Genomic DNA, 72,089 nt, shown 5'->3' on the forward strand with positions numbered 1-72,089 from the left:
TATTTAAGATTATCCAAGTTGCAGCTAAGTCGTTGAAGCTAGAACTTGTGAAATATATATCGAAAGGCTTGGTAGTAATGTTGTTGGTTGGTGGACTGTTTTGGAGGCTCAATATGATTATTAATGATGTTGTTTGGGCTGTTTGGTGATTGTATTGACTTGTGGGAAGTCATATAAATAGGGGAGGTGCTGTCCGTTTCATCGTAAAATAGGTTGTGGTCGATACATAATAGTTACGACGCTTAAACGATAATGATAGTGTCATTTGTCTTATTGTAGACTAAGGAGTCGTGACATTTGCATAGCTTGAGGTTGGGCAGTATATACAAGGTATGTGAGGCTATCCCCTTCATTCTTTTGCACGACTCCAATTGTACATAATGTAATGAACGAGCTCCCAAAGATACTCTACTCTTAGAAGCTAGCAGTACTTACATTGCTGCCCTTCTTATGAAACGATTGATATTGATGTTACTTCTCTTATTCTTATATTATCAATTTTGTTGGTAGTTCCTGATTCTTATAAGATTCTTGATGAAGAGTTAATCCTAATAACGTGTACGAAGGATACCAACCTTATGTCACTCCGAAAGGTTCAAAATGTGATTCCAATGAGTCCAGCATGCATCATATATATGTATCTATTTTACTCTACCGAGCCGCGCTATAGTCGGCCGGGTACGGCACCTATTGTGCAACCACTGATCAGTTGGGTTTTACCGAGCTCCACGTGGCCGGGTACGATTCTACCGAGCCCTATGATGGCCGGGTACATTTTACCGAGCCTATTATGGCCGGGTACGATATGATGATGGTGATGCCCACAAAGGCGTATGTTTTAAAAGTTTATGTATATATATGTATGTATCATGTATTTCATGTCAGTAGCCCTCAGATGTACCCAGATGTCACAGGTTGTATATTCTCTATCCCTGTTTACATTACTGTTCTTACTTATGCTTTCTTGCCTCACATACTCAGTACTTTATTCGTACTGACATCCTTTTATTTGTGGACGCTGCATGTCGTGCTGCAGGTCCTGATAGACAGGTAGACGTAGCTCCCCCACCACAGTAGGCTGTCCAGTTCAGCGGTTATTGGCGAGATCCCTTCTCCGGACTTGCCGTGGTCTTGGTATGCATTTTTGTTATAGACATTATGGGTATGTCGGGGCCCTGTTCCGGCAATGTTGTAGCACTTATGTTCCTTTAGAGGCTCATAGACAGGTGTCGACTTATGTATGGTTTAGAATGCCTTTTCGGCTGATTTTTGTTGTATAGTCTTTCATGGCATCATGATAGCTCGTACCTTATATATAGTTTCTTGACAGTCTTGTCGTCCCATGTTATGTATGTTCATGAAATTATCTTTCATTGTTGGATGTTCATGATCCATGTCTACTATTTATATTGATCTTGTCGGCCCTTAAAGATAATAAGGAAGGTTAGATAAAATGTACGTTGGTGCTCGGCAAGTATGGCCCGGGTGCTAGTCATGACCCTCCAGTTGGGTCGTGACAAACTTGGTATCAGAGCAAGTCTGTCCTAGGGGATGTCTATGAGCCGTGTCTAGTAGAGTTTTGATTATGGATGTGTAGCGCGCCACATTTATAATCAGGAGGCTACGTGACATCTAGGGTTGTTACCTTCTTCCTGAATCTAGATCGTGCGTAGAGTTGAGTAGTAAGTGTTCATATCTAATATTCACCTTGTTTTCTTTCAGCGATGCCTTCGACTAGGAAGCAAGCAATTAGTAAACGGCTTGATACAGCTGTGGGAGAGGGTAACATTCAGGTGCCTCCAGCCAGAGCAGGCCAAAGTGAGGCTCAGAGTGAGATGCCGTCTCATACCTCTCCGTCTCCTCCAGAGGATATTAGGAGGCACCCAGTACATCCAGTTCCTCCGTCTGGCACTACAGACCATGATATGCGCAGTGCGGTGCAATTGTTGACTAGCTTGGTAGCTGCTCAGGCTCAGAGGCAGAATACCGGTGCTGCTGATAAACCGGTTAGTGCGAGAGTTCGTGATTTTATTAATCTAGACCCTCCAGTGTTTACCGGATCAGACCCCAAGGAGGACCCACAAATATTTATTGATCAGATTCATCGTACATTGCGGGTTATGCATGCTAGTGATACGGAGGCAGTAGAGTTGGCTTCTTATCGGTTACGGGATTTAGCGGTTTTCTGGTATGATAGTTGGGAGAGATCTAGGGGTCCGAACGCTCCTCCAGCCGTGTGGAAGGAATTTTCTGAGGCCTTTCTTCGTCACTACTTGCCAGTTGAGATACGACGAGCTAGAGCTGATAAGTTCTTGAACCTTCGACAGGGTAATATGAGTGTACGAGAGTATAGTATACAGTTTGATTCTTTAGCAAGGTATGCTCCCCATATGGTGGCCGAGATGAGTGATAGGGTGCATCTGTTCGTGAACGGGTTGGGACCACATCTGATAAATGAGTGCACAACAGCCTCCTTGGTAGAGGGCATGGATATTTCCCGTATTCAGGCTTATGCCCAAACCCTAGAGGATCGTAAGCGCCAGCAAAGGGCAGATAGGGAGCAGGATAGGGGCCAGCATAAGAGGGCGAGATTTGCAGGGTATTCTGATGAGTTCAGAGGCAGTATTAGGCCCCAATCTACAAGGAATTCGGCGCCACCTGTAGCTAGTGCTCCTCCAAAGTTTCAGAGGCCTCGGTATGATCGATTTACCTATTCTGGTTCAGGTCAGAGTTTGAGGGCATCAGGCTCACAATTTTATAGAGATACTAGTCAGACGAGACCCCCAACACCTCATTGTGATCAGTGCGGCAAGGCCCACTTTGGACTGTGCCGTCGAGGTTCCGATGCGTGCTATTCTTGCGGACAGCGTGGCCATATGATGCGGGATTGTCCTAACAGAGGAGGTGGTGGTATGGCTCAACCAACTGGATCTGTGTCTGGTTCTTCCTCATCAGTTTGACCTCCAGCACAAGGTTTTCAACAGTCGACAGGTCGTGGTAGAGGTAGAGGTTCAGTGCCGAGTTCGAGTGGTGCTCAAAATCGAACCTATGCTCTAATAGGTCGACAAGATCTCGAGTCATCTCCGGATGTTGTTACAGGTATATTGTCTGTGTTTTCTTATGATGTATATGCGCTAATTGATCCAGGATCTACCTTATCATATGTTACACCCTTTGTGGCTAATAAGTTTGGCATTGAACCTGAATTGATAAGTAAACCACTTGCGGTATCCACTCCGATAGGAGATTCTGTGATTGCTAGAAGGGTATATAAAGGTTGCACTGTGATGATTTGTAGTCGTCAAACCTCGACAAATTTATTTGAGTTAGAAATGGTTGATTTCGATGTGATAATGGGAATGGACTGGTTGGCCTCATGCTATGCAAATGTTGACTGTCGTACGAAGATGGTTAGGTTTCAGTTTCCTTGTGAACCCGCCATTGAATGGAAGGGGAACATTGCTACGCCGAAAGGTAGGTTTATTTCCTATCTTAAGGCAAGGAAGATGATCTCAAAAGGTTACATTTATCATCTTGTTCGCGTTAGGGATGCGGAGGCGAAGCCGCCTACTCTACAATTAATCCCCGTGGTCAATGAATTTCCAGATGTTTTCCCAGATGAACTCCCAGGCCTTCCTCCTGAAAGGGAGATTGAGTTTAGCATTGATGCATTGCCTGACACTCAACCGATCTCTATCCCTCCATACAGGATGGCCCCGGTAGAGTTGCGAGAGTTGAAGGCACAGTTGAAGGACTTGCTGGATAAGGGTTTCATTAGGCCTAGCACTTCACCTTGGGGTGCGCCAGTCTTGTTCGTGCGGAAGAAAGATGGGTCGTTAAGGATGTGTATCGATTATCGACAGTTGAATAAGTTTACAATAAAGAACAAGTATCCACTTCCAAGAATTGATGACCTGTTTGACCAACTCCAGGGTGCCAAGTATTTCTCCAAGATTGACTTGCGTTCAGGGTATCATCAGGTGAGGGTTAAGGAGAAGGATATTCCAAAGACGGCTTTCCGGACAAGATATGGGCATTTTGAGTTCTTGGTGATGTCGTTCGGGCTAACAAATGCCCCAGCAGCTTTTATGGATCTCATGAATAGTGTATTCAGGCCCTATCTTGATGTGTTCGTGATCGTATTCATTGATGACATTCTGGTGTATTCTCGTTCGGAGGCGGAACATGCGGGCCACTTGCGGATAGTATTACAGACCCTTCAGGATCATAAGTTATATGCTAAGCTCTCTAAATGTGAATTCTGGCTGAACTCAGTAGCATTCCTTGGCCATGTGATATCTGATGAGGGTATTAGTGTCGACACTCAGAAGATCGATGCAGTGAAGAATTGGCCGAGACCTACAACACCGTCAGAAGTTCGCAGCTTCCTGGGGCTAGCAGGATATTATAGGCAGTTTGTAGAAGGGTTTTCCTCTATATCAGCACCATTGACTAAGTTAACACAGAAAGCTACCAAGTTCCAGTGGTCTGATGCTTGTGAATATAGTTTTTAGGAGCTAAAGAATCGATTGACATCCGCGCCAGTGCTCACTCTCCCAGAAGGAACAGAAGGTTATGTGGTATATTGTGATGCCTCAGGTATAGGTTTGGGGTGCGTATTGATGCAACGTGGGAAGGTGATTGCTTATGCATCAAGACAATTGAAGAAGCATGAAAAGAATTACCCGACTCATGATTTGGAATTGGCTGCAGTAATATATGCTTTGAAGATATGGCGGCACTACTTATACGGCGTCCATGTTGACATCTACACAGATCACAAGAGTTTACAATACATCTTCAAGCAGAAGGAGTTGAATTTGAGGCAGCGTAGGTGGCTTGAATTACTGAAAGACTACGATGTCGAGATATTGTACCATCCCGGTAAAGCTAATGTTGTGGCAGACGCTCTCAGCCGTAAGTCAATGGGAAGCTTAATACATATTGAGGCAGGTAGACAAGGGTTGACCAAAGAGCTTCACCAGCTGGCCAATATGAGAATCAGATTGTTGGACTCTGATGACGGAGGTGTTACTGTACAGAATACAGCAGAATCATCTTTGGTAGCCGAGGTAAAAGCACGGCAATATGAAGATCCTACCTTAGTAAGATTGAGAGAGGGAATTCAGCAGTGTAAGATTACAGCTTTCAAGATCGGAGGAGATGGGACATTGAGATACCAGGGCCGATTATGTGTACCTAGTGTGGCAGGGTTGCGAGAGAAGATTATGATTGAGATTCACCAGTCCCGATATTCTATCCATCCTGGCTCGACAAAGATGTATCATGACGTTAAGGAGCAGTATTGTTGGGATAACATGAAGAAGTCTATTGCAGAATTTGTAGCCCAGTGTCCTAATTGTCAACAAGTAAAGATCGAGCATCAGAAACCTAGTGGATTGATTCAGAATATAGAGATTCCAACCTGGAAATGGGAGGTGATTAATATGGACTTCATTATTGGATTACCTCGCTCTTATCATAAGTTTGACTCCGTCTGGGTGATAGTTGATCGACTTACAAAATCTGCCCATTTTCTACCAGTTAAGACAACTTACACGGCTGAAGATTATGCGAAGTTGTATATCAAGGAGATTGTTAGGCTTCATGGTGTGCCAGTATCTATTATATCAGACCGAGGAGCTCAATTTACGGCTAACTTTTGGAGGTCTTTTCAGAAGGGTTTAGGCACACAAGTAAATCTCAGCACTGCATTCCATCCGCAGACTGACGGACAGGCTGAACGTACCATCCAGACGCTTGAAGATATGCTACGAGCATGTGTTCTAGATTTCAAGGGGAATTGGGATGACCATCTGGCACTTATAGAATTTGCCTACAATAATAGCTACCATTCCAGTATTAAAATGGCCCCGTATGAGGCACTGTACGGGAGGAGATGTAGATCACCAGTTGGATGGTTCGAAGTCGGTGAGACAGAATTATATGGGCCAGATTTGATTCACCAAGCCATTGAGAAGGTGAAAGTGATACAAGAGCGACTGAGGACGGCACAAAGCAGGCAAAAGTCTTATTCCGACGTCCGACGTCGTGATCTGGAATTTGAGGTTGGTGATTGGGTTTTCCTGAAGATCTCGCCGATGAAGGGTGTTATGCGTTTTGGGAAGAAGGGTAAGTTGAGTCCGCGGTATATTGGGCCGTACAAAATTCTTCGACAAATTGGACAGGTTGCTTATGAGTTAGAATTGCCATCTGAATTGGAATTTGTCCACCCGGTATTCCATGTATCTATGTTGAGAAAATGTATTGGAGACCCTTCTCGGGTCGTCCCTATCAAAGATGTACAAGTTACAAAGGATCTATCATATGATGAAGTGCCAGTGGCTATATTAGATCGACAAGTCCGCAAGCTGAGAACAAAGGATGTAGCTTCCGTGAAAGTATTATGGAGGAACAAGAATATAGAAGAAATGACATGGGAAGCAGAAGAGGAGATGAAGTCTAAATACCCTTACCTATTCCAGAGTGAAGATAACGAGGATGCCGGGGGAAAGAAGGACGCATTATAAGGTGAAACGGCTCTATGAGATAAGCAATAGCTTGTGAATACTCTTTTTTTTAATACAAAATGGTAATATGCAGATAATGTACATATCCATAATGCTTTGTATAGTCTTGTAAGGCCATAGGTTAGGTTTAACTGCTTGCAAGTTTGGCTAGTGTCCATTTTATAGGGGAAACTCAGCCGGAAATCTCCGTCGGAATCCACAATGAGTTAGACACCCCATAAACCCTTACATTCGAGGACGAATGTTCCTAAGGGGGAGAGGGTGTTACAACCCAAATTCGCATACCATAGATCACACCGTAAGTTAGTCGACGTAAATCCAAGAAGAGATTATCTTTGAGATGATAAGAAGTTAATCCTATTGGTCTTAAACGATACAAGGGTGTATAAGAGTGGTTAACAAGTATTTGAAGTTAAACGAATCAAGGATGTTGTAACCAGTATTTTCGGGTAACACTAGAGGTGATTAATTGTCCCAAGAGGTCTTGTTTTAATGTATTTGAATCATATAATATCCGCATCATAAGTCTTGAAGTCAAGCGAGTTATAAGTCGATAAAAGTTGTCGCAACCTAGGTTTATAATTTTACTTAAACATTAGGTCAAATGTTACTGCATTTTTCTCCCAATGTGCTTGTAATTATGGGGTGATCTACCTATCAAATGGAAGATCTATGAGTCTAGTTTCCAACGCATTAAACCTGTTCGTCAATACAATCTCGGAATAGAGAGATATTCGCGTTTTCGCGAGAGTGCGCCAAGCTGCTCTCTATGGGGCCCACAAAGGCGGTTTAAGACATATGGACATATATAAGATACCTCAACCCCGTTTTAAGTCATTATGTTTCAGTATATTCAGACCTTATAACCCTAAAAACAGTCTCTCAAGGTTCTCTCATGATCCAAGACCCAAACAAAGGGCAAACAACACAAATCAAATGTCGGGAATCCCGTGGCGCTAGTAAGTTTCTTGTTCTTCTTGTTGTTGCTGATTTTTGTGTTGTTCCAGCTCATGTGGGAGGTTGTTTTAAGTGTTTTATGTCCTGTAAATACACCTTCAAGTTTTTAATATCAACCCTAGGTGATTTCAAGTCTTCTAAAGTAATTCTAGTGCCGAAAAACCTGAATTAATTGCTAGTTTCGCTTCCTTGTTCTTGTGGCAGAATTGAAGGGATATTTCGTGGAAAATTAAGGTCAAATTGGAGTTGTTCTTTCTGTTTAAAGGTAAGGAACCTCTTACTCTATATATATTTAAGATTATCCAAGTTGCAGCTAAGTCGTTGAAGCTAGAACTTGTGAAATATATATCGAAAGGCTTGGTAGTAATGTTGTTGGTTGGTGGACTGTTTTGGAGGCTCAATATGATTATTAATGATGTTGTTTGGGCTGTTTGGTGATTGTATTGACTTGTGGGAAGTCATATAAATAGGGGAGGTGCTGTCCGTTTCATCGTAAAATAGGTTGTGGTCGATACATAATAGTTACGACGCTTAAACGATAATGATAGTGTCATTTGTCTTATTGTAGACTAAGGAGTCGTGACATTTGCATAGCTTGAGGTTGGGCAGTATATACAAGGTATGTGAGGTTATCCCCTTCATTCTTTTGCACGACTCCGATTGTACATAATGTAATGAACGAGCTCCCAAAGATACTATACTCTTAGAAGCTAGCAGTACTTACATTGCTGCCCTTCTTATGAAACGATTGATATTGATGTTACTTCTCTTATTCTTATATTATCAATTTTGTTGGTAGTTCCTGATTCTTATAAGATTCTTGATGAAGAGTTAATCCTAATAACGTGTACGAAGGATACCAACCTTATGTCACTCCGAAAGGTTCAAAATGTGATTCCAATGAGTCCAGCATGCATCATATATATGTATCTATTTTACTCTACCGAGCCGCGCTATAGTCGGCCGGGTACGGCACCTATTGTGCAACCACTGATCAGTTGGGTTTTACCGAGCTCCACGTGGCCGGGTACGATTCTACCGAGCCCTATGATGGCCGGGTACGTTTTACCGAGCCTATTATGGCCGGGTACGATATGATGATGGTGATGCCCACAAAGGCTTATGTTTTAAAAGTTTATGTATATATATGTATGTATCATGTATTTCATGTCAGTAGCCCTCAGAGGTACCCAGATGTCACAGGTTGTATATTCTCTATCCCTGTTTACATTACTGTTCTTACTTATGCTTTCTTGCCTCACATACTCAGTACTTTATTCGTACTGACGTCCTTTTTATTTGTGGATGCTGCATGTCGTGCTGCAGGTCCTGATAGATAGGTAGACGTAGCTCCCCCACCACAGTAGGCTGTCCAGTTCAGCGGTTATTGGCGAGATCCCTTCTCCGGACTTGCCGTGGTCTTGGTATGCATTTTTGTTATAGACATTATGGGTATGTCGGGGCCCTGTTCCGGCAATGTTGTAGCACTTATGTTCCTTTAGAGGCTCATAGACAGGTGTCGACTTATGTATGGTTTAGAATGCCTTTTCGGCTGATTTTTGTTGTATAGTCTTTCATGGCATCATGATAGCTCGTACCTTATATATAGTTTCTTGACAGTCTTGTCGTCCCATGTTATGTATGTTCATGAAATTATCTTTCATTGTTGGATGTTCATGATCCATGTCTACTATTTATATTGATCTTGTCGGCCCTTAAAGATAATAAGGAAGGTTAGATAAAATATACGTTGGTGCTCGGCAAGTATGGCCCGGGTGCTAGTCATGACCCTCCAGTTGGGTCGTGACACCAATTTTATCAAATTCCAATAACAAATCGCCCTCCAAATCTTGAATTTTCGTTTTTGGAAGATTTTGCAAAAATCTTGATTTCTTCCATTTAAGTCTGAATTAATCGATGAATATAACCATAGATTCATGAAATATAATCACTTTAGAATATATATAGAATACTTACCCTAGTCGAAGTCGTGAAGAAATCCTCAAAATCGTCTAAAAATTGAGCTCTAAAAATCTCAATCGAAAATGAAGAAATGACAGATTTTCAATCTTTAAGTTTCTGCCGAGGTTCGCATTTGCGGACAAAAACTTCGCATTTGGGAATGAACAGTAACCTCCCATGAACGGTGTTTGCAATTGCGATACATTGTTTGCAATTGCGAACTGCACGAAAATCCAAAAATCATTGCAATTGCGATAAATTATTCACAATTGCGAATGAATAGTAACCTTCAATGAACAGTGTTTGCAATTGCGATAAATTGTTCGCAATTGCGAATAAACAGTACCTCGCCAGAAACCAGCAAATTCAAACTTCTCCGAAATGATCCGAAACTCATCCGGAACCTCCCGGACACAAACCATATATGAATTTCAATCATAAAATATGCTACGGACCAGCTCGTACACTGAAAACACTGAAAAAGAGGTCGTCTTGACCCGATATTGACCATGGTCAAACTTCCAAATTCCTTAACTTTACTTATCTCTCAACCAATGATGCAAAAATACACCCAATCCCTTGGAACCCCGTTAAATCATACCAACAAGTCCCAAAATATTATACGAACTTAATCGAGACCTCAAATCACATCAAATAATTTCAAAACTACGAATCGTGCCTCGAATCGAATTATAAGTTATGAAATTTCCAAATTCTATAATTTGCGCCGAAACGTACTAAATCAATCCGGAATGCCTTCAAATTTTACACACGAGTCTTAACTGACGCAATGGAGCTATTCTAGTTTCCGGAATCAAAATACGACCTCGTTATCAAAAATTTAACCTTCGGTCGAACTTTCTAAAAATCTTTTATTTTTTCAACTTTCGCCAAAATGCGTCGAATTGTCCTACAGACTTCCAAATCCAAATCCAAACATATGCCCAAGTCCGAAAATCATCATACGAAGCTATTGACACTATCAAAATTCCATTCCGGGGTCGTTTGCTCAAAATTCAACTCTCCGGTCAACTCTCTGGTCAACTCTTTCCATTTACTCTTCAAAAATGAGAATTGTTCTTTTAATTTAATTCTGAATCTTCCGAAAATCAAACTCGACCACACTCGCGGGTCATAATATATATTATAAAGCTGCTCGAGACCTTTAGTCGCTGAACGGGGCGTAAATTCTTAAAACGACAAGTCGGGTCGTTACATGACCATTTCTACAAATTTTTGGTAAAGGGGAAAGTAATCAGCAACCAAAATTCCTTCCATACGGACTCGTTTTGAGATGAGATAGAACAAGTTGTGCAATCCTTCAGACTGCTCGAGGTTGTATTGCGAGATGAACCCATATACAGCGATTCGTCCATGGATTCTCATGTTTAGAAGAACTGCATCAAGCATCTTTCCTCCAATATTTTCAAAGTAAATATCGATTCCATCGGGGAAGTACCTAATATTTTGAACCGAAATTTGGTGAGAAATGTGTATTTTAGGTCCGAGATCTCTCTTACTATAGAATTCCATGAAAATATCCAAGGAGAAAGGAACATGTTGACTAAGAGACGGAGCTAGTATTTTAACTTTGTATGTTCTAAATTCTAGGATAGCAACATAAGGTGATAGTAACTGGGTTCTAAATTTTATTTTTGTACATATTTAGTGAATTTTTTAATACAAATATATAGTTTTAACAAACGTTACTGGTTCGACCGAACTCGTACGTGGCCTTCTACCTCCGCCCCCTATGTTGTAGCTTCTCATTCAAGAAAATATGTCATTTGTATTATGTGAGCTTGGTGAATCTGAGCTCAATTTCCAGATTCATCCAAGCACTTTGTGATTAGGTTTGAGAATGAAGGGATGAACTCGAGAGAGAAGAGAGGAAGTGCAGGAGAGAAAAATGAATTCTCATTTGTAAAATGAATGATTACAACTTTATATACAATTTAATTTTGTACTAACTTAACTAATTACTTAACTACTGGGCCCCACAACTATAACCGACTAACTAATAGCTCACACTCCCCCTCAAGCTGGAGGGTGTAAGATGTTAAGCACTCCAAGCTTGCCTAGTAAAAATGCATGTTGAGACTGTCCAAGACCTTTAGTGAGAAGATTATCTAGTTGATCTTTAATCCCCACAAAATGTGTGTTGAGCACACCTTGTTTTATCTTGTCGCGCAAAAAATGGCAATCGATCTCAATATGTTTGGTACATTCGTGGAAGATAAGATTGGCTGCAATTTGGATAGCATCCTTGCTATCACAATAGACTTCCACGGGTCGCTTGATAGGCACTCCAAGTTCAGCAAACAGTCCTAATAACCAGACTACTTATGTTGTTACAGCTACTAAGATTCTATACTCTGCTTCTGCAGAGCTTCTCAATATTGTATGCTGCTTCTTGGACTTCCATGAGATGAGTGAGTTGCCAAACTTGACTAAGTACCCAGTTATTGACCTTCTTGTGTTTGGACAACTTGCCCAATCCGCATCACAAAAACATGTCAAACTATCTGCACCTACACTACTCAAAAATATCCCCATGCCTGGTTCATACATTAGGTATTTGACTACTCTTATAATAGTATCCCAATGAGATTTTTTGGGCTCTTGCATGAATTGACTGAGAGTTTGGACTACAAACACAATGTCTAGTCGTGTGATAGTCAAATAGATCAACCTACCAATCAGTCTTTGGTACTCACTCATATCTGTCAAGATTTCATCATCTGTAGTGCCAGTGTGTCTATCAAACTCAGCTGAAGTGAACTTCTGGTTGAGATCTATGGGAGTTGAGACTAGCTTAGCACCACTCAATCCTAAATCTGAGATGAGTTGAAGGTAGTATTTCCTCTGATTCAATAGAATCCCTTCTTTGGATCTCATGACTTCAATTCCCAGAAAGTATTTGAGATCACCAAGATCCTTCACCTTGAACTTCTGATGAAGGACAACTTTAGTCTCATTGATAAACTCCTCATTATTTCCAGTGATCAATAAGTCATCCACATACATCAACACTGCTACAAAGTCATCTCTTTTCCTTTTAGTGAATAATGAATAGTCATATAGACTCTAAACATATCTTGCAGCTGTTAAGGCCTCACCGAGCTTAATGTTCCACTGTCGTGAGGCTTGTTTAATCCCATATAATGATTTCAATAGTCTGCAGACCTTTGTCTCCCATGTCTCCTGAAACCTTGAGGAAGTTCCATATACACTTCCTCATATAAATCCCCTTGCAAGAATGCATTATATACATACATTTGTGATATATTCCATCCTTTAGAAGCAACAAGAGCAATCACAGCTCTCACAGTTACCATCTTGGCAACTGGTCAAAAGGTTTCATTATAGTCTAGGCCTTCTCTTTGGCTATAGCCCTTGGCTACCAACCTGGCCTTGAACCTTTCTACCTCACCATTTGCTTTGTATTTTATTTTGTACACCCATTTTGAACCAATAGCCTTCATGCCTTTTGGAAGATCAACAACATCCAAGTTCTGTTGTCCTCTAAAGCCTTGATTTCAGTTTCCATGGCTTCAATCAACCTTTTGTAGTTCTTTTTGTAGTGGTCACATAGTCCTACAACCATATGGGTTCCTATGTAGTTCTTTTTGGTTTTTTAACCTCAGTTGTCACGATCCAATTTCACTTGTAGGTCGTGATGGCGCCCAACACTACAGATAGGCAAGCCAACTAATAAATTAAACATATATCGATAAAATTTTAAATCCAAGAAAAATAATAAGACACCAAATTCTACCAATGTGTGTGCCAAGACCTGGTGTCATAAGTGTTTGAGCCTCTAGTAAATTATACAAAACTTTAAATACTGTCTGAAATGAAAATAGACAGAATTAAAAATACAAGAAGAGGCGTTGGTAGCTGAAGGACGGTTCAGAAAGGCAGCTCACCACTATGCCCCTGGATAACGAGGATGTGCGATGATAGGTCCTCCACTAGTATCTGTCTCAGATCCTGCACAAAAAGTGCATCAACTATAGCATGAGTACGTAAACAACGTGTACCCAGTAAGTATCAAGCCTAGTCTCAAAATAGCAGAGACGAGATGGCCGACTTTGACACTCACTAAGGGTCAACAATAAAAATGAAATAAATTATAATTATTCAAATCAGCATGACTCACAAAGTTAACAATAATTTTTATTCAATTAGCAAAAATAAATAAAAAAACAATTCTTCAAATGCAACAATTTCCAATCTATTAATTAAATCCTTCAATTTCAATAAAAGTTCCAATTTATCAAATAGCTATACAAGCTGCAATTCAATTTCAATAAATTTTTAATTTATCAAATAGCTTTACAAGCTGCAATAAACTGTCCAAGTATCATGTAATAATTATTATCAAGCCCGTTTCTGCTAAGGTCGTACGGCCCGATCCAGATTTTTGTGTACACTGCCGAGGGATGTGCGGCATGATCCATAGATGCATCTATCCTGCCGAGGCATTCGGCCAGCTCCACAAGAAAGGAGGACATTTTCTTATGTAGCTCCGGAAAGAGAGTATATTTATTATAAGATCAATTCGAGAATATGAAGAATTTCTCTTAACAATTTATTAATTTAAACAGAAAATCAAGCATATGCGGTTTCCATCCTTTAATATTTTTATCTAACAATTCACAATATATATTAATTAAACAAAGAATACAATTCACACAAGTAATTCATGCTTTGAGTCCTAAACTACCCGGACTTCAGCATTAATAGTAGCTACGCACGGACTATCATCACCTCGTGCGTACGTAGCCCCCCACAATTAGTAACAATTATTACTTCAATTACCTATGGGGTAATTTCCCCCTCACAAAATTAAACAAGAGACTTACCTCGTCTTGCTCCAATTTGATCCACTAGTAGGCCATTTCCTCGATTATCCAACTTCGATTGGCTCGAATCTAACCAAAAAGTAATTCGATACGATCACTAAAATTTATAGGAATCAATTCTATAAGAAAATACTACATTTTCAATAAAAATACCGAAATTAATTAAAATTTCGTCTGTGGGGGCACATCTCGGAATCCGGCGAACGTTACGAAATCCGAAAACCCATTCAATTATGAGTCCAACCATATAATTTTCACTCAAATCCAACACCGAATCGATACCGAAATCTCAAAAATTTGTTTCAAAGAAATTTCCCAAATTTCAATCTCAAAACACTAATTAAATGGTGAAAACAATGATATATTTGTGTATATAGACCAAATCCGAGTTAGAATCACTTACCCCAATATCTTTCCTTGAAAATCTATCCAAAATGGCCTCTGCTCAAGCTCTAATTTGTTAAAAATGGCGAATGGGACAAATGCCCTCTTTTATAATTCTGCCCAGGCAGCCTTCGGAACTGGGCCTCGATCGTGGCCCTCGAGCCTGGGCTTCGGTCATGGCCTAGATCATGGCCTCGATCCTGGGACTCAGTCATGGCCTCGATCATGGCATCGAGCCTGTGTCTTCGATTGTGACCCTCGATCTTGGGTCTCGATCCTGGCCCTCGAGCCTTGCCTTTGATCATGGCCCTCGAGCTGGACCTTCGATCGTGGCTTCGATCACAAGCTCGAGCCTGAGCCTCTCAACCCTGGACTCGATACCTGGGCTCAATATCTGGGCTCGATACCTGGGCTCGATATCTGGGCTTGATCACAGCCTAGAATATTCAACAGAAGAGGAAAAATTGCAGCAGTATTTTAAGTCCAACTTTTTAATCCGTTAACTATCTGAAACTCACCCAAGGCCCTCGGGACCTCAACCAAATATACCAACAAGTCCTAAAACATCATACGAACTTATTTGAAACCTCAAATCACATAAAACGACGCTAAAATCACGAATCATGTTCCAATTCAAGTTTGATGAAATTTAGAATCTCCAACTTCTACATTCGATGTCGAAACCTATCAAATCAAGTACGATTGAACTCGAATTTTGTGCACAAGTCATAAATGACATAACGGAGCTATAAAAATTTTCAAAACTGAATTCTGACTCCGGTATCAAAAAGTCAACTCCCCGGTCAAACTTCCAAACTTAAATTCTTATTTTAGCCATTTCAAGCCTAATTTCACTACGAGCTTCCAAATAAAATTCCGATCACGCTCTTAAGTCCAAAATCATCATATGGAGCTGTTGGAATCATCAAAATTCTATTTCGGGGTCGTTTGCACATAATTCGACATCCGGTCACTATTTGAACTTAAATTTTTAATTTTTCATCAAAATTCCATATCTCGGGCTAGGGACCTCGGAATTTGATTACGAGCATATGCCCAAGTCCCAAATCATAATACGGACCTACCGGAACTATCAAAATACCGATCCGAGTCCGTTTGCTCAAAATGTTGACCAAAGTCAACTCAACTGAGTTTTAAAGTTCTAATTCACATTTTAATCCATTTTTCACATAAAAACTTTTCAGAAAATTTTACAGACTGCGCACGCAAGTCGAGGAATGATAAATAGTACTTTTCGAGGTCTTAGAACACAGAATTAATTATTAAATTTAAAGATGACATTTTGGGTCATCGCATTCTCTACCTCTAAAACAAACTTTCGTCCTCGAACGAGTTTAGAATTATACCTGAAGTGCTGAATAAGTGTGGATATCTGCTCCGCATGTTTTCCTCGGCCTCCTAAGTCGCTTCTTCGACTGGTTGTCCCCTCCACTGGACTTTTACTACAAAAATCCTCTTGGACATCAACTGGCGAACTTGTTTATCAACAATGGCAACTGGCTCTTCTTCATAACCCAAACTATTATCTAGCTGAACTGTGCTGAAGTCTAACACATGTGATAGGTCGGCATGATACTTCCGTAGCATAGATACATGGAAAACCGGATGAACTCCTGATAGATTGGGGGGGCAATGCAAGCTCATAATAAACCTTCCCAACTCGTCTCAACTTCTCAAATGGGCCTATAAACCTTGGGCTCAATTTCCCCTTTTTCCCAAATCTCATGTTTCCCTTCATCGGCGAAACATTCAAGAGAACTTTTTCACCTACCATAAATGATAAATCACGCGCTTTTTGATTCGCGTAACTCTTCTGTCTGGACTGCGCTGTATGAAGTCGCTCCTTAATCAACTTTACCTTTTCCAAGGCATCCTTCACCAAATCAGTACCATATAACTTAGCCTCATCGGGCTCAAACCACCCGATGGGCGAACGACATCGCCGACCATATAAAGCCTCAAATGGAGCCATCTCGATGCTAGATTGGTAACTATTATTATAGGCAAACTCATCCAAAGGCAAGAAACGATCCCACTGACCTCCAAAGTCAATCACGCATGCCCTGAGCATATCCTCCAAAATCTGAATTGACCCCTCTGACTGCCCGTCGGTCTGCGGATGAAAGGTTGTGCTGAGCTGTACTCGGGTCCCCAATTCACTCTGTACTGCTCTCCAGAAATGTGAAGTAAATTGAGGGCCTCTATCTGATATTATAGAAATTGGCACACCGTGCAACCGAACTATCTCCTGAATATATATATCCGGGCCAACCTCTTTGAAGTATACGTAGTCACAATAGAAATAACGTGTGCCGACTTGGTCAACCTGTCAACAATGACCCAAACTGCATCAAACTTCCGCAAGGTCCGCGGCAACCCAACTACAAAGTCCATAGTGATGGGTTCCCATTTCCATTCTGGTATAGTCATCTGCTGAAGTAGGCCACCTGGCCTCTAGTGCTCATATTTAACTTGCTGACAACTTAGACACCTAGCCACATACTCAACTATGTCCTTTTTCATTCGTATCCACCAATAATGCTGCCTCAAATCACGATACATCTTCGTAGCACCTGGATGAATAGAATACCGAGAACTCTGTGCTTCCTCTAGGATCTTTTTCCTCAGTCCATCCACATTAGGAACACATAGACGATCCTGGAGTCATAGAACACCATCCGCTCCAATAGTAACTTCCTTGGCACCACCCCGTAGTACCGTTTCTCGAAGAACCATTAAGTGTGAATTATCATACTGGCGAGCCTTGATCTGCTCAAATAGTGAAGACTGAGCTACAATACATGCAAGAACTTGGATGGGCTCTGAAATGTCCAACCTCACAAGTCGGTTAGCCAAGGATTGAATATCCAAAGCTAATGGCCTCTCCTCTACTGAAATGGAAGCCAAACTACCCATACTCTCCACCTTTCTACTCAAGGCGTCTACAACTACATTTGCTTTGCCCGGATGATACATGATGGTAATATCATAATCTTTTAGTAACTCAAGCTATCCGCGCTATTTCAAATTTAGGTCCCTCTACTTGAACAAATGCTGCAAACTGCGATGATCAGTGTAAACTTCACAAGACACCCCATAAAGATAATGCCTCCAAATCTTAAGAGCGTGAACAATCGTAGCTAACTCCAAATCATGCACTGGATAATTCTTCTCGTGGAGTTTCAGCTGACGTGAAGCATATGCAATAACTCGCCCTTCCTGCATGAATACACAACCCAAGTCAACGCGTGAAGCGTCACAATACACTATATACATCCCCTAACCGGAAGGCAACACTAACACTGGTGGTGTAGTCAATGCTATCTTGAGCTTCTGAAAGCTCACCTCACAATAATCGAACCATCGGAACGGAGCATCCTTCTAGGTTACTTTTGTCAAAGGTGATGCAATAGATGAAAAACCTTCCACGAACCTACAATAATAACCTGCTAAACCCAAAAAACTCCTGATCTCAGTCGCCGAAGTGGGACGATGCCATTTCTGAACTGCCTCAATCTTTTTTGGATCAACCTTAATGCCCTCGCCCGATACAATATGCCCCAAGAATGCTACAGACTCTAGCCAGAATTCACATTTGGAGAACTTAACATATAGCTATTGTTCCTGCAGTGTCTGAAGCGCCACTCTTATATGCTGCTCGTGTTTTTCCTTGTTGCGCTAGTAAATCAAAATATCATCAATGAAGACAATGACAAACGAATCAATATATGGTCTGAATACCCTGTTTATCAAATCCATAAACGTTGTCGGGGCATTAGTTAAACCGAAGGACATCACCAGAAATTCATAATGACCATATCTAGTCCGGAAAGCAGTCTTCGGAACATCCGAATCCCGAATCTTCAACTGATGGTACCCCGACCTCAAGTCGATCTTAGAGAACACCCTAGCACTCTCCAACTGATCAAATAGATCATCAATACGCGGCAATGGGTACTTGTTCTTAATAGTGATTTTGTTCAATTGGCGATAATCAATAATATCTGCATTGTTCCATCCTTTTTCTTCACAAATAATACTGGTGCACCCCAAGGATATACAGTCGATTTTACGAACCCTTTGGCTAGTAACTCCTCAAGCTATTATTTCAATTCTTTCAGAGCCATGCAATAAGGTGGGATAGATATAGGCTGGGTATCTGGAGCCAAGTCAATACAGAAATCAATATCACAATTAGGTGGCATACCTGGAAGATCTGAAGGAAATACATCGGAGAACCCCCGAACGACAGGCACTGAATCAATAGTCGGAGTCTCTGTAGTAGTATCCCGAACATAGGCTATATAAGCCAAACAACCCTTATCAACCATGTGTTGAGCCTTTATAAAAGAAATAACTCGATTAAATGAACTAACAGACGAACTCTTCCACTCCAGCTTAGGCAATGCTGGAATAGCCAAGGTAACAGTCTTGGCATGACAATCTAGAATAGCATGATATAGAGATAACCAGTCCATGCCCAGAATAATTTCAAAATCGATCATCTCAAGAAATCGGTCATCTCAAAAAATAGGAGAATGTAATAATACAGGACCGGTAGATACGGTTCACAATGACAGAATCGCTCACAAGAGTGGACACATAAATAGGAGTACTCAAGGACTCACGAGAAACACCCATGAATGGAGCAAATAGAGATGACACATATGAATACGTAGATCCTGGATCAAATAATACTGAGGCATATTTGCCGCAAACAGAAATAATACTTGTAATCACGGCATCTGAGGCCTCTGCATCTGGTCTGGCCGAAAAAGCATAGAACCGAGCTGGAGCACCAACTGGCTGGCTTCCGCCTGGTTGACCTCCACCTCTAGGACGGCCCCTACCCACCTGTCCTCTACCTCTTGGTGGTCTAACTACTGGTGGAGCAACTGGTACGACAATCATAGGCTGCTGACCCTGTTGCACTGGTCTACCCCGCAGTCGGGCAGAATCTCCGTATGTGACTGGGATTCCCGCACTCGAAATAACTCTTCGGTGCGATGGGCTGCTGACTAAGAGTCTAGCCCTGGGGAACTGAATACCCACTAGAAGAACCCTGGATAGCGGGTGGGCGATAAGAACTCTCTGGTATAGCACTGAGATAGGGTCGCACTGGAGCACCTCGAGGAGGCGGTGGTGCTGGATATAGGGGCATGCTGGACTGCCCTCTCACGAACTGACCTCTGCCCCCAGACAAAGCAGCTCTGAACTCTCCAGAATACCTAAACCGCTTATCTCTCGTAACCTGCTCTCGGCTCCGCTGACGTACAACCTCAATCATGTGGGCTATCGCCACGACTAGCTTATAAGAAGTACCCATCTCAACCTCTCGAGACATAGTGGCCTGAATGCCAGTATGTAAACCCGCAACAAACCTCCGTACTCTCTCCACCTCAGTAGGGAGTATCATAAGTGCATGGCAAGATAACTCAGAAAACCTCACCTTATAATCGATCACTGACATCTGTCCCTGCTAGAGCTGCTCAAACTGAAACCTCAACTCTTCCCTCTGGGAGGGTGGAATATACCTGTCCGGGAAGATACGGGTGAACCTGTCCCAAGTTATGGGAGGAGAATCTGCTGGTCTGCCAAGAACATAAGACTGCCACCATCTACGGGCTCTCCCTCTAGCTGAAAAGTAGCAAAGTCTACCCCATGAGACTCCAATATCCTCATGTTGTACAATCTATCCTTGCACCGATCAATGAAATCCTGGGGATCCTCATGTCGCTCACCCCCAAAGACAGGAGGATGAAGTCTAGTCCATCTGTCCAATAGTTTCTGAGGATCAGCGGCTACAGTTGGCCTGGGCTCAGGTGTAGCTACTGCCACTGGCTGGGATCCACCCATAGGAAGTGCACCTCGGGTTTGATATACAACAGTTGCCTGTCCATGAGCCTGTACGATAGGGGTCTGTGCTCCCCAGCCTGCCTGAGATGTGGCTGGGTATGCCGAAAATAAACCGGCCTGAGTCATATTGTCCATGAACCGCAGCATACGACCCATGATATCCTGAAATCCCGGTGCAGATGTGAAATCCACCGGAGCTAACTCTACCACAGGTACCTCATCATGTTTCTTAATAATGGGATTCTCTGCTGGACCTACTGGCGGCATAACTGGAACAGTCCTGGGACGTCCTCGCCCTTTACCACGGGCTGGAGCCCTCCCTCGGCCTCTGCCTCGGCCTCTAGCAACTGGGGGAGTAGCTCTTCCCTAATCTGGAACCTCATTAAAGCGCGTTCTCACCATCTGTGATAGAATAAGAGAAGGATATTTAGTACTACATTAATTGTACGATGGAATATGAAGAAGGTAGTTTCCTAACATCATATAGCCTCTCAAAGATAAGTACAAACATCTCCGTATCGATCCGCAAGACTCTATTTGGTCTGCTCATAACTTGTGAGACCTACGTGAACCTAGTGCTCTGATACCATGTTGTCACGACCCAATTTCACCTATAGGTCGTGATGGCGCCAAACACTACAGATAGGCAAGCTAACTAATAAATTAAACATATATCGATAAAATTTTAAATCCAAAAAAAATAATAAGACAGCAAATTCTACTAATGTGTGTGCCAAGACCTGGTGTCACAAGTGTTTGAGCATCTAGTAGATTATACAAAACCCCAAATACTGTCTGAAATGAAAATAGACAGAATTAAAAATACAAGAAGAGGCACTGGTAGCTGCTGGACGGCTCAGAAAGTCAGCTCACCACTACGCCCCTGGATAACAAGGATGTGCGATGATAGGTCCTCCACTAGTATCTGTCTCATATCCTGCACAAAAAGTGCAGCAAGTGTAGCATGAGTACGTAAACAACGTGTACCCAGTAAGTATCAAGCTTAATCTTGAAGTGGTAGAGACGAGATGGCCGACTTTGACACTCACTAAGGGTCAACAATAATAAATGAAATAAATTATAATTATTCAAATCAGCATGACTCACAGAGTTAGCAATAATTTTTATTCAATTAGCAAAAATAAATAAAAACAAAATCTTCAAATGCAACAATTTCCAATCTATTAATTAAATCCTTCAAATTTCAATAAAAGTCCCAATTTATCAAATAGCTATACAAGCTACAATTCAATTTCAATAAATTTCCAATTTATCAAATAGCTTTACAAACTGCAATAAACTGTCCAAGTATCATATAATTATTATTATTATCAAGCACGATTTCTACCGAGGTCGTACGGCCTGATCCAGATTTTCGTGTACACTACCGAGGGATGTGCGACACGATCCATAGATGCATCTATCCTGCCTAGGCATTCGGACCGCTCCACAAGGCAGGAGGACATTTTCTTATGTACCTTCGGAAAGAGAGTATATTTATTATAAGATCAATTCGAGAATATGAACAATTTCTCTTAACAATTAATTATTTTAACAGAAAATCAAGCATATGAGGTTTCCATTCTTTAATATTTTTATCTAACAATTCACAATATATATTAATTAAACAAAGAATACAATTTACACAAGTAATTCATGCTTTGAGTCCTAAATTACCCGGACTTTAGCATTAATAGTAGCTACGCACGGACTCTCGCCACCTCGTGCGTACGTAGCCCCCCACAATTAGCAACAATTATTATTTTAATTACCTATGGGGTAATTTCCCCCTCACAAGATTAGACAAGAGACTTACCTCGTCTTGCTCCAATTTAATTTACTAGTAGGCCTTTTCCTAGATTATCCATCTTCGATTGTCTCGAATCTAACCAAACACTAATTCAATACAATCACTAAAATTTATAGGAATCAATTCTATAAGGAAGTACTACATTTTTAATAAAAATCTCGAAATTAATTAAAATTTTGTCCATGGGGCCCACATCTCGGAATCCGGCGAAAGTTACGAAATCCGATAACCCATTCAATTACGAGTCCAACCATACTAGTTTCACTCAAATCCGACTCCGAATCAATACCGAAATCTCAAAACTTTGTTTCAAAATATTTTCCCAACTTTCAATCTCAAAACACTAATTAAATGGTGAAAACAATGATATATTTGTGTATATAGACCAAATCCAAGTTAGAATCACTTACCCTAATATATTTCCTTGAAAATCTATCCAAAATCGTCTCTGCTCAAGCTTCAGTTTGTTAAAAATGGCGAATGAGACGAATGCCCTCTTTTATAATTCTGCCCAGGCAGCCTTCGGAACTAGGCCTCGAACTGTGCCTCGATCGTGGCTTCGATCGTGGCCCTCGAGCCTGGGCTTCGGTCATGGCCTCGATCATGTCCTCGAGCCTGGGACTCAGTCATGGCCTCGATCATGGCATCGATCCTGTGTCTTCGATTGTGACCCTCGATCTTGGGTCTCGATCCTCGCCCTCGAGCCTTGCCTTCCACCATGGCCCTCAAGCTGGACCTTCGATCGTGGCTTCGATCATAAGCTCAAGCCTGAGCCTCATCAACCCTGGGCTCGATACATGGGCTCGATAACTGGGTTCGATACCTGGGCTCGATATCTGGGCTCGATCACAGCCCAGAATATCCAACAGAAGAGGAAAAATTGCAGGAGCAGTTTTAGTCCAACTTTTGATCCGTTAACCATCCGAAACTCACCCGAGGCCCTCGGGACCTCAACCAAATATACCAACAATTCCTAAAATATCATACAAACTTATTTGAAACCTCAAATCACATAAAACAACGCTAAAATCATGAATCATGTTCCAATTCAAGCTTGATGAAACTTAGAATTTCCAACTTTTACATTGGATGTCGAAACCTATCAAATCAAGTCCGATTGACCTCATATTTTGCGCACAAGTCATAAATGACATAACGGAGCTATGAAAATTTTTAGAACTAGATTCGAACTCCGGTATCAAAAAGTCAACTCCCCGGTCAAACTTCGAAACTTAAATTCTTGTTTTAGCCATTTCAAGCCTAATTTCACTACGGACTTCCAAATAAAATTCTAATCACTCTCCTAACTCCAAAATAATCATACGGAGTTGTTGGAATCATAAAAATTCTATTCCGGGATCGTTTGCACATAATTCGACATCCGATCACTATTTGAACTTAAACTTTTAGTTTTTCATCAAAATTCCATATCTCGGGCTAGGGACCTCGGAATTTGATTCCGGGCATACGCCCAAGTCTTAAATCACGATACGGACTTACCAGAACTATCAAATACTGATCCGAGTCCGTTTTCTCAAAATGTTGACCAAAGTCATCTCAGCTGAGTTTTAAAGCTCTAATTTATATTTTAATCCATTTTTCACATAAAAACTTTCCGAAAAATTTTACGGACTGCGCACGCAAGTAGAGGAATGATAAATAGTGCCTTTTGAGGTCTTAGAATACATAATTAATTATTAAATTTAAAGATGACATTTTGGGTCATCGCTGTCATGACCCAACTGGAGGGTCATGACTAGCACCCGGGCCATACTTGCCGAGCACCAACGTACATTTTATCTAACCTTCCTTATTATCTTTAAGGGCCAACAAGATCAATATAAATAGTAGACATGGATCATGAACATCCAACAATGAAAGATAATGTCATGAACATACATAACATGGGACGACAAGACTGTCAAGAAACTATATATAAGGTACGAGCTATCATGATGCCATGAAAGACTATACAACAAAAATCAGCCGAAAAGGCATTCTAAACCATACATAAGTCGACACCTGTCTATGAGCCTCTAAAGGAACATAAGTGCTACAACATTGCCGGAACAGGGCCCCGACATACCCATAATGTCTATAACAAAAATGCATACCAAGACCACGGCAAGTCCGGAGAAGGGATCTCGCCAATAACCGCTGAACTGGACAGCCTACTGTGGTGGGGGAGCTACGTCTACCTGTCTATCAGGACCTGCAGCACGACATGCAGCGTCCACAAATAAAAAGGACGTCAGTACGAATAAAGTACTGAGTATGTGAGGTAAGAAAGCATAAGTAAGAACAGTAATGTAAACAGGGATAGAGAATATACAACCTGTGACATCTGGGTACCTCTGAGGGCTACTGACATGAAATACATGATACATACATATATATATACATAAACTTTTAAAACATACGCCTTTGTGGGCATCACCATCATCATATCGTACCCGACCATAATAGGCTCGGTAAAACGTACCCGGCCATCATAGGGCTCGGTAGAATCGTACCCGGCCACGTGGAGCTCGGTAAAACCCAACTGATCAGTGGTTGCACAATAGGTGCCGTACCCGGCCGACTATAGCGCGGCTCGGTAGAGTAAAATAGATACATATATATGATGCATGCTGGACTCATTGGAATCACATTTTGAACCTTTCGGAGTGACATAAGGTTGGTATCCTTCGTACACGTTATTAGGATTAACTCTTCATCAAGAATCTTATAAGAATCAGGAACTACCAACAACATTGATAATATAAGAATAAGAGAAGTAACATCAATATCAATCGTTTCATAAGAAGGGCAGCAATGTAAGTACTGCTAGCTTCTAAGAGTAGAGTATCTTTGGGAGCTCGTTCATTACATTATGTACAATCGGAGTCGTGCAAAAGAATGAAGGGGATAGCCTCACATACCTTGTATATACTGCCCAACCTCAAGCTATGCAAATGTCACGACTCCTTAGTCTACAATAAGACAAATGACACTATCATTATCGTTTAAGTGTCGTAACTATTATGTATCGACCACAACCTATTTTACGATGAAACGGACAGCACCTCCCCTATTTATATGACTTCCCACAAGTCAATACAATCACCAAACAGCCCAAACAACATCATTAATAATCATATTGAGCCTCCAAAACAGTCCACCAACCAACAACATTACTACCAAGCCTTTCGATATATATTTCACAAGTTCTAGCTTCAACGACTTAGCTGCAACTTGGATAATCTTAAATATATATAGAGTAAGAGGTTCCTTACCTTTAAACAGAAAGAACAACTCCAATTTGACCTTAATTTTCCACGAAATATCCCTTCAATTCTGCCACAAGAACAAGGAAGCGAAACTAGCAATTAATTCGGGTTTTTCGGCACTAGAATTACTTTAGAAGACTTGAAATCACCTAGGGTTGATATTAAAAACTTGAAGGCATATTTACAGGACATAAAACACTTAAAACAACCTCCCACACGAGCTGGAACAACACAAAAATCAGCAATAACAAGAAGAACAAGAAACTTACTAGCGCCACGGGATTCCCGACATTTGATTTGTGTTGTTTGCCCTTTGTTTGGGTCTTGGATCATGAGAGAACCTTGAGAGACTGTTTTTAGGGTTATAAGGTCTGAATATACTGAAAAATAATGACTTAAAACGGGGTTGAGGTATCTTATATATGTCCATATGTCTTAAACCGCCTTTGTGGGCCCCATAGAGAGCAGCTTGGCGCACTCTTGCGAAAACACGAATATCTCTCTATTCCGAGATCGTATCGATGAACAGTTTAATGCGTTGGAAACTAGACTCATAGATATTCAATTTGATAGGTAGATCACCCCATAATTCCAAGCACATTTGGAGAAAAATGTAGTAACATTTGACCTAAAGTTTAAGTAAAATTATAAACCTAAGTTGCGACAACTTTTATCGACTTTTATTTCATAACTCGCTTGACTTCAAGACTTATGATGCGGATATTATATGATTCAAATACATTAAAACAAGACCTCTTGGGAAAATTAATCACCTCTAGTGTTACCCGAAAATACGGGTTACAACATCCTTGATTCGTTTAACTTCAAATACTTGTTAACCACTCTTATACACCCTTGTATCATTTAAGACCAATAGGATTAACTTCTTATCATCTCAAAGATAATCTCTTCTTGGATTTACGTCGACTAACTTACGGCGTGATCTATGGTATGCGAATTTGGGTTGTAACAATCGCATCAGTTGACTCTTGTTCAAGAGTTGCTGGAGGATTCACTTCATCTTCCTGCATTAAGTGTTGTTCTAGAACTGCACTGCTACTTGTTGGTGCATTGTTGTAATCTGCATTTGCATCATCATATGTATTTGCTGCTGGTGAGTCTTGTATATCACCATTTCCTTCATGTTCTGCAGTGTCAGCCCCTGCATTGTTGTCAACACCATTCCCCTCAACAGACTCCTCTAAATCACTGCTTGCAATTCCTTCTGACTGCAGATGCATATTGCCATAGGAGTTCTGTAAAGGCTCAAATTATTCCAGGCCTGATATTTGATCTACAGTTGTTGTATGTCCTTCTGCATTGTGAGTTGTGGAACAATGTTTGGCAAATGGAAAGATATTATCCTTGAAAATAGCATCTCTGCAAACAAAGAAATAATTAGTATTTAAATCCATTACCCTGTAGCCTTTTGTGTTTCTGCATAGCCAAGGAATACAGTTGCCTTTGCTCTTGGTGAAAATTTGTTTTCCTTAACCAAATTAGTGGCATAGCAAAGACATCCAAACACTCTAAGGTGATACAATGAGGGTGGCTTGTTATGAACGAGCTCATATGGAGTTTTCTCACTCAACAACTCAGTAGGCAGTCTGTTTATCACATACACAGTTATTTTGATACATTCACCCCAGAACTTTGTAGGAATACTTGCTTGAAACTTCAATGCCCTAGCTGTATCTAGAATGTGCCTGTGTTTTCTCTCCACAACTCCATCCTTCTATGGAGTGTATACATAGCTGCTTTGATGAACTATCCCATAGGCATCAAACAATTCATTCATGTATTTATTAAAGAACTTTGTGCCATTATCTGTTATAACTACCTTAACTTTGGACTGAAACTGGGTGTGCAACATGGCAAGAAATTTCTTCAACAGCACAACAACATCACTTTTCAATTGAAGTAAATGCACCCAAGTATACCTTGTATTATCATCCACAACAGTTAGGAAAAAATGTTTTCTATCATACATGGGAAACCTATATGGTCCCCAAACATCTATATGCAAAAGAGATAAAGGATTCTCACTTATACTCATACTTCTAGGAAATACTAGCCTACTTTGCTTGGCTAGTGGGCATACAGGACAATCATTATTCACTACTACATCTACAGATTTGATATGAAATAGATCCAAATTCTTCATAGTACTAACTGAAGCATGGCCTAGCCTTTTATGCCATAAGACTCCATCTTCTTTATTACTCTGTGTGGTTGTAGTTGATGCAAATTTCCTTATCCCTTTGATGAATTTCTCTAAGTATCCTTTAAAGTTCTTCTTCAATATGTACAGACCACCTCTTTCTCTACCAATCCCCCTCACCTTGCCATTGTAGAGATTCTGAAATGAACAGAAGTCAGGAAAGAAATTCACTGAACAACACAGCTGCCTAGTTTGTTTGGACACTGAGATTAGGTTAAACTTAAATTCAGGTACAAACAAAATATCTTCCAGCTTCAACTCATCACATATAACAACATCTCCAATATGTGTTATATTAGACTTCTCTCCTGTAGGCAAATGTACTTGATCACTATCACATTTGTTTACTTTATTCTTAGTATTTAACATATCTAGCTCACCAGTTATGTGATGCGTTGCTCCAGAATCAATTATCCATTCTTTACAAGTAAAGCTTGCCATTAAGGAGGTTGCAATACCTGCCATGTTAATCTGATGATCTGAAGTCTCCTTGTTCAGCATGCTCAAAATCTGTTTATATTGATCCTCAGTGAAGTATGGTCCTACCTTTAATCCATCATATCTACTTCTTCCCTCATCCTGATGTGCTGATTTGTCACTCTTCAAGCCACCAGTTGTCATGTTAGCTGCATATGGTTTCTTGTTTTTCAAATCAGTTGAATAGCCAACTAGTTTGTAGAAATTTTCCTTAGAGTGCCCAGGTTTGTTGCAGTAATCAAATTTCACAAATGGCTTCTTTCCTTTGTACTGTCCCATGTTATTCTGCACAATCATCTGCCCTCTACATGTTTGCATAGAAATTGGATCTCCTCTATTTGGCAAGACTGGATGTGCACTAGAATTCTGACTCCCATCCTCTATAATCAATGCATAAGCTTGGTTCAATGTTGGCTCCACAGTCTTTATTAAGATCTGACGCCTTGCTTGATCATATGTCTCATTGAGACCACTTAAAAACTGCATTACCCTTTGCTGCTGAAGGTGTTCAACACACTCTTTCGAATTAGGAATAGGAACCATTGCATCGTACTCAGCCCACAATTCCTTCAACCTAGTGAAATATGTAGAGACTGAATCTGTTCCTTGCGAAATAGTAGCAATTTCCCTATGCAATTGAAATATCCTCACACGATTCACTTTGTCGAGTCTCTCTCTCAAATCCTCCCATACCAAATATGCATTAGATGCGTAGATAATGCCGCTAAGTAGATCCGGACAGACAGTGTTCATGACCCAGGAAAGCACGATTGCATTACATGTTTCCCAGTCCTCATGTAATTCAGCTTGGAACAAATCCTTTTTGCACGTCCCAAGCACAAACCCTAGCTTCCTCTTAACTTACAAAGCAATTCGCATTGAATGACGCCATAGTCCATAATTTTCTGAACCTGTGAGCTTTATAGGAATCAAAATCGAACTAGGAGTGTATGAGGGATGAACAAACAAAGGATATGTGTGATCGATATTTTCGGCCGCCATTGACGATCGTTAATCACAGCTTCGCGAGGAAGACGACGATGAAATTTCAGCCAAATTAAACAAAATTTGTGGAATTACAGCTCTTCACTGCTCTGATACCATGTGAGCTTGGTGAATCTGAACTCAGTTTCCAGATTTATCCAAGCACTTTGTGATTTGGTTTGAGAATGAATGGATGAACTCGAGAGAAAGAGAGGAATTGCAGGAGAGCAAAATGAATTCTCATTTGTAAAATGAATGATTACAACTTTATATACAATTTAATTTTGTACTAACTTAACTAATTACTTAACTATTGGGCCCCACAACTATAACCGACTAACTAATAGCTCACATGTTAATACTTCAATTATAGGGATACAGAGGTTTTTGCTGCTAGTTACTCCATTTTTCAGGCGAAATTGAGACTACATTAGAAGAAAGAAAAAACATGAGACTTACCTCTTCAAAGCTGCAGATAGATTCTATTCCTCTTTATAGTTAAATGTTTCTTCAAACCCAAATTTGTTCTTCAATATTTCAACCTAAAGAACATGAAAAACAATGAAAAGTTGAGATAAAGCAGAAGTACTACTCCATGCCTAGACTTATATGATCATCTTCGCGCAAATATTACCTAATAGTAGTAATAACAGACTTCAAGCAATATCATATACAGCCAAACCGCTCTATAACAGCCGCGTTTGTTCTGACATTTTTTGGATGCTATAGTGAAGTCCAGTTATAGAGGACATATATTATAACATAACATAAAGAATCAGTTCAGAGAAAAACTTGGCTTTTATAGTGAATGGCTGTTATGTAGTGATGCTATTATAGAGATGTCTGACTGTACTATTGTGAGCGATACTCCAGCTTCTTGCTGTCCAGATATTGATACTTTAATCAACTAATCTCAAACATCTCATTTGGAAAATGATGTTGTTGACAATAAACTACAGGTCATACATTTACTAAGCAAAAATATCATAAACTAAAATAGAGATGACTAGCAATGGAAAGAGAATTTTCCTCCTGATCCCTCGTTAAGAGGCATGGCGGGGCAACAAAAGCCGGTTGAAATTAGTTAACATGAATATCATCAAGATCCGGACTATCTTTGAAATTAATAACATTGAACAGATCAACCATTGTGGTGAAGTATGAATCTTAAAAGAGAGGTTACCTTTTCTTTGCTTCCAGCACTTCCAACAACATAGCAACCCAACAGCTTCGCGAATTGTCCGACGAGCTGACCTACTGCTCCAGATGCAGCAGAAACATACACAGTTTCTCCTTTCTTTTGGGAGCATAGCTCATAAAAACCTCCATAAGCTGTTATTCCAGGCATCCCTAACAATACAATTTCATTGGTTATATTTTTATTTTTTCACACTATATAAACATATTTTAACAGTCTGACATGTGATACTTTGTCTTTCTAGATGTAGACAAATCCAAAATAATCAGCAGGGGATCTCAGGAAACTATTATCAACTCAGAAGAGCAAATTTAGGATATATATGGACTTTTGTCTTCACTCAGTTTCCACAATATGAAACTTTTCCAACTTGAATATGAATATGAACTATGACAACAAAAATCAATCCTTAGAAAGACAAGCATTGGATAATTACACATTTTGAAAATCAAAGCGATCGATTCCAGATTGGAGCATTTTTTTGTTGTCGGAGATATAAGTGTCAAAGTGTGTGATCATATAACACCCTCCCCGAAAGTCAAGAGCAAATATCTCGTGCGTGGACAATATAACATAGGCGTCCAATAATGGATAAACCAATAATAGGGACGAGTATGACTCTGACGCCATATTAAAGTGTTTCAGAATTCTATTAACTTGAAGTTCCAATAGACAATTTTAAATCTCCAGCTGGGCAGGAAATTGAATACATCTGTATTTGGTGTTGGTGAAGATGGTTTTATCAACTTTGTTGTCAAGATTTCAACTTTCATGATTTCCTTTTGGTGATAATGGAAAAAGGGAAACAAATTAAAGTACTGAAGAAGTTAGAGGTACTTGAATAATATGTCATCAACATCTCGTGCCTTCCCCTTTACGGAGGGGGATTTAAAAATAAATTCATGTTATATTTGTGATTTGAACTTGTGATTTGAAGCAATTTTTAACATCCTTACCTAATTAATTAAACAATTTCTTATGCCAAGAAAATTTAACTGTTTATATATAGAGTTTAAATTATATAAATCGTTGGTATAAGGAATTTTACACTATCATGTCACTGTTGTTTGTTATAACATGTAACTTGTCTTAATTTTTTATTACAAATCCTTTTTTTTTTTTAAAAAAAAGAGGCTCGTTTGTAGAAATCAACCCTCTCTATAACAGTCAACCCTTGATTGTGTAAAAAGGGAAAATTTATACAGTCAACCCTCTCTATAACAGTCCCGTTTGTTCCAATATTTTTTGGCTTTTATAGTAAATAGTTGTTATACACCTATAAACAACATTTGACGTTTAAATATATTTTGGCTGTTATAGATAAACATTATCCAAAAATCAATTATTTTTCCTTTTTTAATGTTATATACAAAAGATAAAAAAAATTATTCAAATTTAAAATCTCAAAAGATATGTATATTTCACTAGTTAATATTTGAAGAAAGCTAATACATTATTAATAAATTCATAACTAAATGTATAAAGATTTAAACTCTAAGGCAGACATTTTAAAGCTACTAAGAAAAATAAATTCTTTCAAGATTGATGGAAGAACTTTGTAACTCTAGCTTGTTTTGTAGATTTATTCTCTTACTAGCGATATAACACTTGAATTGGCGAATTTTCATGTACAAATTTTCAGAAAAATGGTATCCAATAACTTTTCTTTGAAGACAATCTAAGAGATTAACAGTTAAATTTTCTATCTAAATATATTTTGGAATTTGTCCCATGGAAAAGATAATATGTACAAATCTTCAAATCTTATATCTTATGCAATATAGAAACTTTGTTTAATGGAAATGGTTGTGTGCATATTTTTATAACTATTATTTGTAATCTTAATGATTCTATATGACTATTATAAAGGGATAATTTTACAAAGAGCGTTCTGCTATAAATATGACTGTTGTTGTTATAAGTAAAAACCTGTTATAAAAATATAATATATAACTTAAAAAATCGATCCTGAGGAAAATTTGACTTATATAGTGAACGACTGTTATATAAAGATGTTATAGAGAGGCTTGTACGCATTTTTACTCTATTTGCACAATATTTCAATTTTTCACTGAAGTAAATTCAATTGAATGCCCTTGCCTTACTTTAGCTCCCCACTTACCAACTGTTTAATATTATATTTATAGGGTGCCCTATAAACACGTTTATCACAACAAAAAGTAGCAGTTTCATGTTTGGTAAGGAAAGTAGTTCAAAATAAGCCTTTTAACTAAGTAAAAATTGCAAATGATATAAATAAACTTCTGCAATAGTGCATTAGCCAGAAGCGGATGTAGTGTACTACCTACGGGTTCAACTGAACCCATAACTTTCGACGCGGAGTAAAAATTTATATGTAAAAATTCATTAAAATTGCAAAAATAGTAGATATGAACTCATAACTTTAAAAATATAATGGGTTCAATGTTAAAAATCTTGAACCCATAGGATTTAAATCCTGGATCCGCCTCTGGCATTAGCAGTTCCATGTTTGGTAATGTTATGAAAATTTCCCATCTTTTGAAGATTTTTCAGAATTTTCCGAATATAAATAGGACCTGGAACTTCTGATATCAAAATTGTCTTCAACCTTTTACAGTTCTCTCTCTCTCTTTCCCTTAATTCCATATATTTTTATCACATCAAAAATGGGTAGCTTTTGTGTTACTTTTGAGTGACCAAATTCAAGTTGAAATCATTTCCAAGAAGCTTATAAAACCATCCTCCCCAACTCCTAATCACCTTCAAAATGTTAAGTTATCTTTCTTTGACCAAATAGCTGAGAAAACACATATGCCTCTTGTTCTTTTTTATCCACACAACCCCATCAACTCTTCCTACACCCTTAATTATATGGTACAACAACTCACCCTTAATTATATGGTACAACAACTCGAAGAATCACTTTCTAGGATTTTGACTCACGTTTATCCAGTTGCTGGTAGATTTTCTGAAAGTAAACGTTCAATCAATTGTCAAGATCAAGGTATAACATTCATAAAAGCCAATGTCAATTATCAAATGGATGATTTTCTCCAACAAGCACGTACCAATTTCGACCTTCAATTGCATTTTTGGCCACAAGGAATTAAGAACGTGGACGCGACTAATTTGTTTACCATACCACTTATGGTTGTGCAAATTACAATTTTTCAATGTGGTGGATTCGCGTTATCTATGAGTACTGCACACCCTGCTATCGATGGATGGACAAGTTTTACGTTCATTTACGAGGGGTCAAAAGTGTGTAAATTGGGAATTTCAGCTGAAAACATCAATTTCATGAGCTTTAATTTGGTTAACATTTTTGGACCAAGAGATATATCCAAGATGTTTAAGCCTTCTGCTATTTTCCCAGGAAAACGTCTAGACACTAAATTGGTGGCCAAAAAGTTTGTTATAGATGAAGTCTCTTTATTAAAACTCAGAGACAAATTAACAAATTGTAACAATTCAGGTGTTTTAAGTTTTAAACCTTCACGAGTTGAGATGATCACAGCAATTTTATGGAGGGCTCTGCTTCGCGCTTCACAGGCAATATCAGGGAAATGGAAGCCATCATTAATGTCATTTCCATTAAATTTACGCGGTAAGCTTAAATATCCTGAAGCATATAACCCTTTTGGGAATTTCATAATTGAAATTCCAATAACATTTGAACCAAAAGTGACTGATATGGCGTTGCAAGACTTTATAATATTGATTAGAGAGAAAGTGCAGAAAATTATTAATTATTGTGACGTAGCTTCAGCTGACGATGTTGTTGACATGGTGGCTAATTTATATAACGAAAGTTATGGAGGACGAGAATGGGGAGCTAACGATGATTTTGAGGAATTTACGTGCTCGAGTTTGTGCAGATTTCATATGCAAGAAGCTGATTTTGGATGGGGGAATCCAAGTTTAATGCATTTTGGATCAAGACATAATCAAGTGTTTTGGTTGTATTCTACACAATGTGGCACTAGTATTGCTGTGCAAATGGATTTGAAGGAAAATTACATGGACTTCATTGAACGTGACCAAGATTTCCTTGCTTTTACCAAGATTTAGGTTTTTGTTAAAGCTTCTATAAGTGATTTGTTGATCCAGGACGACGTGAATTTGGTTCTTAATAAAAAAATATTATTTTCGTCAATTATTTTATGGGTTACGGTTGAGGGTTAGTAGGCAGTGGAGCGATTTATCCTTCCGTGGGAAAAATTGGTTAGAGTTTAGAGCACCTTATTTGCTTAACCCTGTGCTTGTCAGTATCATTATTATTATCCTATTACTGTTTTATTCTTCAAATTTATTATTGTTATTTCTACTTTTATTTGGGTATCTTTACTACTTTTTCTATTTTTTCTTTTCTTTTTACAGTATTTTCACCACAACATTTTACTCGTTTTTTTTTTCTTTTTTAAACTGTTTTTTAAAACGCTTTTCTTGAGGGATGGTCTATTGAAAACAATTATGATGTGAAATCTTTTTATTATTGTTCGGCCAAAGAGGTATTGAGATGAAAAAAGAAGTTTATAAAATTAAAATAAATTTTAGGAGGTTATGAGTATTCCAATTCTTATTCCAAAATTCAAATCCTATATCACGTACAAAGATTAAGATCTCCTGACCAGCTTACAAAGAGACCATAGCAGTAGTATACAACTTTAGACCTAAAAACCCTTAGTCTACTAAGAACAAGCTATTGTACTTTTGTCCTTTGCACACAAAATAAATAGATAGTACAAAAGGTTTCAATCAAAAAAGCCCCAATTTTATTTTTATTTTTTGTTTTTAGGAATTGATATTCAAAATTCAATGCCCCAAACTCTTATAAGAACCTAAAACTTAAAGAAAGCCTTGATATCGCTGTCACATTCAAATAAGTGCATGTTATTTTCCTTCAAATCCACCTGCACACAATTCCCATTGCCACATTCTGCATCATACAACCAACAATACTGATTATGCCTTGAACCAAAATGCATTAAACATGGTTTTCCCCAACCAAAATCAGCTTCTTGTATAGAAAACCTACACAAACTTGAACTTGTGAACATGTCAACTTCATTATTTCCTCCCCATTCTTGCACTACGAAACTGTCACGACCCAAATCTCCCTCCGTAGGATGTCGTGATGGCACCTAGTATTAGGGACACGGTAAGCCTAACATTTACTGAAATAATAATAATATTAATTAACGACTGACAAATGCGAAGTAGAATTCTCTATACAATACTTACAATCCCAAAACCGGTAGTACAAGTCATAAGCTCTACTGAGTTATTAGAAAACCTACAAATACAGTTATTTTGAAGTAGAGATAAAACAGTGCAAGTACAATATTAGAAGGTGACTCTGAAGCCTGCTAACGCACCAACAGGTTTACCTTAAGTCTCCACAGCAAGATCCGTACAGCTAGCTAACGGTCAACTAACTCCAAATTTACCTGGCTCTGCACAAAAAAATATAGAAGTGTAGTATCAATATACCATAGTCGATGCCTAGTAAGTATCAAGACTAACCTCGGTGGAGTAGTGACGAGGTACAGACACTCACTAGTCTAATAACCTATGCAATATAGTATACAAAAATAATAGAAAACAATAGCAGTGATAACAACAATAATCAACTAGTGATGTAAACAGCAAGACAGCAAGAACACCATAAATATTGCCCAAATGAACAATGAACACAATCACAACCAATTAATCAAGTCCTTCAAAATATACACCTTTCATCTACTAGTTTTTTTGAATAAAACTCTTTGGAAGAAAATCCTTTCAATTAAATATCTTATATCATATTCAAAAATACGGGTCTCAGCCTCCCTTTTATATTCTCACGGCATATCGTGCCCATATCTCTATCACAACCGCACGGACAACTCTCGTGCCAAATATATCAATACATAAAATGTGCACGATCAATTTATTTTCAATAACGTAAGCTTACAATTTTTAAACCAAGTAAGAATTTAACAAATAAGTGAGTTTATTTTAGAGATACGGAGGTGTTATTTTTTTTTCTTTTTTTTTCCAGTTATTCTTTTTTTTTCACTCTCCTTAATTTGGTATTTTTGGCTAGTACCTTTTTTTGTTTGTACAAAAGTGCACCTTGTCGGTCTTTTTATTGTTCTACCCAAAAGCTACCCAATCTGTTTCTTTACTCTTCTAGCTACTTAAGTGCTTTCGGAGGTAAAGGTTTAACAAGATTTGATTAACAACAAAGGAGATTCGGCTTGTAATATGGTTGCCAAAGAACAGGTCTACAGGCTCAAAAGGGGTGACTATGGATAGTATTAGCATTGGTAGACAAATAAACTATATGGTGTAACGACTCGGCCGGTCGTTTCAAGTATTACAATCGCGTCTCCCCATTTATTGCTCAAATTATGCTTTACGGTTGTTATTTAACTAGTCGGGGGTAATTGGTTCGGGTCCGATGAGGTTTTGGAATGATTTGGAATTTAGCACTTAAGTTGAAAAGGTTCACCAGATGTTGACTGATGTGTAACGACCCCGGAAAAGTTTTGCTAAGGAAATTTAGGTTTTGTGGTGCCGAATTAGGCTTACGTGTTTGAGAATTTTATGCGGCTCGGACCTTTTGGATTGAACAATGCGCGAGGGAGTTAAAAAAAAAAATTTTGGAAGAAAGATGCAATTCTGCGGTCCACTTTGTGGCTGCAGAATCACTCTGCAGGCCACATAGTGGGCAGAAGCTCGACATGTGTAAGTGCAAATTTGCGGTCGATTATGTGACCGCAGAACTATTTTGCGGTACATTATATGATCGCAGAACAGGTCTGCGGGACACATATTGACCGCACACCCGGGCAGAAAATACCCAGTTCTGTGGAGCCATTTCGCGGACCGCATGTGCATTATGCGGTCGCATATGCGACCGCAGAGTGTGTTTCAGAGCTTCATTTCTCTTGTTTTATAAACCCAACCCCGTTCTTATAAAACACTATTAGGGGTCATTTTGAAGGGTTTCATTTGATATTTTTGAGAGAGTTGAGAGCATCTTAGAGAGAGAAAGTGAAGACCTAATCATTTGTCCATCAATTCTTGTTCAAGGTTTGAAAATTTCATAACGATCTTGCTAGGGCTTCAAAGAAGTAAGAATTTCTAACCATAGTCTTCAATTTTGAGTTTGGGTAAAGATGGGTGATTGAGAGTACGATTCTTGGGTGTGGGAGTATTATATATACATGCACGTACCAATAAGGTTTGTGGAAAGATTGTTCGGTTCAAATAAGTAAAGATTGGGTTGAAAATGGTAGAAATCTTCAAACACTTTAATTGAAGAATTAAAGGTCGAGTTGATATCGGGATTTGGTGAAACTTGTATGGTTGGACTCGTGGTTCGATGGGCGTTCATAGTTTGTAATTTTTGTCGGGTTCTGAGACATGCGATTTTTGAGTGCAATTTCGGATTTTGATGGAAAATTAGTATTTTCATATGAAATTGATTCCTATAATTTGTTTTGACCAAATTGAATCATTTGTGGCTAGATTTGAGGCGTTTGGAGGCCGATTTGCGAGGCAAAGGCATTGCAGAATAAAGAATTAGATGGTTTGAGGTAAGTAACAGTCCTAAATTTGGTCTTGAGGGTATGAAACCCCAAATTATGTGTTATGTGATTGGTTTTGAGATGACGCACATGCTAGGTGATAGGCGTGTGGGCGTGCACCGTAAGAATTGTGACTTGGACAATTCCATGGAACTGTGTAGTTGAATAATCTGTTGATATCCGTACAATTTTTCACGTATTAGAGAAATTGAACTATAAATCATGATCAAACCATGTGTTGACACTGTTGGGACACACAAAGGTCGGGTACATGTTGAATAATCTGTCAATATTAATGTTCTGTACTCAATCACGGTTTTACTTGCATATGACATCATAGTCTCTATTATTCATAATTGATGCATCATATCATTGCTGTTTGGGCTGCTTATCATGATTTTCAAGAGCCCGAGAGACTGGAGAGGTTGATGACTGAGTGAGGCCGAGGGCCTAATTGTGAGGATATTTATGGGATTGGGCTGCACGCCGCAACATATTTTATTGATTTATGCCATGATTGGCTTGCTATAGCGCTTGGGTTGAAGGAGCACCTCTGGAGTCTGTACATACCCACTAGTGAGCGCAAATACCTACTGAGTGCGAGTGCCGAGTGCTGAGTGATTGAGAGGAAAGAGTGATTGTGAGGTTGGAGTTAATGAAGCACTGTGTGACTATTTCTCTGAGAGGATGTATTGATTTCATTATTGCTGCATTCAATTTAGCAATTACCGTGGAGCTTTAAATGTTGAACTTGAAAGCATGCCTACCTTTTTTGTGTTGGAAAGTATTGTATTTGGACTTAGTTGTGAAGCTTGTCATTATCTTCAGTTATTTATTTAGTATTGTTACTTACTGAGTTAGTTGTACTCAAACTACACCCTGCACTTCGTGTGCAGATCTAGGTGTGCCCGGACACAGTGATTGTTGATTCCTTCGCACAGTTGATTTTTCGGAGATTCCAACGTAGCTTCTGTGTTTCGCAGACCTTGTCTCTCCTTCCCTATCTTTTGTTTGTTGTATTTGGTCTCAGACTATTATAGACCGTGTTTTCCAAACTAGTGATGTATAGATGCTTATATACTAGTGACACCAGGTTTTGAGAGTGTATTTATTTATATTATTTGTGGGATTTTCTTTTAAACTTAATTATTATGTTTTCAGTTTAAAAGAAATTATGGGTTATTAGTGTTGTCGGCTTGCCTAGTATTGAGATAGGCGCCATCACGATAGGCATGATTTTTGGGTCGTGACAAGTTGGTATCAGAGCCTAGGTTACATAGGTCTCACGAGTCATGAGCAGATTTAGTAGAGTCTTACGGATCGGTACAGAGAAGTTTGAACTTATCTTCGAGAGGCTGTCGAACCCTTAGGAAAATTTCACTTTCTTGTATTCGGTCATGCGAACTTGTTGATTTCGGAAACTAAAATTCTATTATTCTATTCTCTCACAGATGGTAAGAACACGTATTACCAGATCAGACGGTCAGCCACCTGTGCCACCGGTTAGGCCCGCGATAGGCCGGGGCCATGGTAGAGGTCGGGGCCGAGGTCGGGGTTTCGCTCGTACAGCAGTTGGAGCAGCACCTGTAGCACCACCAGTTGCTCCAGCTTAGGAGCAGATTCCAGATGTAGTTGAGCCGGTGGGACCAACTCAGGCACCAGTTGTGCCCATTGAGATTCCAGGTCTACAGGAGGTTTTGGTTAAGATATTGACAATTTTCACAGACCTTGCTCAGGTGGTTTCTTGTCAGGCCGGGGGAGGTACTCATACCCTTGTTGTCCGTACTCCAAAACATGTAGTGCAGGGACTTTAGATTCCTGGGGCACTACCAGCCCAGCCGGTTGCAGCTGCTCAAGCCCCGATAGTTCCTGTTATGGATGATGATGAGCAGAGGAGACTTGAGAGATTCGGGAGGCTTCGACCTCCATCATTTAGTGGTGTTGAGTCATAAGATGCTTAGGGTTTTCTGGATAAGTGCCAGCGGATGCTTCAGACAACGCGTATTCTGGAGACCAGTGTGGTCTCGTTCACTACTTTTTAGTTTTCTGGGGCTGCCTTTAGATGGTAGGAGGCTTATGAGAGGCATAGGCCGGTCGGTGCATCACCACTTACGTTGCAGTAGTTCTTTGTTCTCTTTTTATAGAAGTTCATGCCCCAGTCTCGCAGAGAGGAGATGCGTAGACAGTTTGAGCAGTTACATCAGGATGGCATGTTTGTGATGCAGTACGAGATGAGATTTTCTGAGTTGGCTCGTCACGCAATTTGGTTGGTTCCCACTGATAGGGAAAGGATTAGGAGGTTCATTGATGGCCTCACATATCAGCTGCAGTTACTTATGACTAGGGAGAGGGTATCTGGTGCTACTTTTGACGAGGTGGTTGACATTGCTCGGCAGATAGAGATGGTCCATAGCCAGGAGCGTGGAGAGAAGGAGGCCAAGAGGCCTCGTGGACCGGGCGGTTTCAGTGGTGTTCCTTTAGGGGGCAGTTTTACCACGACAGGGTTCGTCCTTACAGGCACACTCAGACGGGTCGTCCAGTTCACCTTGGTGCATCATCCAGCCATAGTTCATACAGTTCTCATCAGGGTCAGTCATCTCTCAGCGCCCTTCTAGCCTAGAGTTCGTCCTGTGTCCCTTCAGTTTAGGGTTCATTTGCATCGGGTGCTTCTAGTGGTTATTTTGGTTCTCGAAGCCCGATTCAGTCCTCACCACCACCAGTACCGGGGAATTGCATTGAGTGCGGGAAGTTTGGACATATGTGGAGGTAGTGCCCTCGTCTCCCGGGAGGTCCAGTGTAGCAGAGGAGTCATACTACGACTTCAGAACCAGTTACTTTGCCACCCGCCCAGCCAGCTCGGGGTGGGGCTCAGTCAGCTAGGGGTCGCCCAAGAAGGGTGGCCGATCAGGTGGCGGTTAGGCCAGATGTTGTTGCTTCAGATGCAGTGATCACAGTTATTGTCTTATTGTGCCACAAGTAAGATTTTATATTATTTGACCCTGGTTTCACTTATTCGTATGTATCATCGTACTTTTCTCATTATCTGGATATGTCCCGTGAGTTCTTAGTTTCACCTGTTCGTGTATCTATGCTGGTGGGAGATACTATTATTATGGACCGTGTGTATCGGTCATGTGTGGTAACAATTGGGGGTCTTGAGACTAGAGTTGATCTCTTATTGCTTAGTATGGTTGATTTCGATGTAATCTTGGGTATGGATTGGTTGTCTCCATATCATACTATTATGTACTATCACACATAAACTGTGACATTGGCGATGCCGGGGTTGCCGAAGGTCGAATGGAGAGATTATCTAAACTATGTTCCCAGCAGGTTAATCTCTTATTTGAAGGCCCAACGTATAGTTGGAAGGGTTGTTTTTCCTATTTGGCCTTTGTGAGAGATGTTGATGCAGACATTCCTACTGTTGATTCTGTACCGGTAGTGCGAGACTTTATAGATGTATTTCCTGCAGACCTGTCGGGTGTTCCACCCAACAGGGATATTGATTTTGGTATTGACTTGGTGCCGGGCACTCAACCCATTTCTATTCCTCCATATCGTATGGCACCAGCTGAGCTGAAAGAATTGAAAGAGCAACTTCAAGAACTCCTTGATAAGGGGTTTATTAGGCCTAGTGTGCCACCTTGGGGTGCACCAATTCTTTTTGTGAAAAAGAAAGATGGTACTATGTGGATGTGCATCGACTACAGGCAGTTGAACAAAGTTACAATCAAGAATAAGTATCCTTTGCCGCGTATTGATGATTTATTTGACAAGCTTCAGGAAGCGAGGGTATTCTCAAAAATTGATTTGAGATCAGGGTATCACCAGTTGAAAATTCGGGATTCAGATATTCTAAAGGCGACGTTTAGGACCTGTTACGGTCACTATGAATTTCTCGTGATGTCTTTTGGTCTGACCAACGCCCCAACAACATTTATGCATTTGATGAATAGTGTATTCCAGCCATATCTTGATTCATTTGTCATAGTATTTATTGATGATTTCCTTGTGTACTCACGTAGCTAAGAGGAGCATGCACAACACTTGGGTATTGTATTACAAAGGCTGAGAGAGGAGAAACTTTATGCTAAATTCTCTAAGTGAGAGTTCTAGATTAGTTCGGTGGCATTCTTGGGGCACATAGTGTCTAGTGAAGGGATTAAGGTGGATCCGAAGAAAATAGAGGCAGTTCAAAGTCTGCCCATGCCATCTTCAGCTACTGAGATTCGAAGTTTTCTCGGCTTGGCCGGTTATTATCGTGGCTTTATGAAGGGTTTCTCGTCTATTGCATCGCCTTTGACTAAATTGACCTAGAAAGGTGCCCCATTCAGGTGGTCGGATGTATGTGAAGGGAGCTTTCAGAAGCTCAAGACAACTTTAACTACAACCCCAATATTGGTGTTGCCTACAGGTTCAGGATTTTATACTGTGTATTGTGACGCGTTGCGTATTGGTCTCAGCGCAGTGCTGATGCAAGACGGTAGGGTGATTGCCTGTGCGTCCAAACAGTTAATGGTACATGAGAAGAATTATCCGGTCCACGACCTTGAGTTAGCAACTATTGTTCATGCCTTAAAGATTTTGCGGCATTATTTGTACGGCGTCCATTATGAGGTTTATACCGATTATCGGAGTATGCAGCATCTGTTTAAATAGAAGGATCTGCATTTGCGGCAGTGGAGGTGGTTGGAGTTTCTTAAGGATTATATTATCACCATTCTCTATCATCCCGGAAAGGCCAATGTGTTGGCTGATGCCTTGAGTCGTAAGGCGGAGAGTTTGGGCAGCTTATCATACTTACCGGTAGTATAAAGGCCTTTAGCCTTGGATGTTCAGGCCTTGGCCAACCGGTTTGTCAGATCGGATATTTCCGACTCGATCCGAGTTTTGGCTTGTGCGGTTTCTCAGTCTTCTCTTTATGATCGTATCAGAGAGCGTTAGTATGATAATCCCCATCTACTTGTCCTTAATGACACGGTTCAGCACGGTGATGCCAAGGAAGTCACTATTAGGGATGACGGTGTATTACGGATGCAGGGTAGGCTATGTATGCCTAATGTAGATGGTTTGCGTGAGTTGATTCTCAGGAGGCTCACAATTCGCGGTACTCCATTCACCCAGGTGTCACGAAGATGTATTAGGACTTGATACTACTCTATTGGTGGAGGCGGATGAAGAAAGGCATAGTGAAATATGTAGCTCGGTGCCTAAATTGTCAGCAGGTGAAGTATGAGGATCAACAACCAGGTGGATTGCTTCAGAAGTTAGAGATTCCAGAATGGAAATGGGAGCAGATCACTATGGATTTTGTTGTTGGGCTCCCACAGACTTAGAGGAAGTTCGATACAGTTTGGGTGATTGGGGATAGATTGACCAAGTCATCTCATTTAATTCCTGGGGTTACGGATGCAGGGCAGGCCATGTGTGCCTAATATAGATGGTTTGTGTGAGTTGATTCTCCAGGAAGCTCAAAGTTTGCGGTACTACATTTATCCAGGTACCGCAAAGATGTATCAGGATTTGAGGTAGCACTATTGGTGGAGGAGAATGAAGAAAGATATGGTTGGGTTTGTAGTTCGATGTTTAAATTGTCAACAAGTGAAGTACGAGCATCAAGGACCGGGTGGATTACTTCAGAGACTTGAAATTCCGGAGTGGAAGTGGGAGTGTATTACCATGGACTTCATAGTTGGGCTCCCACAGACTGTGAGGAAGTTCGATGTTGTTTGGGTGATTGTAGATCGACTGGCCAAGTTTGCACATTTTATTCCAATCGGTACTACTTATTCTTCGGAGCGGCTGGTTGAGATTTATATCCGTGAGATTGTTCGCCTACACGGTGTGCCAGTGTCCATCATTTCAGATCGGGGCACACAATTCACATCACAGTTTTGGAGAGCAGTGCAGCGAGAATTAGGTACACAGGTTCAGCTGAGTACAACATTTGACCCTTAGACAGACGGACAGTCCGAGCACACTATTCAGATATTGGAGGTGTAATGACCCAACTTGTTATTTTAAGAATTAACGCCTCGTTCTGCGACTTAAGGTCTCGAACAGCTTCGTAATATGTATTATGACCCGCGTGTGTGGTCGACTTTGATTTTTGGAAGATTCATAATTTAATTAGAAGCACAATTCTCATTTTGAAGCTTAAAATGAAAGAAGTTGACCGGAGTTTGACTTTTGAGGAAACGACTCTGGAATAAAATTTTGATGATGTCAATAGCTTCGTATGGTGATTTCGGACTTAGGCATACCCGGATTTGGATTTGGAAGTCCATAGGACAATTTGACGCATTTTGGCGAAAGTTGGAAAATGAAAGATTTTTAGAAAGTTTGACCGGGAGTTGACATTATTGATATCGGGGTCAAAACTCGATTCCATAAATTGGAACAGATCCACTAGGTCATTTATTAGTTGTGTGCAAAATTTAAAGTCATTCCGGATTGTTTTGATACGCTTCGGCGCAAATTATAGAATTTGAAAATTTCATAACTCATAATTCGATTTAAGGCGTGATTCATTGTTTCGGCATTGTTTGATATAATTTGAAGCCTCGACTAAGTTTGTATCATGTTTTGGGACTTGTTGGTATGATTTGACGGGGTCCCGAGGGGCTTGGGTGTATTTTTGGATCATTGTTTGAGAGATTAGTAAAGTTAAAAAATTTGGGAGTTTGACCACGGTCAATATCGGGTCAAGACGACCTCTTTTCAGTGCTTTGAGTGTGCGAGCAGGTCTGTAGCATATTTTATGATTTAAATTCATATATGGTTTGTGTCCGGGAGGTTCCGGATGAGTTTCAGGGTGGTTTCGGATCATTTCAGAGAAGTTTGCTAGTTTCTGGTGAGGTACTGTTCATTCGCAATTGCGAACCATTTATCGCAATTGCGAAAACACCGTTCATTCGCAATTGCGAAAATACTGTTCATTCGCAATTGCGAACCATTTATCGCAATTGCGAAAATAGTGTTCACTCGCAATTGCGAACAATTTGTCCGCAAATGCGAACCTGGGCAGAAACTTAAGGATTGAAAATCTGTCATTTCTTCATTTTCGATTGGGATTTTTGAAGCTCGATTTTTCGGCGATTTTGAGGATTTCTTCACGACTTCGACTGGGGCAAGTCTTCTATATCCGAAAGTGATTATATTTCATGAATCTATGGTTATATGCATCGTTTAATTCGAGTTTTAATTGAGCAAATTGGAATTTTTGTAAAACTTTTTCGAAAATAAAAATTTAAGATTTGGAGGATGATTTATTATTGAAATTCGATAAAATTTGTATGGTTGAACTCGTATCGGTATGGGTGTTCGGATTCCGTGAATATTCTGTCGGGTTCCGAGAGGCGGGCCCCGCGTTGACTTTTGGTTGACTTTTTAGAATAAAATTTTAAGTCGAAGTTTTATTATCCGGAATTATTTTTGATGAATTTTAATGAAGTTATACAATTACTTTGGATAGATTTGAGCTATCCGGAGGTCAATTCAAGCAAGAAGGCGATTTTGGAATATCGGCATAACTTCAAAAAGGTAAGTATCTTGCTTAATCTTGAGTGGAGGAATTACCCTTTAGGCATCGAGTCTTATATGCCATTTGTGAAATGTGAAAAAACAAAACGTGTACGCGAGGTGACGAGTACGTACTCGGGCTTATATGTGCAAATCTTATTGGTTTAAAGTCTTAAGCATTTTATGTAGTAAAATGGATAATTGTTGGCATTTATTAAATCCTCTATTTGCAGTGCCTCAATCCTTGTTGTCGAATTTGTTTTTATATGATGATTTGGTATGATTGCCACCTTGATTGTTATAAGAATACCGTGTTTTTGTTGAGTTGATATTTTCTTGAGATAATTTCATTATGGATTATTCATTTGCAAATAATTTATTTAATAATTTTAAAAGGAGGCAAAGTGTTAAATTTTAAAATATTATTCTGTTAAGTGGTTTACTCCCGGATATTTTTGTTAAGATTTTGTGCACATTATGGTCGAGCCATGGATTCTTTATTGTGGAAAATAATGTGTTGTTGATTTCTGTGGCAAGTTGTAATATTTAAGCGCTGGTAGTGCAATTTATGAGATGTCGTGATAATGTTGGGAGGTTTGTTCGGGTGTTTGCACGAAGTTTATGCCGTGCTATTGTTACTATTGATATATGCACATGCGGCATGACAAGGCGGACTATATATATATATATATATATATATATATATATATATATATATATATATATATATATATATATATGGGTTTGCGCATGTGGCGAGACAAGGTGGAAATATTATTATGCGCATGCGGCGAGATAAGGCGGACATTTACTTTATTATTGTGCACGTGGCGAGACAAGGTGGGCTATGTCAAGGATTGATTTGTGATGACGTGTGTTGGCCTGGGGGCATTGTTGTTGAAATTTTATTTTTCTTTTGGGACTAGGAGGCGGTACCTCGGGAGAGCCCTTTTGTTGATATTTCTCTATGGCTGCACTTTCCTTTGGTTATTTTATTTTTCCATAATATGTAAATTCCTGTGTTCTACGTGATGTATTATTTGACTTAATATTAAGTGTTTTGTATTTATTGTCGTATTATGTTGGCTTTGGCTTTTTCGTAGGAGACTCTGAGGATTTGTATTTCTGTTTTGTACTTGTTCTTAATGATTGAGTTGTTTTAAATAAAAGAATTACTATTATGTTTTAATTTAATCAGTTTTATATCCAAATCAGTAGCTTATCTTATGCTTTATTAACTGAAATGTCACTTTCCCCACTCAAACTATTTCAAAAAATAAACTCATTTCTTTGTTGAATATTTACTTGGTTTAAAAGTTATAATCTTACTTTATTGAAAATAAATTGATCGTGCAGATTTTATGTATTGATATATTTGGAACGAGAGTTGTCCGTGTGTTTGTGATAGAGATATGGGCACGAGTTGCCGTGAGAATATGAAAGGGGGCTGAGACCCGTATTTTATGATTTTTACATAAGGATTATTTATTTGAAGAAATATATTTGTAGGGTATTTATTCGAAAGAATTATATGTGAATGATTTATATTTGATGGACTTGTTTAATTGGTTGTACTTGTGTTTCTTATCGTCTGAGTAATAATTATGGTGTTCTTGCTGTCTTGCTGTTTATATCACTAGTTGGTTATTGTGGCTATCACTGCTATTTGTTCCCTATTATTTTGTATGCTATATTGCACAGGTTATTGGACAAGTGAGTGTCTTGACTGTATCTCGTCACTACTCCACCGAAGTTAGTCTTGATACTTATTGGGTACCGACTGTGGTGTACTCATACTACACTTCTGCACATTGTTTTGCAGATCCAGGTAATGCGGAGTCAGTTGATCGATCGCTAGCAGTACGGATCTTGCTGTGGAGACTCAAGGTAAACATGTTGCTGTGTTCGCAGGCTTTAGAGTCACCTTCTGATATTGTACTTGCACTGTTTTATCTCTATTTCAAAACAGATATATTTATAGGCTTTCTAGTAACTCAGTAGAGCTTATGACTTATACTACCGAGTTTTGGGATTGTAAGTATTGTATAGAGATTCATATTTCGTATTTGTCAGTCGTTAATTAATATTGTTATCATTTCAGTAAATGTAACGACCCAATTTGTCGTTTTAAGAATTAACGCCCCGTTCAGCGACTTAAGGTCTCGAGCAGCTTCGTAATATGTATTATGACCCGCGTGTGTGGTCGAGTTTGATTTTTGGAAGATTCAGAATTTAATTAGAAGAACAATTCTCATTTTGAAGTTTAAAATGAAAAGAGTTCACCAGAGTTTGACTTTTGAGTAAACGACTCCGGAATGGAATTTTGATGATGTCAATAGTTTCGTATGGTGATTTTGGACTTAGGCATGTGTCCAGATTTAGATTTGGAAGTCCATAGGACAATTTAACGCTTTTTGGCGAAAGTTGGAAAATGAAAGATTTTTAGAAAGTTTGACCGAGAGTTGACTTTATTGATATCGGGGTCGAAATTTGATTCCGGAAATTGGAACAGATCCATTATGTCATTTATGACTTGTGTGAAAAATTTGAAGTCACTCCGGATTGATTTGATACGCTTCGGCGCAAATTATAGAATTTGGAAATTTCATAACTCATAATTCGATTCGAGGCGCGATTCGTTGTTTCGGCATTGTTTGATGTGATTTGAAGCCTCAACTAAGTTTTTATCATGTTTTGGGACTTGTTGTTATGATTTGTCGGGGTCCCGAGGGGCTTGGTGTATTTTTGGATCATTGGATGAGACACTAGTAAAGTTAAAAAATTTGGGAGTTTGACCATGGTCAATATCGGGTCAAGACGACCTCTTTTCAATGTTTTGAGTGCGCGAGCAGGTCCGTAGCATATTTTATGATTGAAATTCATATATGGTTTATGTCCGGGATATTCCGGATGAGTTTCAGGGTGGTTTCGGATCATTTCAGAGAAGTTTACTGGTTTCTGGTGAGGTACTGTTCATTCGCAATTACAAATCATTTATCGTAATTGAAAAAAAACTGTTCATTCGCAATTGCGAAAATACTGTTCACTCATAATTGCGAACAATTTATCCGCAAATCCGAACCTGGGCAGAAACTTAAGGATTGAAAATCTGTTATTTCTTCATTTTAGATTGGGATTTTTGGAGATCGGTTTTTGGGCGATTTTGAGGATTTCGTCATGACTTCGACTGGGGTAAGTGTTCTATATCCGAAAGTAATTATATTTCATGAATCGATTGTTATATTCATCATTTAATTCGAGTTTTAATGGAGGAAATTGGCATTTTTGTTAAACTTTTCAAAAAAGAAAATTAAGATTTGGAGGACGATTTGTTATTGGAATTCGATAAAATTGGTATGGTTGAACTCGTATCGGAATGGATTTTCGTATTCCGTGAAAATTCTGTCAAGTTCCAAGCGGCGGGGCCCCGCGTTGACTTTTGGTTGACTTTTCAGAATAAAATTTTAAGTCGACGGTTTATTATCCGGAATTAATTTCGATGAATTTTAATGAAGTTATACAATTAATTTGGATAGATTTGAGCTATCTGCAGGTCAATTCAAGCAAGAAGGCAATTTTGGAATATCGGCATAACTTCAAAAAGGTAAGTATCTTGCCTAACCTTGAGTGGGGGAATTACCCCTTAGGCATCGAGTCTTCAGTGCCATTTGTGAAATGTGAAAAACAAAAAAGAACCGTGTACGCGAGGTAACGAGTATGTACTCGAGCTTATATGTGCAAATCTTATTGGTTTAAAGTCTTAAGTATTTTATGTAGTAAAATGGATAATTGTTGGCATTTGTTAAATCCTCTATTTGCAGTGCCTCAATCCTTGTTGTCGAATTTGTTTTTATATGATGATTTGATATGATTGCCACCTTGATTGTTATATGAATATCGTGTTTTTGTTGAGTTGATATTTTCTGGAGATAATTTCATTATGGATTTTTCATTTGCAAATAATTTATTTAATAATTTTAAAAGGAGGCAAAGTGTTACATTTTGAAATATTATTCTGTTGAGTGGTTCACTCCCAGATATTTTCGTTAAGATTTTGTGCACATTATGGTCGAGCAATGGGTTCTTTATTGTGAAAAATAATGTGATGTTGATTTATGAGATGTCGTGATATTGTAGGGAGGTTTGTTCGGGTGTTTGCCTGAGGTTTATGTTCTGCTATTATTACTATTGATATATGCACATGCGGCGTGACAATGTGGGCTATATATATATTTGTGGGTTTGCGCATGTGGCGAGACAAGGTGGAAATATTATTATGCGCGTGCGACGAGATAAGGCAGACATTTACTTTATTATTGCGCACGTGGCGAGACAAGGTGGGCTATGTCGGGGATTGATTTGTGATGACGTGTGATGGCCTGGAAGTATTGTTGTTGAAATTTTATTCATGATTTGGGACTACGAGGCGGTACTTCGGGAGTGCCCTTTTATTGATATTTCTCTATGGCTGCACTTGCCTTTGGTTATTTTATTTTTCTATAATATGTAAATTCCTGTGTTCTCCGTGATGTATTATTTGACTTAATATTAAGTGTTTTGTATTTATTGTAGTATTATGTTTTCTTTGGCTTTTTCGTACGAGACTCTGAAGATTTATATTTCTGGTTTGTACTTGTTCTTAATGATTGAGTTGCTTTAAATAAAAGAATTACTATTATGTTTTAATTTAATAAGTTTTATATCCAAATTAGTAGCTTATCTTATGCTTTTTGTTAAACTGAAATGTCACTTTCCTTACTCAAACTATTTCAAAAATAAACTCATTTCTTTGTTGAATATTTACTTGGTTTAAAAATAGTAATCTTACTTTATTGAAAATAAATTGATCGTGCAGATTTTATGTATTGATATATTTGGCACGAGAGTTGTCCGTCTTGTTGTGATAGAAATATTGGCACGAGGTACCATGAGAATATGAAAGGGGGCTGAAACCCGTATTTTATGATTTTTACATAAGGATTATTTATTTGAAGAAATATATTCGTAGGGTATTTATTCAAAAGAATTATATGTGAAGAATTTATATTTGAAGGGCTTGCTGCTATTTGTTCCCTATTATTTTGTACGCTATATTGCACAGGTTATTTGACTAGTGAGTATCTTGACTGTACCTTGTCACTACTCTACCGAGGTTAATATTGATACTTACTAGGTACCGACTGTGATGTACTCATACTACACTTCTGCACATTTTTGTGCAGAGCTAGGTAATATGGAGTCAGTTGATCGATCGCTAGCAGTACAGATCTTGCTGTGGAGACTCAAAATAAACCTGTTACTGCGTTCGCAGGCTTCGGAGTCACCTTCTGATATTGTACTTGCACTGTTTTATCTCTATTTGAAAGCAGTTGTATTTATAGGCTTTCTAGTAACTCAGTAGAGCTTATGACTTGTACTACCGAGTTTTGGGATTGTAAGTATTGTATAGAGATTCATATTTCGTATTTGTCAGTCGTTAATTATTATTGTTATTATTTCAGTAAATGTTAGGCTTACCTAGTTTCTAAGACTAGGTGCCATCACGACATCATACAGAGGGAGATTTGGGTCGTGACAGGAGGATATGCTACGCGTTTGTGTCATTTATTTTAGGGGTTCTTGGGATCAATTTCTGCCACTGGCAGACTTTGCTTACAATAACATCTACCAATAGAGCATTTAGATGGCTCGGTATGAGGCTTTATATGAGAGACCCGTGTTGGTCTCCGGTGGGTTGGTTTGAGGTGGGTGAGGCTAGGCTATTGGGTACTTATTTAATTTAGGAGGCTTTGGAGAAGGTTAAATTGATTCAGGAGTGGCTTTGCACGGCGCAGTCTAGATAGAAGAGTTATGCCAATAGGAAGGTATGTGATGTTGCTTACATGGTTAGGGAGAAGGTTCTGCTCAAGATTTCGCCCATGAAGGGTGTGTTGAGGTTCGGGAAGAAGGGTAATATGATCCCTCGGTATACTGGGCTGTTCGAGGTACTTAAGAAGATTGGAGAGGTGGCTTATGAACTTGCCTTGCCACCTAATCTATCGGGTGTTCATCCAATGTTTCATGTATCTATTCTCCGGAAGTATGTCGAGGATCCGTCTCAAGTTTTGAATTTCAGCACAGTGCAGTTGGATGGTAATTTGACTTATGATGTGGAGCCGGTGGCCATTTTAGACCGGCAGGTTCGAGAGCTAAGATCAAAGAACATAATTTTAGTTAATGTGTAGTGGAGAGGCCAGCCAATCATAGAAGCTACTTGGGAGACTGAGTGGGAGACGCAGAGCAAATATCCATACCTATTTGAGACTCTAGGTATAATTCTAAACCTGTTTGAGGACGAACATTTGTTTAAGAGGGGGAGAATGTAACAACCCGGCCTGTCGTTTCGAGTATTACAACATCGTCTCCCCATTTACTGCTCAAATTGTGCTGTACGGTTATTATTTGACTTGCCGGGGGTAATTGGTTCAGGTCTGGTGAGGTTTTGGAATGATTGGGAACACTTAGTTCCAAGGTTTAGAATTTAAGTTGAAAAGGTTGACTGGATGTTGACTTATGTGTAACGAGCCTAGAAAAATTTTGCTAAGGAAATTAAGGTTTCATGGTGCCGAACTAGGCTTACGTATTTGAGAATTTTGCGGGCCGCAGGAGGAGCATTATGCGGGCCGCAGGAGCCCACGAGTTCCCAGTTCCGAGAAGCCATTTCGTGGGCCGCAGGAGCATTATGCGATCGCATATGCGACCGCAGAGTGTGTTTCGGAGCTTCATTTCTCTTGTTTTATAAACCCGGCCCCGTTCTTATAAAACACTATTAGGGGTCATTTTGAAGGGTTTCATTTGATATTTTAGAGAGAGGTGAGAGCATATTAGAGAGAGAAAGTGAAGACCTAGTCATTTGTCCATCAATTCTTGTTCAAGGTTTGAAGATTTCACAAGGATCTTGCTAGGGCTTCAAAGAGTTAACAATTTCTAACCCTAGTCTTCAATTTCGAGTTTGGGTAAAGATAGGTGATTGAGAGTATGATTATTGGGTGTGAGAGTATTATTTATACATGCACGTACCAATAAGGTTTGTGGAAAGATTGTTCAGTTCAAATGGGTAAAGGTTGGGCTGAAAATGGTAGAAATCTTCAAAGAATTTAATGGAAGATTTGAGGGTCGAGTTGATGTCGGAATTTGGTGAAATTTGTAGGGTTGGACTTGTGGTTGGATGGGCGTTCATAGTTTGTAATTTTTGTCGGGTTCCGAGATGTGGGCCCTACGGGCGACATTTGAGTGCAATTTCATATTTTGTTGGAAAATTAGTATTTTCATATGGAATTGATTCCTATAATTTGTTTTGACTGAATCGAATCATTTGTGGCTAGATTCGAGGCATTTGGAGGCCGATTCGCGAGGCAAAGGCATTGCAGAATAAAGAATTAGACGGTTTGAGGTGACGCACATGCTAGGTGACAGGCGTGTGGGCGTGCACCGTAGGTATTGTGACTTAGTCAATTTCATGGAATTGTGTAGTTGAATAATCTGTTGATATCCGTACATTTTTTCATATATTAGAAAATTGAACTATAAATTATGATCAAACCATGTGTTGACACTGTTGGGATGCACAAAGGTCGTGTATATGTTGAATCATTTGTTAAATTACTTTTTTGTACTCAGTCACGGTTTTGCTTGCATATTACATCCCAGTCTCTATTATTCATTATTGATGCATCATATCATTGATGTTTGGGCGGCTTATCATGATTTTCGAGAGCCCGGGAGACTGGAGAGGTTGATGACTGAGTGAGGCCGAGGGCCTAATTGTGAGGATATTTATGGGATCGGGTTTCATGCCGCATCATATTTTATTAATTTATGCAATGATTGGCTTAATATAGCGCTTGGGATGAAGGAGCCCCTCCGTAGTCTGTACACACCCCCAGTGAGCGCAGGTACCTACTGAGTACGAGTGGAGAGTGCTGAGTGATTGAGAGGAAAGAGTGACTGTGAGAAAAGAGTGATTGTGAGGTTGGAGTGAATGGGAGGACTGAGTGACTGTTGCTCTAAGAGAATGCATTGATTTCATTATTGCTGCATTCCAGCTGTCATATATCACTGTTTTAGAAATTTCTGAAAGACATTATTTTTGTTTTAGTCAAAATTGATATAAAATTACTGTGGAGTTTTAAATGTTGAACTTGAAAGCATGCCTACTTTTTATGTTGGAAAGTACTGTATTTGGACTTATCGGTGAAACTCGTCACTATATTTAGTTCTTATTTAGTATTGTTACTTACTGAGTTGGTTGTACTCATACTACACCCTGTACTTCGTGTGCAGATTCAGGTGATCCCGAACACAGTGGGTGTTGATTCCTTCGCACAGTTGATTTTCTGGAGATTCCAAGGTAGCTGCCGTGTTTTGCAGACCTTGTCTCTCCTTCCCTATCGTTTGTTTACTGTATTTGGTCTCATACTATTATAGACCGTATTTTTCAGACTAGTGATGTATAGATGCTCATGTACTCAGTGACACCGGATTTTGGGAGTGTATTTATTTCCAGTATTTGTGGGATTTTCTCTTAAACTTAATTATTATGTTTTCAGTATTTAAAAAGAATATAGGTTATTGGTGTTGTCAGCTTGCCTAGTATTGAGATAGGCGCCATCACGACAGACGTGATTTTTGGTTCGTGACAAATGGTCAATCAATGAAAGCCTATATCACTTCCCAAACTTACAAGACTTAATCATTTCGTTTTGAGGAAAGTTCTAGGCTAGCAAGGATGTCATAGAAATACACCAATCTCACCTCACACAATGCATACGACTCACTAAGGACGGCTCGGACCTGACTCTCAAGTTAAAGCAACTAGTACAGTCATCATAAAATTGAAGTACATGAGAATTAATCACAAGAGTCAAAAGATGAGCCTCAGTGTCAAAAGAAAGCCACACATATTTTCAAGGCATGTAATTACAAAGATCATAAAGAAAGTACTTAGTTCAAATGCTCCACCTCTAAGCCCCAATATAAAATATGTCAAAAAGCATTGATACTCAAGTTCTCCCTATTCCATTATCATTTCAAAATGAAGAAAAAAAAACGAAAATCCTTTTTTTTCTTTGGACTTTAAACCCTCAAGAAAACTGTCTAGAAAGTTCATCATCAGGAAAAGCCCAAAACGTTTTGAAAATTCTACCTACAAGAAAACAATTGCTACCCAGTTCAAAAGTCATCCCTTGGAAAAGAACCGTGGCCATAAGAAAAAACAAAAGGGATTATTTCTACCTAATTTTTTATTTTTTTATTTTTTTTCAACACACATAAAACAACACAACTAAAATAGAATAGGAATACCCAAACAGTCACTTCACCCCACACTTAAAATTGTGCATTGTCCCCAATGCACACCCATAAATATAAGAGAGTAAAAGAAACTCCCTGGTAGGCTACCCAGACTTCTCCCAGACTTGATTCTTTATGCGGCACCCCACACTTAGTTCTAACCATCTCACTTGCTTATGCTTTCTTCCAATGGCCTTGTTTCCCATTCTCCTAGAGAAATAAATTAAAAAAAACAACACTACAAGAATAATACAATAATAAAAAATAAAAATAAAAATAAAAATAAAAATAAAAGAAAGCAATAAAGTTGGGTTCCCTCCCAGCAAGTGCTTGATTTAATGTCGCGGCACGACGCGAATCACTTTTTGCCTCCACCTCGAGCTTATGGATTGAACCCCAAGTTTTCCTTCAAGCTTATGATTATGCTCTTAGGGAGGTACTGTCACGGCTAAAAATCACACATGTCGTGATGACGCTTATCTCAATACTAGGCAAGCCGACAACTTCAATAACCCACAATTTCATTTTAAATACTGAAAATATAATAATTAAGTTTAAGAGAAAATATCACAAATAGTGGATATAAATACACTCCCAAATCCTGATGTCACTGAGTACATGAGCATCTAAATGGTAACAAAGTCTGACTGATAAAAACATTGTTTGAAAATATAGAACAGTACAAAAATTGAAAGGAAGAGAGTCCAGGTCTGCAGATGTAAAGCAGCTACCTCAGAATCTCCGAAAAATCAGCTGTGTGAAGAAATCAACACCCACTGTGTCCGGGAACACTTGGATCTGCACACAAAATGCATGGTGTAGTATGAGTAACACCAATTCAGCAAGTAACAAAACTAAATAAAGAACTGAAAGTAGTGACGAGCTTCACAGCTAAGTCCAATTACAGTAATTTCCAACATAAGAGGGAAGGCATGCTTTCAAGTTCAACATTTAAAACTCAAACAATAATTTCATATCAAATTCTATTGGAACAGAAGATAATGTCTTTCAGAATTTCCAAAACAGTGATATATGACAGCTGAAGTGCAGCAATAATGAAATCAACGCATCCTCTCAAAGCAACTATCACTCAGTCTTCCCATTCACTCCAACTTCACAATCACTCTTTCCTCACACTCACTCATTCTTCTTAATTACTCAGCACTCAGCACTCGCACTCAGTAGGTACCTGCACTCATTGGGGGTGTGTACAGATTCCGGAGGGGCTCCTTCAGCCCAAGCGCTATAACAAGCCAATCATGGCATATAACAATGAAACATGTTACGACGTGCAGCCCGATCCCATAAATATCCACACAATCAGGCCCTCGTACTCACTCAGTCATCAATCTCTCTAGTCTCTCGGGCTCTCAGAAATAATGATAAGCAGCCCAAACAGCAATGATATAATACATCATTAATGAACAATAGAGATTGGGATATAATATGCAAGTAAAATCATGACTGAGTTAAAAACAACAATTAGCAGATAATTCAACATGTACACGACCTCTGTGGGTCCCACAGTGTCAACGTATGGTTAAATATGATTTATAGTTTGATTTCTCTAATACATGGGAAATATACGGATAACAACATAGTATTCAACTACACAGTTCCATGGAATTTTATCAAGTCACAATTCCTATGGTGCACGCCCACACGCACATCATCTAGCATGTGCGTCACCTCAAAACCAATCATATAACATATAATCCAGGGTTTCATACCTTCAGAACTAAATTTAGAATTGTTAAACCAATCAAATCAAGTCTGATTGACCCCAAATTTTGCACACAAATAAATGACATAATGGACCTATTCAAATTTTCAGAATTGGATTCCGACCCCGATATCAAAAAGTCAACTCCCCGGTCAAACTTTCAAACTTAAATTTCTATTTTAGCCATTTCAAGCCTAATTTAACTACATACTTCCAAATAATTTTCCGAACACGCTCCTTAGTCTAAAATTACCATACAAAGCTATTGGAATCATCAAAATTCTATTCCGAGGTCGTTTACACATAAGTCAACATCCGGTCAACCTTTTCAACTTATGCTTTCAACCTTGAGACTAAGTGGGCGTTTGGACATAAGAATTGTAAAATTTAAAAAAAAAGTGAAAATGGTATTTGAAAATTAGAGTTGTGTTTTGACATGAATATAATTTTGGGTTGTTTTTGAAGTTTTGTGAGTAATCTAAGTGAAAATTTTTAAAAATAGCTTTTTGGAGTTTTTCAAAATTTTGAAAACTTCCAAAAGGCATCTTCAAGTGAAAATTAAAAATTTTATGAACAAAACGCTGATTTCGGAAAAAAGTGAAAGGGAAATATTTCTTATGTCTAAACGGGCTCTAAGTGTCTCAATTCATTCCAAAATCTCTCCGGACTTGAACCGACTACCCCGACAAGTCACATAACAGCTATAAAGTACAAAATGAGCAGTAAATGGCGAAACGATGCCACAACTCTCAAAACGACTGGCTGGGTCGTTACAGAAAATATACTCATTACATGTTTCTTATGTATAGGAACAAACTTATGCGGAAAAGGATCAAATAGGAGAAAAATTGGTGAAAAAAGAGATGAAGAGAAAAGTCCTGGAAAACCAAGTGAGGTTCACTTCGCTAGACCGGGACCAGAGCAGAAGATACCAGAAAAGTCCCGGACAGCGAAGCGAGGTTAACTTCGACAGACCAGGACCGGAGCAGAAAAATCAGCTTTTCCAATCTGAATTAAGAGAAGGAAAATTCTCCCCATACAAACCCTAGTCGCTATAAATACATCCTGAAATGTGCTTTTAAGGGTGAGCCACTATTTTGGGCAAGAGCACACTTGGAGTAAGGAGAAGGATTCAACTTTACAAGGGCGGCTTCGCGCCTTTCGTCCAATAATGCCAAGCTCGTATTCATGGCCTCGTCATTCGACTCCTTTGTTGCATATCGGTATCTGATACTTGGCTCCACGACTTCGACCGGAATCAGGGCTTCGGTGCCATAAACCAATGAGAATGGTTTAGCCCCGGAATCAGGACTTCGGGTAGTATCTCCTTCCATTTTCCTTTGGCGGCGGTTAGCCTCTTCTTTAGATTTTGGATGATGGTTTTGTTGGTCAATTCGGCTTGCCCGTTTCCGCTAGCATGATAAGTTGTCTCTAGGATTCTTTTGATCTTATGATCTTTGAGAAATTTGGTTACTTTGCTTTCGATGAACTGTTTCCCGTTGTCACACACAATTTCGGATGGCATCCCGAGCCGACATATGATGTGGATCCAAATGAAGTCGATGACTTCCTTCTCCCTAACCTTCTCGTAGGAACATTTCGCCATTTCAAGCCTAAATCAGCTACAGACCTCCAAAACACAATCCGGACACGTCCCTAAGTCCAAAATCACCCAACGGAGCTAAAGGAACCGACGAAACTCCATTCCAGGGTCATCTTCACACAGTTCCAACTACGGTCCATATCCTAAGGCTTAATCCTCCATTTTGGGACTAAGTGTCCCAAAACACTCCAAAAACCAAAACGAAACCTCCCGGCAAGTCACAATAGCAGAAATAGATATGGGAGAAGCAGTTAATAGGGGGTCGGGGCTATAACTCTCAAAATGACCAGCCGGTTCATTACATCCTTCACCTCTTAAAACAATCGTTCATCCTCGAACGAGCATAAAGACATACCTGAAGTGGTGAAAAGATGAGGATAATGGTTGTGCATACCATGCTCGGTCTCCCAAGTCGCCTCATCGACCAGCTGACCCCTCCACTGAACCTTTACTAAAGTAATGTTCTTTGACCTTAGCTTTCTGACCTGCCTATCCAAAATAGCCACTGGCTCCTCAACATAAGATACGTCCTTGTCCAACTGGACTGACCTGAAATCCAATACATGAGCCGGATCACCGTGATACTTCCGGAGCATAGAAACGTGGAATACCGGATGAACTCCTGCTAGGCTGGGAGGTAAGGAAACCTCATAATCAACCTCCCTAACATGTCGTAACACCTCAAAAGGACTAATGTACCTCGGGCTCAGCTTTCCCTTCTTTCCGAACCTCATAATGCCCTTCATAGGCGATACCCAAAGCAAGACCCTCTCTCCAACTATGAATGCTACATCGCGAACCTTCCGATCCTCATAACTCTTCTATCTGGACTGGGCTGTGCGAAGTTGATCTTGAATCACCTTCACCTTATCGAGGGCATCCTGGACCAAGTCTGTACCCAATAATCTAGCCTCGCCCGGCTCGAACCAACCCACTGGGGACTGACACTGCCTACCATACAGAGCCTCATACGGTGCCATCTCGATGCTCGACTGATAACTGTTGTTGTAGGCAAATTCCACAAGTGGAAAGAACTAATCTCATGACCCTCCAAACTCTATCACTCATGCACAGAGCATATCCTCTAATATCTGAATAGTGCGCTCGGACTGTCCGTCCGTCTGAGGGTGAAATGTTGTGCTCAGCTCCACTCTAGTACCCAACACATGCTGTATGGTTCTCCAGAAACGTGATGTAAACTGCGTACCCCTGTCAGAGATAATAGATACCGGTACGCCATGAAGCCTGACGATCTCACGGATGTAGATTCGAGCCAGCTGCTCGGAAGAATATGTAGTCATTAGAGGAATGAAATGAGCTGACTTGGTCAGCCTATCCACAATCACCCAAACCGCATCAAACCTCTGCTGAGTCCGTGGGAGTCCAACAACTAAATCCATAGCGATCCGCTCCCATTTCCACTCCGGAATCTCTAACTTCTGAAGCAACCTACCCGGTCGCTGATGCTCATACTTCACCTGCTGGCAATTTAGGCACCGAGCCACATACTCCACTATGTCCTTCTTCATCCTCATCCACAAGTAATGTTGTTTCAAGTCCTGATACATCTTTGCGGCACCCGGATGAATAGAGTACCGCGAGCTATGAGCCTCCTGTAGAATCAACTCACACAAACCATCTACATTAGGCACACATAGCCTGCCCTGCATCCTCAATACGCCATCATCCCCAACAGTGACCTCCTTAGAATCACTGTGCTGAACCGTGTCCTTAAGGACAAGCAGGTGGGGGTCATCATACTGACGCTCCCTGATACGATCATAAAGAGAAGACCGAGAGACCACACAAGCCAACACTCGACTTGGCTCAAAAATATCCAATCTCACAAACTGGCTGGCTAAGGCCTAAACATCGAATGGTAAGGGTCTCTCTGCTGCTGGAAGATATGCTAAACTCCCCAAGCTCTCCGCCCCGCGACTTAAAGCATCAGCCACCACATTGGCCTTTCCCGGGTGGTACAAAATGGTGATATCATAATCCTTAAGTAGCTCCAACCACCTCCGCTGATGCAAGTTAAGATCCTTTTGCTTGAACAGATGTTGCAAACTCCGATGATAGGTGTAAATCTCACAAGGAACATCATACAAATAGTGCCACCAAATCTTCAGGGCATGAACAATAGCTGCTAACTTAAGGTCGTGGACAGGATAGTTCTTCTCATGCACCTTCAGTTGTCTGGACGCATAGGCAATCACCCTACCGCCCTGCATCAAAACCGCACCGAGACCAATCTGCGATACATCACAATATACAGTATAAGACCCCAAACTTGTAGGCAATACCAATACTGGGGTTGTAGTCAAAGCTGTCTTGAGCTTCTGAAAGCTCTCCTCACACTCCTCTGTCCACCTGAACGGAGCACCCTTCTGGATCAGCCTGGTCATAGGTGCTGCAATAGATGAGAATCCCTCTACAAAACGACGGTAATACCCCACCAAACCAAGAAAACTCCGGATCTCCGTAGTTGATAACGGTCTAGGCCAACTCTGCACTGCTTCCACCTTCTTCGGATCCACCTGAATCCCATCACTCAATACTACATGACCTAAGAATGCCACTGAGTCTAGCCAGAACTCACACTTTGAAAATTTTGCATATAACCTCTTTTCTCTCAGGGTCTAAAGCACAGTCATCACGTGCTGCTCATGATCCTCCCGAGTCTGGGAGTACACCAGAATGTCATCAATAAATACAACGATGAATGATTCAAGATAGGGCCGGAACACACTATGCATCAAGTGCATAAAAGCTGTTGGGGCATTGGTCAGCCCAAATGACATCACAAGGAACTCTTAGTGACCATACCGAGTCCTGAAAGTAGTCTTTGGGATATCTGGCTCCCAAATCTTCACCTGATGATAGCTTGAACGCAAGTCAATCTTGGAAAACACCCTGGCACCCTGTAGTTGATCAAATAAATCATCAATACGAGGCAATGGATACCTATTCTTCACTATAACTTTGTTCAACTAGCGGTAATCAATACACATCCGCATAGAACCATCCTTCTTCTTCATAAATAAGACAAGAGCACCCCAAGGTGACACACTGGGCCAAATGAAGCCCTTATCAAGCAATACTTGTAACGGTTCCTTCAACTCCTTCAACTTAGTAGGAGCAATACGATCAAAGGAATAGAGATGGGATGAGTGACCGGCAACAAATCAATGCCAAAATCAATATCTCTGTCGGGCGGCATGACCCGAAGATCAGCTGGAAATACATCTAGAAAGTCCCTCACTACTGGGACTGACTCAACTGTTGGGGTATCAATACTGACATCTCTCACATAAGCTAGATGCGTGTCACAGCCCTTCTCAACCATTCATTGAGCTTTAAGAAATGAAATAAATTTGCTGGGAGTATACTCTAAGGTACCTCTCCACTCAAACCTGGCATAGCTAGCGTCACAGTCTTAGCGTGACAATCAAGAATAGCAGAATGGGGCGACAACCAGTCCATGCCCAAGATAACATCAAAGTCTACCATGCTTAGTAATAATAAATCGGCTATGGTCTCAAAACCACTAAGAGCAATCAAACACGACCGATACATGCGGTCCACAACAAGAGAATCTCCCACGGGAGTAGACACATAAATAGGGGAACTCAAAGAATCCCTAGATATGCCCAAATATGGGGCAAAATAAGAGTACACATAGGAATATGTAGAACCTGGGTCAAATAATACTGACGCATCTCTATGACAGATCGGAACAATACTTGTAATGACAGAGTCAGAAGTAATTGCCTATGTATGAGCCGGAAGAGCATAATATCTGGCCTGGCCTCCCCCTCTAGGGCGACCTCATCCTCCCCGGCCTCCACTTGATCTGGCTAAGGAGGTGGGGCGGTATCTAGTGCTGGAATCATAGCCTGAGGACCCGATGGAGCACGTGGTGGCTGAGAAGTCTGCGGAGGTGCACCCCTCCTAAGTCTGGGGCAATCCCTCACCATATGGAGAGTGTCGCCACACTCAAAACAACACCCTCGGAGGGCGTGGCTGTTGTGATTGACTCGGGCCAGGTCTGCTGGATTGGCCACTAAAAGCACCCCGAGCAGGAGGCACACTAGATACTAGCGGTGCATAATAAGACTCCTGGGGTCTAGAAGGGACCGGAATACCACTTGCGGCTGGAAGAGCTGAATGAATGGGGCGACTCTCACAACACCTACCATGGAGAGATGTCGAGGCACGGACACCAGAATAAGAACCAGTCTCTTGAGACCTCTTGGCCTCTCTCTCCTCTCTATCCCGAGCGAGCATGCCCTCCAATCTCCTAGAAATACTCACAAATTGCTGGTAAGAAATATCCATCTCCAGCTCCATGACTAAACTAATCTTGATACTGGGTGGAGTCTCTCAATAAACCGAAGAACCCTCTCTCGAACTGTGGCAACCAAAGCAGGTGCATGTCAGGCCAAATCATTGAAGCGGACTGCATACTCTGACACAGTCATAGCACCCTAGCGTAGCTGCTCAAACTCCGCTCGCCATGAGTCCCTGAGGCTCTGAGGGACATACTCTCTCAAAAACATGTCCGTGAACTGAGTCCATGTAAGTGAAGCTGCCTTATCCGGGCTACTCAACTCATAAGCACGCCACCACTGATAGGTTGCTCCTCTAAGATGGAAGGTGGTAAAAGAAACCCCACACATCTCCGCTATGCCCATAGTATGGAGAATACAATGACACTCCTCCAAAAAACCCTGAGCATCATCAGTAGCCAATCCGCTGAAGGTAAGTGGGTGGTACTTCTTGTAACTCTCAAGTCTGAACTGCTCCGCCTCAGAAGCGGTTGTCCTAGTCTCGTGCTGAACCGGAGCTACCGGCTGCATAGGGATGAACTCTGGGGCCTGGTCAACCTGGACCCTCTGCTCAGGAGTGCGGGCTACGGGAGTTTATGCCCCTCCCCCAGACTGAGATGTGGCAGGAGCAAATGGAATCAATCCAGCCTAAGCTAAGGTGTTGAACATGCTCAGAAACTGGGCTAGAGTCTCCTGGAGGGCTAGTACAGCAACAGGTATCTCAGGTATCTGCCCTCCAGCTAAAGCTACTGGGGGCTCCTCTGTAGCAGCTCGTGCGGGTGCTCTGGCTGCACCGCTTGGACGTCCTCGAACTCTACCCCAGCCCCGGCCTCTCGCGGCTCTAGTAGGGGGCGCGGGTGACTAATCATCAGATCCGTATGTACGTGCCCTCACAATCTGTGAGAGAATAGAATACAGAAGTTTAGAATTTTGATGTCAAGAAATTTCGCACGACAAGGAATCAAAGAAGTATAATTTTTCGTAGCCGTTCCATAGCCTCCCGAAGATAAGTAAAGACGTCTCTGTACCGATCCGCAAGACTCTAATAAACCGGCTTGTGCCTCACGATACCTATGAACCTAGAGCTCTGATACCAACTTGTCACGACCCAAACTCCCTCCGTATAACGTCGAGACGGCACCTAGTCTCTACGACTAGGTAAGCCTAACAAATTGCGAAAATATAACAAAACCGAAAGTAAAACTTGGCAACTAACAATAGTGGATAACTGAATAACTAGTAACAATGCCACCCGACATGTACAATAACCAATACTCTATAATACACAGTCTTCCCAAAACCCAGAACATCGTAAGTCAAAAGCTACAGAAGAAAACTATTATCTCTATACACCATAGTCTAACAAAAGAAGTACGAAAGATAAATGTCATAGGAGAGAATAGAAGGGGGACTCCAAGGTCTGCGGACGCGGCAGATATACCTTGAAGTCTCCATACATCAGCAAGCACTCTCAGCTAATAGTAGGGCTGATAAGTAGTACCTGGATCTGCACACAAACACATGTGTAGAAGAGTAGCATGAGTACACCACAACGGTACCCAGTAAGTACCAAGCCTAACCTCGGTCGAGTAGTGATGAGGTCAGGTTAGGCCCACTGGTATATAATAAATAAAGTAGGAGAATGTACAATATAATAAGAGACTAGAATTTAAACAAAGAGAACATAGCAAAGTAGCAACGCAGAACACACAGGGGTAAATAGCAGGAGATCTCCCGAGATACCGTCTCGTAGTCCCAAAATAAATATACAGGGAGAACTCCCGAGGAACCGCCTCGTAGTCTTAAATTAAAGGAAACAAATCGCTACTCAGTAAAATAAATCGAATTTTTCAACAAATAGCCCGTGTACGTACTCGTCACCTCACGTACACGGCGCTCACATATCACAATAGTACTGAATCCTAAGGGGATCTCCCCCACACAAGCTTAGGCAAGCCACTTACCTCGAACCAAGCTCAAACAATCGTTAACAATGCCTTTTTCCACGAATATCTGACTCTGAATGGCCCAAATCTAGCCAAAATCAAATTCATACCATAAATACAACTATAAGAAATTAATCTAATTAATAAAATCAAAGCTAAAGCAAGAAATTAGAAAATTACCCCAAAAGGTCTCCACGGGCCCACGTCTCGGAATCGGGTAAAAGTCATAAAATACAAACACCCATTCACTCATGAGTCTAACCATACAAGAATTACTATACGACCTCAAATCACCTTCCAAAACTCGAAATTTTAGTCTATGCTACCATTTTTTCCCCAAATTTCCAACTCAAATCCCTAATTAGATGATAAAAATAGCAATAGATTCATGAAATATAGTCCAATCCGAGTTAGAACCACTTACCCCAACAATCTCTTTGAAAAAATCTCGAAAAATCGCCTCACACCGAGCTCTCAAACTCCCAAAATTGAAATGGGTAATCAACCCTTGAATTCCTCTTTTCTGCCCAGTAAACTCGCTTATGCGAGCCTTCAACCGAACCTGCGGTACCCCACCTACGGGAAATCTATAGCAGGTGCGAAAATCACTAAAGGGGGATGGGACTGCATCTGCGGCAAGGGGGCCTCAACTGCGTGCGCGCGCCTGTGGAGCACTGTCCGCTTCTGCGGTTCCTATAACGCATTTGCGGGCATCGCAGATGCGGAAATTCCCTCGCAACTGCGATCCCTGGCCACGCCTCCAATCTCCGCTTCTGCGCTTTGTGCGCTGCACATGCGATCCTGCACCTGCGGTCTCCCCGCCGCAGGTGCGAAAACACAAGATGCATAAAGACTTCAGCAACAACATCAACCCAACTTTTGATCCGTTAAGCACCCGAAACTCACCCGAGGCCCCCGAGACCTCAACCAAACATACCAACCAACTCTAAAATACCATACGAACATAGTCGAGCCCCAAAACCACATCAAACAACGCTAAAATCACGAACCATCCTCCGATCCAAATTAAAAGAACTTGAAACTTCCAAATCCGACAACTGATGCCGAAACCAACCAAACCACGTCTGATTGACCCCAAATTTTGCACACAGGTCAATATTAACCCTATAGACCTACTCCAACTTCCGAAATTGGAATCCGACCCCGATATCAAAAAGTCCACTACTAGTCAAAATCTCCAAAAATTCGACATTTCGCCATTTCAAGCCTAAATCAGCTACATACCTCCAAAATACAATCCGGACATGCCCCTAAGTCCAAAATCATCCAACGGAGCTAATGGAACCGACAGAACTCCATTTCGGAGTCGTCTTCATACAGTTCCGACTACGGTCCATATCCTAAGGCTTAAACCTCCATTTAGGGACTAAGTGTTCCAAAATACTCCAAAAACCAAAACGAAACCTCCCGGCAAGTCACAATAGCAGAAATAGATATGGGAGAAGAAGTTAATAGAAAATCGGGGTTATAACTCTCAAAACGGCCGACCGGGTCGTTACAATTAGAGAGGGAGGCGGCGGAGTTAAAGCACTCGTGGTGGAAAGCTTTACGATAAATGGGAAGATAGAAGTTTTCAAAATTGACTAAAAAATTATAAAGTTGGCAAAATTAGTTTTTAAAAAAGGTGGGCCTCATAAATTACATGTGTCAAATAATAAAAAGCTAAGTATTTGACATGTTCATCCAAGTCAATGTGATTAATACACACGCACAGTCGAAGGTATTTATTAATGCTCATTTGGTCAAGTAAAAGTGTTCAAATGGGGAAAATATAAGATTATTTGCCGGGATGACAAACCAGTGCAAGTTTAATGGCTCCGAGACCATTGGGCCTAGTTTTTACATTCAACTTAAGACGTGAATAATACATAAAATCGAAAAGTTGAATATCTCATATTGTTTCCTTTTTCCTTAGTAAGTAGTTTTCATAATCTACTTAAAACGTGACTAGTATAATTTGATCGTGAAATTTGAATATTTTAATATTGTATTTTGGCAAGTAATTTTAACAGTCAACTTAAAATGTGAATAGTTTATTTAGATTCCAAAAACTTGATTGCATCTTATATTGTTCTCTTTTTCTTCTGTATTTTTTTGTTTTGTGTGTGTGTTGGGGGAGGGGAAGGGGAAATGGGGAGGGAATTACAAGATTCAAACTCGAACCCTCACCGACAAAGTGAAACTTTAGGCAATCAATCAACTGCACTATTAAGATTCTCCCAAGTATATTTCAGTATCAACTTAAAATGTGAATATTATATTTTATCTTGATGCTTGAATATATCATATAGTATTCTCTGTTTCTTTGGTAAGTATTCAAGTCAGGTGTACAGAATGTGTTTTGCAGCTGCAGTCTATTCTATATGGAGAGAATGGAACATGAGAGTATTTCAAAGTAACCAACAACGACCAAACATATAATCCAAGAGGTGTATTTTAGAGGTAGTCAGAAACCCAAAGTAGCAAGGCGTGATTAGCAAATTGACTTCTACCCTACTTAAAGTGTAAGTAGTTTGCCTTGGTAGTTTAGTTCATAGTTGATTTTGATCATGAGCCTGACTTGAAGTGTTGGGACTAAATGTCCAACTCTCAGCCACCAAATGCTTTGTAATTCAATACCCATTTTGGTAATAAAATCTTTTATTTACCCAAAAAAAAATATTGCATATTGAAATTCAGTCATCTTAATTTTAACAGTCATCTTAAAATGTGAATAATTTATTTAGATACCAAAACTTGATTATATCTTATATTGTTCTCTTTTTTTTCTGTAAGTAATTTCTTCTTTTTTGGGGGGGTTGGGAAGGGGAAGGGGAAATGGGGAGGAAATTACAAAATGTCAACTCGAACCCTCACCGACAAAGTGAAAATTTAGGCAGCCAATCAACTGCACTACTAAGATTTTCCCGCAAGTAGTTTTCACTGCCAACTTAAACAGTGAATATTATATTTTGATTCCAATGCTTGAATATCTCATATATTGTTCTCTTTTTCGATTCTTTGATAAGTAATTTTCGCGTATTGAGATTAAAGATGACAAAAAAATAACATTGAGATCTAAAGAAAACTAAAATTAATGAGATTAGAGGAAGAAAATCACTCATTGAAAAAACATACTCTGTTTCAAACTGGATAAGATGATAAAAAAAATAACATTCAGAACTAAAGAAAACTCTTAGAAAAACTAATTAAAACTTAGTGAAAGTCTTGATATCATGGTCACATTCAAATAAGTGCATGTAAGATTCCTTCAAGTCCACTTGCACACAAATACTTCCACATTCTGTATCATACATCCAACAAGTATGATAATCTCGCAATCCGAAATGCATCAAACTCGGCTTTCCCCAACCAAAATCAGCTTCGTGTATAGGAAACTTACACAAACTCGAAATTATGCATTTATCAACTTCATCATTGCCAGTACCCCATTTTTGTGATAAAAAATAATCTTTATATGAATTCGCCACGGCCACGACAATGTCATCAGCTGAATTTTTAGCACAAGCAGCAATAGTTTTATGCACTGAATTCCTAATCAACGTTACAAAATCATGCAACTCCATCTTATTCTCCCTCGGTACAAATAGTATAGGAGCATCAATTACAAAATTCCCAAACGCGTTCTCTTTTAGAGGTAACGAAATTTTACCGCGCAAATTCACTGGGAAATACACTAAAGAAGGCCTTAAATATCCATGTTTTACTTCAGAAACACGAATTAATGCCCTCCATAAAATTGCTGTAATTATCTCAACTCTTGAAGGTTTAAAACTCAATTCTCCTGAATCCATAGCACTTGTTAAATTTTCTCTGAGCCCTGACATAGTAATTTCATCAATAAAAAACCTTTTACCAACGAATTTTTCATCCAAATTTTTCGGATAAATACGAGGTGGGAAAATACTCGATAAATCTCTTGCTGGGAAAATATCACCAAAATTAAAGCTTAGGAAATTAATTTCCTCAGCTGGAATTCCAAATTTACACACTTTAGCCCACTCATAAACAAATTTAAAATTACTATATCCGTCCATTACAGGATGTGATGCACTAACAGATAGTGCTAAACCACCACATTGGAATTCTGTTACTTGTGCAACAACAAGTGAAGTGATGTCAAAATCAGTGTCACTCAAATCTTTGATACCTTTTGGAATTAAAAACAGGGCGAGATTAAGATCCCTTTTTACCTGATTGATGAAATCGTCGAATTGACAACTGACCTTGGCTTTAGTAAACGTAACGCCCTGATCTAGGCAATTTATTGAGAGTTGATCTTTTGATAACCTTCCGGCTGCAGGGTAAACATGAGTTAAAATCCTGGACAGGGATTGTTCGAGTTTTTCATCGAACTTGTCATATTCGATGATGGACTTGTTGTCACGAGGATAGAAAAGTACATGAGGCATATGTTCCCTTTCAGCTAATTGATCAAAGAACGATAACTTGTAATTTTGAAGATGTTTTGGAGTTGGTGTAGATGGTTTTATGAGTTTTGTGGAAATGATTTCAACTTGTAGGCCAAATTCCATGTTTAATTGAATTTGGTAAATGGAAGAAAAGAAGAGTGAAGGAGGCTCAAAATGATATATTTCAGTAGCTTATGCCATAACTTTATATAGGGAAAATTCCAGGTTGGTCAAATAAGAATTAATATCTTGACAAAATTATGTAATCAGGATCTTGGATTTCCTATAATATAGGCATATGCATACTAATTAATTTTGTTATTACTATGATATATGTAGTTTTTAACATTTGGTTCCAAAAATTTAGATTTGAATTTGAAAGTAGTCCAAAATAAGCCTTTTAACTAAGGAAAAATTGCAAATGATATAAATAAACTTCTGTAATAGGACATCAGCAGTTTGATGAGTTTCTATAATATATTCTAGGGACCACCTGGTATGTAGATTCTGTATCAGAATAGTAATCCTCTATGTTTGGTATGTTTTTAATTTTCAAGAATGCAAAATCACACCAAAAACAAGGTTGGATTTTGGTATTTATGGCATGGCAAAGTTACGGTATGTTACAAATATTCTCCCCTTAGTTTTTTAAATGAAATATAATTTTATTGATGAATCTTTATGGGCATAACTTTGTTTGCTCTCTTGATTCTCCACTTTGAAATATTCTCCATTATTCGAGGGTTTAAGCATTGTATTTCTCGAACATAGGATGATGCAGACTTCTTTGGGATGTATTTGATCTTTATGAAAAGGAAGAATATTTTGTGATTACTTCGACGACTTTGAAAAAGATAATATTTGTCTTTGATCTCTTTGCGAATATAACATGAATTTACGAAATTTCAAGATTCTCCCCCTAGTTAGTTTCTCAAATGATCAACAACTTTATGATTACTTAATTAAAGCTTATTTATAAAATACAAAAAACAAAAATGAATTATCTAGTGTGTGTGTATATATATATATATATATATATATATATATATATATATATATATATATATATATATATATATATATATATATAGAACAATAAAATAAATAAGTAAAGTTTTCAAGCGCGCGCACACAGACTCGCGCGCACACACACCTTTTCAGTAACGAACTTGAGCTTACAAGATTGGTAGATATATAATAGCAGAGGCAGATCTAGGATTTGATGACTATGAGCGCCATTATTTTAATGCAACTTACCAATAGCGAAATTGTAGCACCCCGAAAAATTTCAAAGTGCTTAAGCTCTATTAAGAAAGTTGATGTGTGCTAATTATATTATTTTATATGCAGATGAGGACTATTAATATGATGGATATTAATTAGATATGATAATAAGTGTACGGGGCATATTATAAGTGATATGGGGTCTAGGAATAGCCCTAAGTCCAAGTCAAGTTGGAAATTTCATGATAAACCAAAGTTCCAAATGAGTACGCACAAGACTTAACTTTAGATGAGCAAATCTAGATATGTATATAAGAAGTTATATAGAGAACAACCTATCAATTGAAAGGTCTTCGAGTCTAGTTTCTAACGCTCCAAACCGTTTGTTATTTTGATATTCATATAAGAATTTATGATCTACTTACCTAAGGCTGGCAGTGAAGTACAACCATAGCGTCCGAGTCCGCGTCCGAGCTTCGAATAGGAGTGAACTGGGGATGCGAAGCATTCGGGGGCGCGTTCAAAACCCAGAAATCTGGGCCTATAAGTACAAATCGGGAGAAGAGAGTATTTTGAGTATTGGGGGTTAGGGTTCTTGAGGTGAAGGGGCGATTTTAAGCTCAAATCAAGTCCAACGAACAAAGGTAAGTTGTTAATGATATTTTGGGTTGATTCTTACTAAATATACATGAGTTCTAATATCATTCTTGCATCCAAATACAAGATTTCATCATCAAATCCTTAAAAACACAAAAATCACCAAAGTTGTGATTTGTCAAGATTGATCTACTAGAGGTAATTCCAATACTTTAAACTCGTTTATTATGAGTAGTTATAAGTATTTGAAGTATTTGTTACAAGTTTTAATGGTTGAAAGATTGAATAATAAAACTCTAGTTCATGGCATGAATAGTACTTTTGAGAAAAAAAAAGAGAAGATAAATAGCAATCTTGACGATGAAATTGATGAATACAATGAACCTATGGAATTGTTTGTTAGCAAAAGTTGAAAGTGACCAACTAAGTAATCACTCGAATTGTGTATTTTGCAAGTGTTGATTATGAAAGACGATGAATAGTAACTTGGTGGCATTGGACGATTGATGTAGTATCATTAATGACTTCAAATGGGTATTAAAATATAAGAATGAAGTTGAATGGTCTAGCATGTAAATCTATTTGGCGAATTGAGTTGTTGGAGGCTTGTAGCCAACTTATGAGCCATATATGTATATTGATCAATATCTTAGGTCATATTTTGATGTAAATAGGATATCTAATTGTAGATATCAACTTGTTGGTGATGTTTGAGCATTTTAATCAACATTGGAATGATGGAAGAGGACTGAAAGCTTGTGAATGTTAATAAAGTAAAAGCGAGGTAAGTTGATTAAAACTTACTCTTCTTGAGGGACTTTCTCTAAAAGCTTGTTTTGAGTTAATGCTTAAGTCGTTTGCAAATGTGCTTTCGTGCTTATGGGGACAAACAAGTACAGATGTCTCCATGTACTAAAATATTATGTTGCATATGTAGTATGATGTTGTTTTATGAAATTTTATTTTAAATCTTATTGGAAAAATGACACGCAAGGTAAATGTTATAAGTTTTTACCAAAACTTACGTATTGACAAGAGTATACATATTTAAGTGCCAAAGATAAGTTTTCATGGAAAGTATTTTTTTTTTGGAAATTGATGAGCAGAATAGCACCTGTGGTATCTTTTAAAGATTGAAGTTAAATTGCTAAAGGCTTTAAAATTTAAAAAGTTGTTTATTTAAATTTTGTTCAAATGGTTTAGATTTGTTTTTAATGTTATGATTTGATAAAAATAGATCATTTGAAGCTACTATGCTATGAATCTATTTTTGAAGTATCAAATA

At 39.5% G+C, this 72,089-nt stretch overlaps 2 protein-coding genes and 1 long non-coding RNA gene across 3 annotated transcripts; 1 reads left to right on the forward strand and 2 right to left on the reverse strand.

The window, feature by feature from the left end:
- Positions 1-10,672: 10,672 nt before the first annotated feature.
- On the reverse strand, positions 10,673-30,784 carry LOC104096275 (uncharacterized). The gene is made up of 3 exons (XR_011412718.1): positions 30,523-30,784; positions 29,799-29,881; positions 10,673-10,908 (listed from the first exon to the last, which is right to left on the reverse strand). It is a non-coding gene; the product is annotated as an uncharacterized lncRNA (long non-coding RNA).
- A 2,205-nt stretch (positions 30,785-32,989) lies between these two features.
- Positions 32,990-34,675, forward strand: LOC138903729 (acetyl-CoA-benzylalcohol acetyltransferase-like). The gene has a single exon (XM_070192214.1). The coding sequence runs from the start codon at positions 33,331-33,333 to the stop codon at positions 34,588-34,590; it is 1,260 nt and encodes a 419-aa protein (XP_070048315.1). The 5' UTR covers positions 32,990-33,330; the 3' UTR covers positions 34,591-34,675.
- Positions 34,676-67,759: 33,084 nt separating this feature from the next.
- On the reverse strand, positions 67,760-69,106 carry LOC104104372 (pelargonidin 3-O-(6-caffeoylglucoside) 5-O-(6-O-malonylglucoside) 4'''-malonyltransferase-like). The gene has a single exon (XM_009612438.3). The coding sequence runs from the start codon at positions 69,104-69,106 to the stop codon at positions 67,760-67,762; it is 1,347 nt and encodes a 448-aa protein (XP_009610733.1).
- Between the last annotated feature and the right edge of the window lie 2,983 nt (positions 69,107-72,089).

Source organism: Nicotiana tomentosiformis, chromosome 12, assembly GCF_000390325.3.
Source record: "Nicotiana tomentosiformis chromosome 12, ASM39032v3, whole genome shotgun sequence".
NCBI lineage: Eukaryota > Viridiplantae > Streptophyta > Magnoliopsida > Solanales > Solanaceae > Nicotiana > Nicotiana tomentosiformis.

What these genes read in the sequence shown, in the direction of transcription:
- LOC138903729 (XM_070192214.1), top strand. Translation starts at nt 33,331, where the DNA reads ATGCCTCTTGTTCTTTTTTATCCACACAACCCCATCAACTCTTCCTAC.
- LOC104104372 (XM_009612438.3), bottom strand. Translation starts at nt 69,106, where the DNA reads ATGGAATTTGGCCTACAAGTTGAAATCATTTCCACAAAACTCATAAAA.